Source organism: Prionailurus bengalensis, chromosome F2, assembly GCF_016509475.1.
Source record: "Prionailurus bengalensis isolate Pbe53 chromosome F2, Fcat_Pben_1.1_paternal_pri, whole genome shotgun sequence".
Classification (NCBI taxonomy): domain Eukaryota; kingdom Metazoa; phylum Chordata; class Mammalia; order Carnivora; family Felidae; genus Prionailurus; species Prionailurus bengalensis.
In genome coordinates this window covers 21,971,021-22,043,109 of record NC_057353.1, presented here as the reverse complement: position 1 = coordinate 22,043,109, position 72,089 = coordinate 21,971,021, and the positions used below count along the sequence as shown (strand labels likewise).

At 38.2% G+C, this 72,089-nt stretch overlaps 1 protein-coding gene across 1 annotated transcript; it reads left to right on the top strand.

The window, feature by feature from the left end:
* The first annotated feature begins 12,784 nt into the window (after positions 1-12,784).
* TRPA1 (transient receptor potential cation channel subfamily A member 1) lies at positions 12,785-67,520 on the top strand. The gene is made up of 27 exons (XM_043601192.1): positions 12,785-13,190; positions 18,822-18,981; positions 22,232-22,407; positions 27,042-27,149; positions 30,051-30,159; positions 30,345-30,490; positions 30,904-31,040; positions 33,819-33,867; positions 35,813-35,912; positions 36,571-36,671; positions 38,389-38,558; positions 38,646-38,810; positions 40,277-40,391; positions 41,326-41,492; positions 43,126-43,219; positions 48,748-48,807; positions 49,323-49,421; positions 51,920-51,990; positions 52,909-53,071; positions 53,862-53,951; positions 55,822-55,991; positions 57,530-57,659; positions 58,051-58,233; positions 61,408-61,476; positions 65,097-65,207; positions 65,499-65,596; positions 66,653-67,520. The coding sequence occupies exons 1-27, from the start codon at positions 13,080-13,082 to the stop codon at positions 66,855-66,857; spliced, it is 3,357 nt and encodes a 1,118-aa protein (XP_043457127.1). The 5' UTR covers positions 12,785-13,079; the 3' UTR covers positions 66,858-67,520.
* Positions 67,521-72,089: the final 4,569 nt, after the last annotated feature.

Sequence of the window (72,089 nt, the reverse complement as noted above, 5' to 3'; positions counted from 1 at the left end):
TACCTTTAGTGTATTCATTTTTTCAAATTTTCAAATGATTTCCTTTTTTTCCCTCCTGTTTTTCTCTAATCTATCAAGCCACTTTCAACACCCAGACCAAAACACACCTAGCATATAGCATCATTTATTCGATTTTTTTCTGTGTGCTTGTTTTTAATTTTTTAATTTTAATATGTTTTAATTTTAATTTTTTTTATTTTAATTTTTTACACCTCAATTCCTTTTCTCCCTTGAAAATGATGAAATGAAGGAATTCACCCCCAAAAGAAAGAGCAGGAAAAACAACAGCCAGGGACTTAATCAAACAGACACAAGCAAGATGTCTGAACCAGAATTTAGAATCACGATAATAAGAATACTAGTTGGAGTCAAAAATAGATTAGAATGCCCTTCTGTGGAGATAAAAGAAGTAAAAGTTAGTCAGGATGAAATAAAAACGCTATAACTGAGCTGCAATCTCAAATGGATGCTGCAGTGGCAAGGATGGATGAGGCAGAACAGAGAATCAGCGATATAGAGGACAAATTTATGAAGAATAATAAAGCAGAAAAAGAGAGGGAAGTTAAGGCAAAAGAGCATGATTTAAGAATTAGAGAAATCAGTGACTCATTAAAAAGGAACAACATCAGAATCATAGGGGTCCCAAAGAGAAAGAGAGAGAAATAAAAGTGGAAGGGTTATGTGAACAAATCATAGTGGAAAACTTTCCTAACCTGGGGAAAGACACAGACATCAAAATCCAGGAAGCACAGAGGACTCCCGTTAGATTCAACAAAACCCGACCATCAACAAAGTATATTATAGTCAAATTCACAAAATACTCAGGCAAGGAGAGAATCATGAAAGCAGCAAGGGAAAAAAAAAGTCCTTAACCTACAAGAGAAGACAGATCAGGTTTGCAGCAGACCTATCCACAGAAACTTGGCAGGCCAGAAAGGAGTGGAAGGATATATTCAATGTGCTGAATCAGAAAAATATGCAGCCAAGAATTCTTTATCCAGCAAGGCTGTCATTCAAAAAAGAAGGAGAGATAAAAAGTTTCCAGACAAACAAAACTTAAAGGAGTTTGTGACCACTAAACCAGCCCTGCAAGAAATTTTAAGGGGGACTCTCTGAGGGGAGAAAAGATGAAAAATAAATAAATTAAAATAAAATAAAATAATAAAATAAAATAAAATAAAATAAAATAAAATAAAATAAAATATCAAAAGCAACAAAGATTAGAAAGGACCAGAGAGCACCACCAGAAACTCCAAAGCTACAAGCAACATAATGGCAATAAATTCATATCTTTCAGTACTCACTCTAAACGTCAATGGACTAAAGGCTCCAATCAAAAGACATAGGGGAACAGAATGGATAATAAAACAAGATCCATCCATATGCTGTTTACAAGAGACACACTTTAGACCTAAAGACACCTTTAGATTGAAAGTAAGGGGATGGAGACCATCTATCATGCTAATGGTCAACAAAAGAAAGCTGGACTAGCCATACTTATATCAGACAATCTAGACTTTAACATAAAGACTGTATCAAGAAATGCAGAAGGGCATAATTAATATATCATAATTAAGGGGTGTATCCACCAAGAAGACCTAACAATTATAAACATTTATGTGCCAAATGTGGGACACCCAAATATATAAATCAATTAATCACAAACATAAAGAAACTCATCGATAGTAATACCATAATAGGAGATTTCAACACTCCACTCACAGAAATGGACAGATCATCTAATCAAAAATCAACAAGGAAGCAATGGCTTTGAATGACACACTGGACCAGATGGACTTAACAGATATATTCAGAACATTTCATCCTAAAGCAGTGAAATAGTCTTCTCCAGTGCACATGGAACATTCTCCAGAATAGACCACACACTGGGACACAAATCAGCCCTCAGCAAGTACAAAAAGATCGAGATCATACCATGCATATTTTCAGACCACAATGCTATGCAATTCGAAATCAACCACAAGAAAAAAATTGGAAAGGTAACAAGTACTTGGAGACTAAAGAACATCCTACTAAAGAATGAACAGGCCAACCAAGAAGTCAAAGAGGAAATTATAAATGTATATGGAAGCCAATGAAAATAACACACAACCTAAAACCTCTTGGATTCAGCAAAGGCAGTCATAAGAGGAAAGTATATAGCTCCAGGCCTTCCTAAATAAGATCTCAGATACACAACCTAACCTTATGCCTTAAAGAGCTGGAAAAAGAACAGCAAATAAAACCCAAAACCAGCAGAAGACAGGAAATAATAAAGATTAGAGCAGAAATTAATGCTATCGAAACAAACAAACAAAAACAGAACAGATCAATGCACCAGAAGCTGGTTCTTTGAAAGAATTAACAAAATTGATAAACCACTAGCCAGTTTGATCAAAAAGAAAAAGGACCCAAGAAAATAAAATCAAGAATGAAAGAGGAGAGATCACAATCAACACAGCAGAAATAAACATAAGAGAATATTATGATCAATTATATGCCAATAAAATGGGCAATCTGGAAGAAATGGACAAATACCTAGAAACATATACAATACCCAAAGTGAAACAGGAAGAAATAGAAAATTTGAACAGACCCATAACCAGTAAATAAATTGAATTAGTAATCAAAAATCTCCCAAAAAAACAAGAGTCCAGGGTCAGATGGCTTTCCAGGGGAATTCTACCAAACATTTAAGGAAGTGTTAACACCTATTCTCTTGAAGCTGTCCAAAAAAATAGAAATGGAAGGAAAACTCTTAAACCCTTTCTATGAGGCCAGCATTATATTTATTCCAAAACCAGACAGAGACCCCACTAAAAAGGAGAACTATAGACCAATTTCCCTGATGAATATGGACGCAAAAATCCTCAATAAGATATTAGCCAACCAGCTCCAACAGTACATTAAAAAAATTATTCACCACGACCAAGTGGGATTTATACCTGGGATGCAGGGCTGGTTCAATATCCACAAAACAATGAACGTGATTCATCACATCAATAAAAGAAAGGACAAGAACCATATGATCCTCTCAATAGATGCAGAGAAAGCATTTGACAAAATACAGTATCCTTTCTTGATAAAAACCCTCAAGAAAGTAGGGATTGAAGGAGTATACCTCGAGATCATAAAACCCATGTATGAATGATCCAACACCAATATCATCCTCAATGGGGAAAAACTGAGAGCTTTCCCCCTAAGGTCAGGAACAAGACAGGGATTTCCACTCTCACCACTGTTATTCAACATAGTATTGGAAGTCTTAGCCTCTGCAATCACATAACACCAAAAAATAAAAGGCATCCAAATCAGCCAGGAGGAGGTCAAACTTTCACTCTTCACAGATGATACAATACTCTATATGGAAAACCCAAAAGATTCCACCAAAAAAATGCTAGAACTGATTCATGAATTCAGCAGAGTTGCAGGATATAAAATCAATGCACAGAAATCGGTTGCATTCCTATTCACCAACAATGAAGCAACAGAAAGAGAAATCAAGGAACTGATCCCTTTTACAGTTGCACCAAAAACCATAAAATACCTAGGAATAAATCTAACCAATGAGGTGAAAAATCTATACACTGAAAACTATAGAAAGCTTATTAAAGAAATTGAAGAAGACACAAAAAAATGGAAAAAGATTCCAAGCTCCTGGATAGGAAGAACAGATATTGTTATAATGTCGATACTACCCAAAGCAATCTACATATTCAATGCAATCCTTATCAAAGTAACACCAGCATTCTTCACAGAGCTAGAACAAACAATCCTAAAATTTGTATGGAACCAGAAAAGACCCTGAATAGCCAAAGCAATCTTGAAAAAGAAAACCAAAGCAAGAGTCATCACAATCCCGAACTACAAGCTATACTACAAAGCTGTAATCATCAAGACAGTATGGTACAGGCACAAGAACAGACACTCAGATCAATGGAACAGAATAGAGAACCCAGAAATGGACCCACAAACATATGGCCAACTAATCTTTGACAAAGCAGGAAAGAACATCTAATGGAATAAAGACAGTCTCTTCAGCAAGTGGTGCCAGGAAAACTGGATAGTGACATGCAGAAGAATGAATCTGGACCACTTTCTTACAACATACCCAAAAATAAACTCAAAATGGATGAAAGACCTCAATGTAAGACAGGAAGCCATCAAAATCCTCAAGGAGAAAGCAGGCAAAACCCTCTTTGATCTTGGTCACATCAACTTCTTACTCAACATGTCTCTGGAGGCAAGGGAAACAAAAGCAAAAATGGAACTACTGGAACCTCATCAAAATAAAAAGCTTCTGCACAATGAAGGAAACAATCAGCAAAACTAAAAGGCAACTGACAGAATGGGAGAAGATATTTGCAAATGACATATCAGATAAAGAGTTAGTATCCAAAATCTGTAAAGAACTTATCACCTCAACACCCAAGAAAGAAATAATCCAGTGAAGAAATGGGCAAAGACATGAATAGACACTTCTCCAAGGAAGACATCCAGATGGCCAACTGACACATGAAAAAATGCTCAACATCACTCACCATCAGGGAAATACAAATCAAAACCACAATCAGATACCACCTCACACCTGTCAAAACGGCTCACATTAACAACTCAGGCAACAACAGATGTTGGTGAGGATGTGGAGAAAGAGGATCTCTTTTGCATTGTTGGTGGGAATGCAAATTGGTGCAGCCACTCTGAAAAACAATATGGAGGTTCCTCAAAAAATTAAAAATAGAACTACTGTATGACTCAGCAATTGCACTACTAGGTATATATCCAAGGGATACAGGTGTGCTTTTCAAAGGGACATATGCACCCCCATGTTTATAGCAGCACTATCAACAATAGCCAAAATATGGAAAGAGCTCAAATGCCCATCAATGGATGAATGGATAAAGAAGAAGTGTTATATATATATACAATGGAGTATTACTCAGCAACCAATAAGAATGAAATCTTGCCATTTGCAACTATGTGGATGGAACTGGAGAGTATTATGCTAAGCAAAATTAGAGAAAGACAAATATCATATGACTTCATTCATATGAGGACTTTAAGAGACAAAACAGATGAACGTAAGGGAAGGGAAACAAAAATAATACAAAAACAGGGAGGGGGCAAAACATAAGACACCCTTAAATATGGAGAACAAACAGAGGGTTACTGGAGGGGTTACGGGAGGGGGATGGGCTAAATGGGTAAGGAGAATTAAGGAATCTACTCCTGAAATCATATGCTAACTAAATTGGATGCAAATTTAAAAAAATAATAAAATTTAAATGGGTGTAAAAAAAGAAAGAAACAAATTAGCACAATTTGCTCATACCTCTCAAAACTAAAGATAATAATACAATTATTTTATTATCATCTACAGTTATACTCCTAGGACAATCAAAAGAATTACCTAATGTGATATTTAAAAACAAAGTTAGCTCCTCTCAAAGAAAGTATTCCAAGTTCAGTCTGATGTTAAGTTATTGAAGAGCTTCTCTGTATCTTTTGTGCTAATTATGACCTTTGCAAATATTTATCTTATTTCTCTGAGTTGATCTGTGAGAATATGAACTTCATGAGTACCTGTAACAGACCCTTTTGCAATAAAGGCTCAAAAAATAAAAATAAATAAAAATAAAAAGTAAGGAGTAAATACAAAGGTAGGAAACAAAAAACAATGCCACCTATAGTCTAGAAATGTTAAGGAACTCTAGAAAGGTGGAAGGTGGGCAGGATCAGATCTATAGAGATATGAATAAAGGAAAACACAAGCATAAGCAAAAGTATGCTGTGATGAGAAGATTGAGGGTGGGGGTACCACGGGCCACAGCATAAAAAGAGGTGGTCTTCAAGCATGCCTCACAGTGGTTGTTAATGAGGGAGAAACCATCAGAGTGAGGCTAGTCAGCACCTCTCCCCTCTCTGATTTGTGGTAGGCAGTGGACACAATTGTGTTTGCCCATCAGTCAAAGTACAGTGTGGGCATGGGACCCTGGAGGCAGAGCAATGATCTAAAGGGGAGACAGCTGCTCCACCCAGAAGGGAAGTTGAGGGACACTGCATCCCTCCCAACAGGACATCTGGTCTCTACCACACAATCACCAGAGACTGACCTTGAATAGCAGAGGCAGAGGCATAGAGGTACCAAACACAAAAATGAGCAAATAGGGATTACTCAACATTTGAAGGAAATGAACACTATTGTAAAGAGAAAAGGAGATCAGGACTTAATAAAATAAAATAAAAATGTGACAATATATTACATTTACAGAGACTTAACCAGAGATTTTGAAATAAAAATTTCTTCATAAAATTTAAAAAAAATACTTGAATTATAGACATTACTAGAGAGCAAAATAGTGAAGTGGAAGATCAAGTCAAAGAATTTTCCCATGATAGAGTATAAAGGGAAAAAGAAATTACACACACACACACAAATGCATATATATATATATATATATATATATATATATATACACATATATATATACATATATATATGACAGCTTAAGGTACAAGGAAAATGGATCAGGAAATTTTAATATGTAACCAGAAAAATCAAACAGAATGAAGGTATATAAACATCTATAAATTCAGCTGGAAATAGATACCATCAATTCCCCCTTCTTTTGCCAATTTTACTCCAGTTGATCTCAGGGTGATGGCAATTATCCTTTCCCCATTCTCAGTCCATGCAATTCATTGACTCCCAAGTATGACTTTGTTGAAGGGCATGTAACTCAGACCTGAATAATCAGATCATAGTTTTTTCTGGATATGGTGACTGATTAAGATATTGATTTGTAACCTAATTAGAGCCAGCAGTACATCAGGAAATTTTGTAGGGCTGGTAGAAAATTCAGTGATGATACCCATGGATGTATATGAAAGATTTCAGCCAGGAGATACTGTAGGTGAGCCTTCAAAGAAGTGAAGAAATTTCTTGCTCTTGATGAAAAAAGAGAACAGCTTTGATGACATTGAGTTCCCGATCCATCTGGGTCTGAAGCTAGTTCTACCACAGGCCTTTTTAGTTTGGGGAACAATTAATTCTAGTTTGGGTTAAGCCACTTCTGATTGCATTCTTCCATTACTTGGTATGAAAAGATGCTTAACCTATGTAAAAATAAATAATGATAATAAACAAAATAAAAGAAAATTTCCCAGAGTCCAAGAGAGATAATCACTAGATTAAAAGTGACCACAGAATACAGAACAGGCAAACAACAGAAGATCACCACTGGATTGCATGATGGTAAAATTTCAGAATAAAAATCTTAAAGTTTTCAGAGAAAGAAATGAAATAAAGTACCAAGAAAGAAATAAGAAATAGATTGACATAATACACTTTATCTGCAAAAATGGATGATGGAAAGGGAGCAATAAAGTCTTCAACTTTCTAAGGGAAAATGACTTTGAAAGTGTTTCATATCCATTTAAACTGCTATCTAATAGGGAGCCAAAATAAGGAGAGTGTTGGACATGCAAGGACTAGAAATTCTACCACCAACATAGTTGGTCTAAAAGAATTACTTACATGTGGATTCCAAAATAAATTATATGAATTCAAGAAAAAGAATAAAGATTTTGAGAAATGGCAAAATAAAGTGTAATAACAATACAATTTATACTTGTCTAAATACCTTATAAATTTACCTTTAAGAAATTTACCTTTAAATTAAAATTTACCTTTTAATTTCTTAAAAATCAACCTAAAATACTGGTTGTATTGATACAGATAGAAGAGATAATCAGGAAGAAGAGAAATGCAAACATGCTAGCTTACTTTATCATAAATGGAGAAGTTATAATCATTAACTTTTGAGATTAACAAAAACCTTAAGTTTAAGTGAGTAACAACAATATCATATTATGATGACTTCTCATCAGAAACAGTGGAAGTCAGAAGGCAGTATAATAATATTCAAAGTCCTTAAAAACACACCTGTCAAACAAAAGTTCTCCATCCAGCAGTTTTCAAGCAGACCTGCCTTACCAAAAATATTACAGAAAGTCCTTGAGGTTGAAAAGAAATGACACCAGATAGTAACTCAAAATCTACAGGAAGAAATGAGTCCTGGGACTTTGGAGTGCGTAACATAAAAAAATAACTTATTTTAAAAACCTACTAACAGTTGCGCCTGGGTAACTGAATTGATTAAGCTCTTGATTTTGGCTCAGGTCATGATCTCACGGTTTCTGAGATTGAGCCTTGCAGCAGGCTCTGTGCTGACAGCATGAAGCCTCTTGGGATTCTCTCTCTCCCTCTCTCTCTGCCCCTCCCCTACTCTCCCTGTCCTGCCCCCCTCAAAATAAATAAACTTAAAAAAATGTTTAAAAAACAAAAACCTACCAATAAATGAGAATGGTTTGCTAAAAGAATTGTTGAACACAAAAGAAGGCAGTAAAGAAGGAACATGGCAGAAAAAGACATGAGACATGAAAAACAAATATCAAAATAGCAGTATCACAGCAACAATTACATTAAAAGTCAATGACTAAACACTAATTAAAAGTCAGAGACATCAAGCCGATCAAAGAGTAATATCTAACTCTATGCTATATGTAGAAATGGACTTTAAAGACACAGTCTTTAACTGTTTAACACAAACAAGTTAAAAGTAAAAGAATGGAAAAAGATTTACCATGGAAGAAGCAAATATAAGATATCTGGAGTAATGATCTCAGACAAAATAGACTTGAAATAGACTTTAAACAAGAAATACTACTAAATACAAAGAAATCTCATTACAATAAAGGAAAAATATAGAAGTGACAACTATAAATATGCATGCATCTAAGAACACAGGCTCCCTCCCCCAAAATGAAGTACATCCTGAACAGAAGAGAATAGACAATTTAAGTTATAATTGAAAATTCTAATACTCCCCTCTCAGTAACTAATAGAAGGATAGAAAACCACTAAGAATACAGAAGACTTGAACAACACTATTAACTGGATCTAATAACATATTCAGAAACTTGACCAAATCAGAGCAAAATACTCATTCTTTTAAGTAACAATCTCCAGGATAGACCACATGGAAGCTATAAAACATGTTTGAACAAGTCTATATTTGAATTTAGACAGATCAAAATCATAAAAAGTGTGTTCCCTGACCACAACCAGATTGGACTAGAATTCAACAACTGAAAGAAATGTGGGGAAACCCCACATAGTTGGAAATTAAACATTATACTCCCAAAAATAACCTGTGAGTAAAAGAAGAAACTACAAATGAAAACACAACAAATCAAAGTTTATGAGATGCCATTAATGCAATGTTTAGAAAGCATCACGTAGCTTTAAATGCTTATGTTAGGAGGAAGAAAGATCTAAAATCAATAACCTAAGGTTACACACCAGGGATGTAGAGAAAGTAGAATAAAACCCAAAATAACTAGAAAGAAAAAGACTGGAAAGAAAAATGAAACCCAAAATAACTAGAAAGAAAAATGAGAGAGAAGAAACACTGAAAACAATGAAACCTAAAGTAGAAAAACAATGGAGAAAACCAATAAAATTAAAAATTGGTTCTTTGATATCAAGAAACCTGATAAACTATTAGCTCAGGAAGAGGGATGACACAAATTACCAAAATCAGGAACAAAAGAAAGGACACTGTTATAGACCCTACAAGAATTTAAAGGATTCTAAGGGAATCTTATGAATAACTCTATGTCAATAAATAGACAACTCAGACAAACAAATTTCTTGAAAGGCACAAATTACCTAAATTTACTGAAGAAAAATATAAATTCAGAAAAGATCTATAAAAGAAAAGTGAATTGGTAATTAAATATATTCCCAGAAAAAAGCCAAAAGCCCAGACAACCCAACTCACCAGGCTGTACTGGTGACTTCTATCAGGCATTTTAGAAAGAAATAATACCTATACTATATATACAACTTCAGAAAATAGAAGGGAACATTTCTCAACCCTATCAGTGAGGCCACTATTTACACTGCTAACAAAGCCACACAGAGACATTAGACAAAAGAAAAACTAAAGACCAATACTCTTCATGGATATAAACACCAAAATCTTTAACAAAAGATTAGCAAACTGAATTCAGCAACATGTAGAAGGTTGATTTGGGGTGCCTGGGTGGCGCAGGTGAAACATCTGACTTCGACTCAGGTCACGATCTCACGGTCTAGTCCGTGAGTTCGAGCCCCACATCAGACTCTGTGTTGACAGCTCAGAGCCCGGAACCTGCTTCAGATTCTGGGCCTCGCTCTCTCTACTTCTCTCATGTTCTGTCTCTCTGTCTCTCAAGGGTGAATAAACATTAAAAAAAAAAGTTGATTTAACATTAGAAAATCAATTAACGTAAAAGAATAAATGAGGAAAAGCACATAATCTCCTCAATAGTTGTAGAGAAAGCATCAGCCAAAATTTAACACCCTCTCATGATTAAAAACTCTTAAAATAATCATGGAATATATGTTCCTCAATCTGCTAATAGGTAACCAAGAAAACTCTAATTTAACATCATACTCAGTGGTGAAGGGGTATACATTTCCCCTAAGACTGGGAAAAAGGCAAGATGTCCACTCTCTGGACTTCTATTCAACAATGCCCTAGAACTTCTAGCCAGTGCATGACAGTGGAGAAAAAAAAGTTAAAGACACACAGTTCGGAACGAAAGAAGCCAACTGTCCTTACAGCAAAAAATACGATCTTATATATATAAATTTCTAAGAAATCCAGAAAAAAGTTATTACAGTTAATTGGAAAAAGAACCAATTTGGAGGATTTATACTATCTGATTTCCAAATTACCAGGAAGCTACAAAATCAAGACTGTGTGGTACCGACTTACACAGAGACCTACCTACTGATGAGTGGGATAGCATACCAAGTCCAGAAACAAACCCATATTTTATGGCCAATTGATTTTTGATGAAGGTTCCAAGGCAATTGTGAAGAAAGCATAGTTGTTTTTTTAACAAATGGTAACATTTGAATATCCATATGCAGTAAAAATGAACTTAGACCTCTACCTCACACCATATGCAAAAAGTAACTCAAAATGAATCTACGTAAGAGACCAAAACCATAAGCCTTCTTTTTAACCTTAACATAGGCAAAAATTGCTTTATATGAAACCCAAAGCACAATCTATACTAACAAATTAGACTTTTTATCAACATTAAAAGTTTTGCTTTTCAGAAGACACCAATAAGAAAATAAAGAAAAGCCACAGACTCTGAGAAAATATTTGTGGATCATTTATCTGATACAAAACTTGTATTCAGAATAAAGAACTATTACAACTCAATACTCAGAAGACAACTCAATTTAAAAAAAGCTAAGTAATAAGCACTCCGTTAAGACATATGAGCGGTTAATGAGGAATGAAAAACGCAGACAACATCATTAGTCATTAGGGAAATGCCAATTAAAGCCACAAGGAGATACCACTCTATACACACTAGACTGATTAAAATCAAAAAGACTGCTGATACCAAGATTTGGTGAGGATATGGAGAAACTGGAAACCTCACACTGCGCTCGTGGGCACGTAAAATGGCACAGCCACTGGAAAAAACAGTTTGGAAATTTCATACAAAGCTGAACTTATCATACGACCCAGCAATTCACTACTAGGTATTTAACCAAGAGAAATGAAAATTTACATGTCCACAAAAAGATGTGCATGAACAATTTCATAGCAGCATTATTTACAATAGACAAAAATTAGAAACAATCCAATGTCCATCAACTGGTAGATGGCAAACTGATACATGGTGAGAACTTCAATATTACCCTAAAGCATTCCACTTCACAGGTGAAATTGATAACAACTTGCAATATCTCTTGATAGACTGAGGGCGAGGGCTTCATAGTTCCAGAATATCACCATGCTAGGTTACCTGCCCTTAAGTTCAACCCAGTGTGGCCCCTATGCCAAGTGGTCCACAAATCTTTATTTAGTGTAGGATCTATGGCCAGGTCCTGGAGCCACGTGTGACAGGTGCTGGAGATTCCCAGGTGAATATGACAATCAAGGGCCTTAAAGGAGCACACAGATTGTCCAGACAAGAGACCGCCAAAGCTAAGTGCTGTCCTGTGCAAAGCTAATCAGTTTTGGAAAGAAGTTTTTTGTTTTTCTTTCTAACCTTGTAGCCTAAACATCACTGCAACAGTTTCAGAGGCTCCACTGAATGAACATTAAGAGAAGTGGCCTCTGCAATTGAGAGGAGACCCTACCACCCCACAATTTACACCCATGCCCTTGATTAACAAATGCAGTGCAGGCCCGTGAAGATAAACCTTTCAAACAAAGCTGAGGGTAAACAGCTCACAGGAGTCGATAGGATTTACCTTTAACCTAACAAGTAACTTTTTCAGCCATTGTGAAACACCAAATCATGAGGTAAGCATTGCGATCCACAGAAAAAGGAACCTGAGGTGCTAAGAGACCTGATCTAGTTGCTCAAATCAGTGCTAGGATTTAGTCCCTCATTTTTTTTTTTTTTTTGGAAAGAGACGCTTTTCTAAAAACCTTATTTCCAAGTCAAAGAGCTAGACTTCTAAAATGAAACGAGAAACACAACCTCAGAAGCTTTGGGGGGGGGGGGTGCATCCTAAAAATTAAAAATCTTCCCAATGTACCCAGTTATTCTCTCATTCTCAACTATCACCCCCCACCCCCACCCCCGCCTCCCTTCCTTCCCCCGCCCCTCTCCCCGGTTGTGCGGGTGGGCGGTTCTTACTGTTTTTATTATAAAAGATTCCAGATTCCTTGGATCCACACTGGACTGACACCATGACTTAGGGGGTGCGTTGCCGCGGTCGCAGGTCGGACAGGCGAGTCGTGCGTGCTCTGGGCCCGAAGCGACGAGCGGGGGACAGTCTCGGCGCGGCCACCCCTTCGCCGCGCGCGGACAAGAGGTCTGTGTCCCTGCCTCTTCCCGGTGTGCCTCCTGCTTCCTGCGCTGCAAGCGGCCCCGGGGCCGAAGAACCCCTTCCAGAAGTTCTCTCGGCCTCCGGCCGCCTCCCCACAATCTCTCGCCGCAGGTGCTCGCGCACGTGGGGAGCAGCTGGCGCAGGTGGCGACGGGGTGCGGTCGATGAGGCGCAGCCTGAGGAAGATGCTGAGCCCTGGGGGTAAGCAGGAGCCCCAGGGCGCAGTCTACCAGGGCGTGGAGAACGGCATGGACGGCCGCAAGGACTCGCTGAAGGTACCCTAGGCGCTGGGCGGTGGGGACGGGTCCGGAGCACGGGCGGGGGCGGCTCTGCTGAACTCTGCGCTAAGGTTTCCCAGCCGGCTGCCCCGGGACCCGAGGGTGCCGAGCGCCGCGAGGTGGGCGGGTGGGTTTCAGGCCGTGTGTGCGGTGCACTGGGGGCCCCGAGGGGCGCGTTAGCGAGGCGCCCCCGCAGCATGCCGGGTCCTTTGTGTTTGTCCGCTGGTTTGCGCGGCCCGCGTTTGCTCACGGGCGGGCACCTGCGGCTTCGGGGACTTAGCCCAAAGTACCGAACATGGCGGGACTGGCGAGTTCTTCCAGGGAGTGGGGGCTTCGGGAAGGACTGTGAAAGAGGAGGCCGTTGGACGCTGGGTAGGTGGTCTTCGCGAGACCCCGAGGGCTAGGACGGGTTTCTTTTGTTTGCACGGTTCCCGGGACACCCTGACGTCCGGAGAGGCAGGGCGCAGTCTGAGCGCCGAGGCTGTTGGGGGCTCTGCAAACCCGCCCCTAGCTGTCTTCACGTGGTCGGCGGGAAGAAGGGTCTCTTTTTAAGCGTTAAAACGTCCCAAGTGTGTCTCCCGTGCCCCACCTGGAATCCCTTTCCACGGTGGAATCCATGTTAACAGTTCCTTGTGTATTTTCCAGAGCGCACGGGGAGGGAGACGCGGGTTGCACAAATACACGCCCGTGACTTACTATGTTATATTTTAGAATACTTTAAAGTTCAGCACCTGGAGGTGTACTTCACTCTTACTCTGCAGCTTTATAGTAGTCTCTTGTATGAATTTGTCATTCATTGGTCCAGAAAGAGTGGACAGGGTTTTTGTTTTGCATCACAGGTGAGATTGTGTCTGAGTGTAGATGCAGTTTCTTTTGTCAGTACATTTAGTGAATATGCATGTATGTGAAAGTCCCAGCAGGATCAAGAGCTTTAATTAAAAAAAAAAAAAAAAAAGCTTATTGATTTTTGAGAGAGAGAGACAGACAGTGCGAGACTGGCAGAGTCAGAGAGAGGCTAGGAGACACATTCGAAGCAGGCGCCAGGCTCTGAGCTGTCAGCACAAGGGGCTCAAAGGCATGACCTGAGCTGGAAGTCAGACGCTTAACCGACTGGGCCACACAGGTGCCCCAAGAGCTTTAATTTTGATTGAAATCACCAGATTGGCACTGCTGCCAATCATGTAAGTCAGGCACGTGTAGTAAGTCACATAAACTGACAAACCAGACTTCCCAAGGTGACTCTGCACCTCCAGATTAAACAGACTTTTTTCCTCCTCCTTAGTATTAGAGTATTAACCGGCATCTATAGGGTTAACCCAAAGACCTGAGCTCTCGAGTTGATTTCAAGCACTAGGATAATGTCTTTGGAATGAATATTATGGAATGGAAGACAATTTTACATTTCAAAAATCGGATCCGAGATCCTTCACTTACCAATGTGGTTTTGTCTTAGATATTTACGGGAGGTTTTCTGCAGCACAAAGTCTCAACCTTCATTTTCTTCATGGTTTTTATTTAACTGTCTTTAGTTTTATTGCCTAAGTCAAGTGGAGCCATTTAGGTTATTTAAGACTTTTAGAAGCCACAATAGAGCTTGTAGTTTGAGGGATTTATGTATTATGTACAATAATTCCAGATCATTCTGTAGAAATGTCAGTGGTGAGACTAATTACAAATAAGTACGTGTAATACTGTGGAGAGTTCTTACTCCAAGGATTCCCTTATTAAAAAGATATGGTGTATATTTTCTCCAGCATAGACCGACTATTTCAGGAGTACTAACAAAATCAAAGGATGGGAGAAACTTTACAAGATGAGAAATGTGGAAAAAGAACCATCTGATGCTTTTAGCTTTTTTCATGACTTTCTTTCAAGAGAATTAATACATTAGCATTTGACCCTTCATTTGCTACAGTCTTTCACCTAGGTTCCCTCTTTTTTACTCCATTACTGTTTGTATGTATTTCACTGAGGCAACCTAGAACAAATGTATTTGGTATCTCTGTTTTAAAGGGCTTAGAATTAACTTCTTTAAAAGTGATCTAGTCCATCATGTTCCATAGCTAGTCATATAGTTCAGAAATCAAAAGAATCTGAAGTAACTTTGTGACCATAAAAAACTATATTGAATGTATAATAATTTTCTCTAAATGACCTCGTTGGCTTACTTGCAGAACTTTCTTTAAGCAGTCTCTTCAAAGCCTGCCTTAACATATCATGTACTGAATTCAGACTGTTGAGCACATCTGATGAGCTTATATAAAGTACTCAGATGCTCTTTTGTCATTGTGAATTCAGCAGTACTTTGTGAGTGTCTGAACTTAGTACTTGTTCTCAGAGTGTGTAATTGGGTTTGTGTTGACCGCACATCGCTGAGCAGACCTGTGAATTGTTCTTTCTGGCACCGTGGGGTGGGCAGTGTAATCCCTTTGTTATCACTGGAAGAACATCAAATTCAGTGGCTAAAATACTTCCAAATGGAATTAGACAAACCTGCCTTTGCTGGGTGAGACATTGAGAATTCACTTATTTCTGTAAGAAATTCATTTTAAATTTATAACTGAATCTGTAAATTTGGAAATGGTTGGATGCTATTCTATCCTTCATCCACTAAAATTATGTGTAGCTTACATAGAATTTAGTAGTTGAAAAGTGATACAATGTATTTAAAGGACTGTCCTGGAAAAGTGATTTCTCTGGTACTATTCCATGATAACAGAGCAAAACCCAAAGTTCAAAATTTTAAGGGATTTTGTTTTATTTATTTCAGCCTGACATTTGATGAGTGAATGCTAATATGCTCCATGTTTATTTACTATGTTTTAAAATGCATTAGGTACAGCACACCTGGGTGGCTCAGTTGATTGAGCACCTGGCTCTTGATTTCAGCTCACGTCATGATCCCTGGGTTAGGGGATTGAGCCCCACGTTGGGCTCCACTGAGCATGGACCCTGCTTAAGATTCTTTCTCCCCCTCTCCACTGCTCTCTCTCTCAATAAAATAAGTACTTTAACACTTCATTTTCTTTCATGTGTGTCAAATGTGACTAGTCATAGCTAAAGACAGAATTAAAGCAAGTACCTGGATCATCTGTTTGAAGAAGGTTTCAGCATTCTCAGGAAGTACTTATTCTACAGTGGTTTCTAGGACTATTATCTTATAAAACGTTTTGCTTTTGGTTCATGTGATGAAATATTAAGAAATATCTTCAGAAAAAAATCAGACAAATGTCTTATTTGGTCACATATTTGCAAAGCTGAAAGGGCCATTGAGAAATAATTTTAGTACATATATTACCATAGCAATGGAATGAGGTTCCATTAATTTTCCACATTGCTTTTTAAAAAGGTAGTCTGGGGGAAATTCTGCAGTGGATAATGGTCCATTTGGCCCCACCTGCTGCTCTATAAGAGCTCTGGGTCTTATTTCCTTCCTTCCTCCACTGTCTCTTTCTGGCATACTTATTTACATGTAGAAAGTATCACAGAAAATAAGTATCCAAATGTGTGGTACACATTCAGTACAGACAGTGTGAGGAAAGAACTAACGAGTGTTTTTCAAACTGTTTTTTTGTCTTAGAATCCCTTTAAACTTAAAATTGAAGATTCCAAAGAATGCTTGTTTTGGGGTTAGAGCCACCAATATTTGCTGTATCAGAAATTTTTTAAAAATGGAGGAAAAAATGGGAATCCATGGCACACATTCCAGCAACTGTCAGTGCTGTAATGTCCCCATATGTCCTGTGGCCTGTTATTGGGCACTTTTGAGAGACAAAGCAAGGCCAGGCTAGAGAATAGCATCTTGTATTTCTCATGAAGGCCTCAAGGAGGAGGGAGAATTAAGGAGGGCATTGGACTGGAAACAAGAGAGAGAAGGGCACGCTTCACTCTGGTAGACAGCCTGGTTTAACTCTCGCTAAGTCCCCCATGAACACAGCACAGCGTGGGGCTAGAAGAGGTTAGCTTCTGGTAGAACACTTGTATACCATTCAGGGACATGCCAGGGTTTGGCTACAGCCTTATTTGGGGGCCAAAATCTGCAATTTGGCTTTGGCAAGCAAATATCAAAATACCTAATCCAGTGCAATTTCCAGTGTCTCCAAATTGGTATGTAATCAATACCATCATATCTAAGTAATATAAAAATGTTAGCAATAGAATAAGGTATGTCATTCATATTTATGGATCATACCTAGTACTCACTTTCAAATATAAGGGAGAATTCTAGAAGCAACTTTGAATAAATCTCTTATCAGTCAATTGAAGTATAATTTGTAAATGAGTATAATTATTTTGAAAATTCTTAATTTTCTATATAAAACCAATACTAAGAATTCTCCAGTAGTTGAATAGGGAACTAGATTGTCAGCTAATACAGGTAGTAAGAGAGGATACATTAATTAACTTTTAGAAAAATGGAATATACTTTTTGATCTGAAGTATTTATGAAAATTTAAATAATGCAAGGCAGGATAATAGAAACAAGTTTATCACATGAAGGCTTTTAAAAAATTTTGTTTGCTAGAGTAACACTAATAACATCAAATGAAATTATTTTTGAAGATTAGTTTTTAGTTACCTTAGTCTGTTTAGGCCATGAGATTTTCTAGAAAAGGTTCTGTTTGGGAATTTTTCATATCTTGTGAGAATCAAAAGCAGAATGTCAATGCTGTCCCCACAAACTTTACAAGGAAGAATTATGATTATGATAAATCATCCTCAGTCCGATCATAATAAATAATTTAAAAAACAGGAAGAAAAGAGTGTTAAAGAAAAACAGGTATTCATAAAAGCTCACACTCCTCCCTTGGCATCAGTGGAAGTGAGCGTGTGCTTGGAGTTACACTTTTATAGGCCAGTGACAACATCAACTGTGCCAAAAGCTTACTGAGCTTACTCTACAAAGTCTGTTCTTATGGTTTATGATTAAAGCATTTACTGTATCAGAGTTCATTCTGTGATGATGGTTTTCACCTCGGCTTTACTTTCTACTGTATGTTGGTTTTTCCAACATTCGCCAGTCAGCCAAAATATATATTCCATGCATCTCCGGTTCAAGTTCTCACTTTGCCATTTAGCGTGCCTTTGGGTAAATTGTGTCACCTCTCAGTGTCCTGACATCTGGTCCTAAGTTAAGTGCACAGAAATGCTGGCATTTCCAGTGTGCAGAGAACAATGAGGAGGTGAACCTGACCTGAATTGGCCTCGTGCAGGATTCCAGTAGTCAGAAGAGGAGGAATTACTTAATCCCAGGGTGGTGAGTGGGCAGCTGTTTTAGGGTACTGATCATGTAAGTTACATGACTTGATCCTTGCATTCATGAAAATCTTTTTATCTAACCAAAATCCCCCATGCTTTAATTTAAGTACATTTTCACCTGACAAAGAAAACTTCTCTGTATTTTGACTATACTTAGTATTTCTTAGATCATATCCCTTACAGTTACTTCAAAACTTTTCAAGCATTTGCTTGTACCTTCTATATGTCTGTGTGCATTTTGTGTTCTTTAAAAAATATTTTATCATAAGCATGATAAATAGTTTTGGATGATAGTAACCGTTTAACAGTTAATCTGTACTGAGTTTTATATATACTTGTTGGAGGTAACAATTTTTTGTATGCTTCCAGGTGGTTTTTGAAGGAAGTACATGTAGATTTAACAACTTGATGAAGAAACGAAAGAAGTTAAGCAAATATGATGATGTGAACGCATCCCCTTTGCACCATGCTGCAGAAGAAGGTCAAGTGCAACTGATGGGGATGATCATCAATGACTCCTCTTTTGAAGGTGCCGAAATGTTATAATAAGTGCTACATAAGTCCATCATCCATTAGATTCATTGGAAAGAGTGGTATGAGGTAGTTTTGAAGGGCATATTAGTTCCAGATTATAAGGGACCTGAATATCTTACTCAGGAGTGTGGTTTGCCCTTTGGGCCAGTGTTCCTCAAATGTTTCCACTGAGGTCCATGCTGAATGTGGAGCCTGCTTGAGATTCTCTCCCTCTCCCTCTCCCTCCCCCCCCCCTTTCCCGCTCACGTGCACTCTCTCTCTCTCAAAAAAAAGAATATATATTTCCACTGAAATACTGCAAAGGATGGTACAGATACCTGGGATGCTGTACAACATGAACAGATTTCCTTCAGATGCATTTTATGTATTCTCTATTATTTCCATTGAGGTCATTCTGCACTTAAATTTCATATCATTAAATAAAATTGAGACTCCAAGAAGATGGAACATTGTCCCCTAGCTCAGCCTTGTGCATACACTGTCTTGTTGGAGAAACTCAACTGTAACAAGGAAGGGGGATGCCACAGAGATTTAAGCAGTGAGATGTTATGATAAGACCTTCATTATTTAAGATGATTCTATCAATATTGTATAAGATAGATTGAAAGTGGAAGCCCAATGAGAAAGCCACCTTAGTAGCAAAGAAAAGGTGAGAGTCCACCAGGGTTTTGAGATTGGAATAGGGAAAAGAAAGAATCAAGAGCTCTTTTGCATGTAGAGCAGGCAGTGCTTGATAAGAGATTTGACGTGAAGAGAAAGTGGCAAGCGGTTGAACTGACTTTGAGATTCCTAATTTAGGAGATGAGGCTGATAGTATAGCTATCCAGAAAAGAAGGCATATGAAAAAAAACAGGGGCGCCTGGGTGGCTCAGTCTCTTGAGCGTACAACTTTGGCTCGGGTCATCTCGCAGTTCACAGGTTCAAGCCCTGTGTTGGGCTCTGTGCTGATGGCTTGGAGCCTGGAGCCTGCTTCCGATTCTGTGTCTCCCTCTGTCTCTGCTCCTCCCCCATTCGCACTGTGTCTCTTTCTCTGTCTCTCTCCCTCTCAAAAATAAGTGTTAAAAAAAAATAAAGAAACAACAGAAGAAAACTCAGAGTAAGATGTGAGGAATAGTGAATTTGGTTTGGTCATACTGAGTCTGAAAGGCCCAGAGGACAGCTACTTGAAAATGTCCAGTATATTAGTAGATTAATAGCTAGTGTTCTAGTAGACTAGAACTCTAGAAGGAAGGGAGCTGCCCCCACAGGGCCAATGAGGCTGTGGAAGTGCATGGAGATCCTTTAGGAGGCCATGAAATTGCCCGCAAAGGTAGCTAAGGGTAGAGCACAAATACCGAGGATCAGATAGCAGAAGAAAAGCCAAAAAGAGGATGGTGAGATGTGATGGAGAAGATATTAATGGTACACAAGCCAAGAGAAGAGTTTTTGGATAGATGAGTAATGAGAAATACTGTATCAAAGAGATCAAATAGAAGTAAGATCCCAATAACCCTTATATTAAAAGGCCTCAGTGACCTTTGTAAAAATGATTTCTGGAAAGTGATGGAGATAAAAGTCAAATTCAAGTTATTTAATGAATGGGAATTTATAATTTTAAGCCCCTATTTAAGTTGGGGCTGAATGAAATACTTGAGTGTCCTGATCAATCAAAATGATCAAAGAATGTGTATGAGTATGAGGGAGAGGGCGTGTGTGTGTGTGCGTGCACACTTGTGTTGCTGAGAATGAGGTACTTGGGTGAGTGAAAAGAATGGAAAGATACATTCTAAAAGGAGCAAAATGGGAGCGGACACCTGGGTGGCTCAGTTGGTTGAGCATCTAATTTTTGATTTCAGCTCAGGTCATGATCCCGTGGTTGTGGGATCGAACCCCACATTGGGCTCTGCACTGGGCATGAAGCCTGTTTGGGATTCTCTCTCTCTCTTTCTCTCTCTGCCCCATCCCCCGCATTCCTTCTCCCTCTCTCTCTCTTTCTCAATAAATAAATAAATAAATAAATAAACAAACGAACATTTAAAAAGGAAAAGAAAAAATGCAAAATGTGGCTGCAGCATGGTTCCAGATGGTCCTCAAATAATATTTGTGACTGAATACTTTCCTCGCACCTCAGACATAAGAATATTTTGCCACTAATTAAAAAGCAGTCAAGTCTATTTTAGAACAGATGTAAGACATTGTGGTATGAAAGGGCATATTCTTAGGCTGAGCCCACAGGGTAAATAGTACAATATGTTGTATCCTAGAAATAAGTGGGAACCTCTTATGGCATCAGGAGCACAGGCCCTAATTCCAGTCTTCTAGTTTATTAGTGATATGTCTTTTTTTCTCATTAACATTTTTTGAACCATGGCTAGGGGCCAAATACTCTACTAAGATCTTTGAAGACATGATTTGATACTCTTTTCCCCCAAACATTGTGAAATATATATTTAAAATTTTTTCTTTCCCCTTTCTTTCCTCCCTTCCCCTCTCTCATCCTTTTCTTCTTCCTTCCCTCTTACCAAATTTGAATATACTAACACTGAGGTTCAAAGAGGTAAGGCAGTTTGTAGAACTCTGTACTAGCTATGTAATGTTAGCAAGGTTTTGAAACTCTCCAGGGCTCATTTTTCTTTATCTTTCTGAAAAATGTTCATGGTTCCTTGTGGGCCCTTAGAGGGTTGGGTGCAATAATGATTGTGTAGAACTTAATAGAGTTCCTGGCATATAGTTTCTGCTTTTAGGTGAGCTCAATATTTTATAACTATCCCCAAATTCATACCACAGATAAAAGCTTGTAGCAGTAGGAGAATCTATTTCTTACAGATGCTGCAGACAGACATCTAACTCATTTGACAAAGTCCATGCCATACGTCAGCATATCTGCTGTATATTCAGGTGTCCATTAGATGTGTCTTAAGAACTGAAGCAATACTTTAATTAACAACTTTTTAATGTTTATTTTGAGAGAGAGCAAGTGAGCAGGGGAGGGGCAGAGAGAGAGGGAAACAGAATCCCTAACAGGCCCTGTACTGTCAGCATGGTGCCCGATGCGGGGCTCAACCTCCTGAACTGCAAGATAATGACCTGAGCTAAAATCAAGACTTGGATGCTTAACTGACTGAGCCCACCCCTTCATTTTATTATACAGAAGGTAAAGCCTATGTTAGTAGCACTTGGCGCTGAGCTTTGAAGTGAATAGGCATCAGTAGGTGTTGGATATAGTCCAAGCAAAATCTAATCCTTATTTTGGTGTCTTTTTCTAGTGCTGAATGTGATGGATGATTACGGAAATACCCCTCTGCACTGGGCCACAGAAAAAAACCAGGTTGAAAGTGTTAAGTTTCTTCTTAGCAAAGGAGCCAACCCAAACCTCCGAAACGTCAACATGATGGCTCCTCTTCACATCGCTGTGCAGGGCTTACACAATGAGGTGATGAAGGTAAGGCTTCTGCCATCTCCCCATCATAGCATGGGATAGGACCCACGTCCTGTGGTCTCTGTCTGAGCCAGAGTGGCCAACCTAACCTTACCAGAGTGAATGGAAATAGTGGTAATAATGTTGGTTTTACTTCTGACCAGCCAATGATGACTAATGATGATAGTCTTGCCTTTATGTGCCAGCATTTTCTAAAAAAGATTCATATATTTTAATTTTTTTAATCATCATTAAAAGAAACAGAACATTGTAGTCAGACTGTTATTGTCCCCATTTCATAGCTGAGGAACTGAGGCACAGATAGAATGAAATAATTTGCCTAATGTTGCATAACTGGTTGGAAGCAAGAATTAGTAATTTTGTTCTCATTTCCATGTTTGTGAGTTAATGCTTTACTTTTTTTACCTGCCTGATTTAATGATGAAAAGGAAGACAGTGATGAGTGCTTCAGTGAACACAGAAAACATAATTGTGATTTACGACTTTTGTTAGGATGGACGACATGCCTTCGCGTCTGGCATGTCTTAGCAGAAGAAGAACCATACTTTCGGGGAATTTCTTATTTTTTCCGAACCTGCAGAGTGAGTTATGTCAAATAGTGGAGATACTGGTGAATGTCTAAAGGGTAAGGTTTAGTCCAAGGCTTTTAAACTGCATCGCAGAGTTTCATAGACACATTAGGAGACACACAGGCTTACTTAAAGGGCAATGAAATTTACAAATGGAATATGTTCCAGATATCCATTTCTATTTTTTAAATATAGTTTATTGTCAAATTGGCTTACATGCAACACCCAGTGCTCATCCCAAGTGGCCTCCCCAATGCCTATCACCCACTTTCCCCTCTCCCCCGCCCCCCACCCCCATCCACCCTCAGTTCTCTGTATTTAAGAGTCTCTTATGGTTTGCATCCCTCCTTCTCTGTTCCCCTTCCCTTCCCCCATGGTCTTCTGTTAAGTTTCTCAAGATCCACATATGAGTAAAAAACATATGATACCTGTCCTTCTCTGACTTATTTCACTCAGTAGAATACCTTCCAGTTCCACCCACATTGCTGCAAATGGCATGGTTTCATTCTTTCTCATTGCCAAGTAGTATTCCATTGTATATACAAACCACATCTTCTTTAGCCATTCATCAGTTGATGGACATTTAGGCTCTTTCCATGATTTGGCTATTGTTGAAAGCACTGCTATAAACATTGGGGTATGTGTGCCCCTGTGCATCAGCACTTCTGTATCCCTTGGGTAAATTCCTAGTAGTGCTATTGCTGGGTCTTAGGGTAGATCTATTTTTAATTTTTTGAGGAACCCCACTGTGTTTTCCAGAGTGGCTGCACCAGTTTGCATTCCCACCAACAGTGCAAGAGGGTTCCCGTTTCTCCACATCCTTGCCAGCATCTGTGGTTTCCTGATTTGTTAATTTTAGCCACTCTGACAGGTGTGAGGTGGTATCTCAGTGTGGCTTTGATTTGTATTTCTCTGACGATGAGTGACGCTGAGCATCTTGTGTCTGTTAGCCACCAGATATCCATTTCTAAAGGAGGCAATTTAGAACCGAGAGTAAGTTTTCCTAAGGAAATTATACTGCACATAATGACTTGGATTTTGTGCTAAGCCACATATCTTACCCAGTTCAAGTTGCTGTAACAAAATACCATTGGCTGTGGGCCTTAAATAACAAACATTCATTTCTCACGGTTCTGGAGGCTGAGAAGTCCAAGGTCAGGGCACTAGCAGTTTCCGTGTCTGGTGAGGGATCACTTCCTGATTCACAGATGGCCGTTATCTTAGTGTCCTTGCAAAGTGAAAGGGGTTAAGAGAGTTTTCTGGGGTTTCTTTTATATGGGCACTAATGCCATTCTTAATCACCTTCTGAAGGCCCCACCTCCCAGTACCATCACATTGAGGATTAGCATTTCAACTTTTGAGGGAAAAATTTCTGGTCCATCATACCACGCGAAAACCTACCTTGTTGATAAATTACCAAAGAAATCCTAGGGGTGTTCTTGAGCTCCATGCCCCTTTTAACCCAAACACCTTCCTCTCAGCCTCTTGGGTCCTTGGGTTCTTGAAGCCAAGCATAGAGGGTGTGAGGGGAGCCTGCGTTCTGCTTTCCCACTATAACTTGTATATAGCTCTACCGTAATACTTAACACATGATGTTGTAATCAAATGTTCATTTGGTTTTCTCCTGCTCTGGCTGGTTATCCTTGAAGGAGGGACTGTGTGCAACTAATATAAATCTCTCCAGTTCTCACCTGGTAATGAATGAGTGAATGGGCATTTTGCTGGAAGGAGAATGGAGGAACTTAGGTATCAGCACCTAAGAAGATGGGTCAGGACAGCCCCTTGAAGAGGTTATTGAAAAGGCCTTTGGCAGTAAACTGTTTTTTAATTGTCTGCATTATTTGTGAGCCAAGTGCTCCTTCTCTACCATTTGCATTGGAAACTAGTGACTGTGGGGATTCCCCTCCCCACCCAGAGAGGCCACATATTTCCTCAAGGAACTCTTGTGCTTCCTCTGAAGTCTCTTTTCAGAAGCAAGTGCCCAAGTACTTAATTAATCTTGACTCCGAAAGTTTGATTTGGGAATTCAAAGGCAGGTAACAGTTGAAAGGCTGTTAATTAGATATCAGAAATCTTCAGATACAGAAAGGTATCACATAGAAATACAAAATAGAGTTTAGAAATAAGCCCATAACTGATTTATAAACTAGATGGTGTATATAACAGAATTTCCTGGTGACACAAGAACAAGAAAAAAAGCTGGGTTATAAGAGAATTGAAAGTAGTGGTCTCTCCTTTGCTTGGTCTTACCAGTCATAACTTCATCAAAAAGTGTCTCCAAACCCCTTTACTGAACCGGAGATGAAGAGAATGGAAGGAAGAGGAATTTTGGTGTGTTTATGTGCTTACAAATAAGCCTCTGGGGTTACCCTTCCCAGTTGCGCCCCTGGGTCCGGCTTGTACCCCACCAGCCGTAATGTAGAATGCTTCTCCATTGTCTCTTTGGCTAGCCTTCCCCCAGGCCTTCCACCTCTGCCTAGATGGTTGTAAAGTAAAAAGTTGTTATTCACATGTCACCTCGGGTTCTTGTGCAGACACCAGTGGTGTGTTTAGTGTTCCCTGGGACGCGTTGGCCTGGGGGTTAGCAGGTAGTCTGGCCTTTGTCCTTAGGGCTCAACCCTTAAGTATCCAGTGGTTTGAGCCTCCCATGAGGCTTCCTGGATTTTTATCAAAGGGACCTCTGGAGGCCTCACCTGCAAACCTCCAGACTTGCCTGGTCTTGAGTGAATCTGAAGTGGGCACAGTTTAGTTGCTCTCTCTGGGACCTCTGCCACATAGAATTTTACACAGCTTTATGAAAAACTGTGCTTATGGTAGTAAGCAATAACACCCTAATAAGTGCCATAAATCTATGGTCTCTGATTCTAAGAGGGCAAAGAGAAAAATCTTATAGACTTGGTAGGTTACTTTGCATGAGAATCTAGTGTTTGTTGAGAACAGAATGTGAAAGTGCCTGAGGTTCAGACTGAACTTGTGCTCTCATTTTCTTTCATCTGTCAATAATTTTCTACATGTTCTTATGTACTAAAATCTCAATTTAATTTTGGTTTATGAGCAGAGTTAATTAGGAAGCCTAATTCATTTGCTGATCTATCAGGACACGTTCTATTAACAAGGAGTTCTGTGTGATTTTTTTTTTTTTTAAGTCAAGGTTTCTAGCAAACAGCTTATTTAATAAATTCTTCTTAAGCAATTTAATTGTAAGCACATATTATAGTTTTATTATAGTCTTACCATGAGAGAAAAGACCTCTAGGAGGCCAACTCAAAGATTTCTGTCTTGGGAGAGACGTTTATATGAGATAATTATTGTTAAATTTAATATGAAATGAAGACTGGTTAAAGATATATAGATTCTTGGCCAATAATTAGCTAGAAGTCAGCCAGGTGAGGAGGCAACAGGTCATTAAATTCCATCAGAAAAATTGCTTAACCATTTTATCAGGAATGCTAATTTATTACATCCTACAATAAATTTCTGTTCCAGACTAAGTTTGAATGAATTGAGTTAACCCATACCAGCATTATGTGAACTCTCTTTTCTATGCTGAAGAGAATGGAGTTTTAATTGACATTCCCCACAATACTTGGAACAGAGGTACAAGAAAAATGGCTAGAGAGGAGAAAGCAGCCTTTCCTCTGCCTCCCTGCCTCACTTTCACTCTCCCTCTTCTTCTTCCCTTCCCTTTCCGCTCCACACTCACATATTCCAGATGGTTCCACAGATTTATTTTCTTGAAGATATTAGTCAACATAGTTCATTTAATACAAGTGAAAAGTATTAAGTGAGCTATGTTTACTAGCATCCATAATTTGTATTCTATTTCCAGTTTCACAACTCCATATTGCCTAAATCGATGTGATATAGAAATCACCATTATTTCATCTTTTTGAGAAACTTACGTGGTACCAACTATGTTGTGCCAGATTCTGTGGGAGAAAGATGAAAAAAAGATGAATAAGGACATGGTCCCTAGCATGCAGGTGCTTATAATCTAATGGAAGACAAGTACCGTGTTTGGGAACTTGAAAGCTAACTTTCTGACCGTTATTCCCCTCTTTTGTGTAGGTCTTGACTGAGCACAACAACACTAATATTAATTTGGAAGGAGAAAATGGAAACACAGCTGTGATAATCGCATGCGCCAAAGATAATAGTGAAGCACTGCAAATCTTGGTTTGTGTTTTAACCCCTGTCCCCATCTTCTTTCTTTCCATTAAGATAGCATGAGTCATTGGCATTTGTAACAGCTCTCAGCTTCTCTTCTTAGCAAAATATAAAATGCAGAAAATGTCAGAAAAAAAGTTCTCCATGTTTTTGTAGTTATACACACCCCTTAAATCTTAAGTCCATCTGAAATCGCTTACAGAAGGCTAACAGGAAAACAATAAGGAAAATACAAGCGAAAAGAAAGTATGGACAGCAGAAATGAATATGAAGCTGGTGGTCAGGCGATACTACAAAATACAAAGTATAGTGGGTTGTGTGCTAGTAAAAGTGGATCTGAGCTTCTGAATGGTCTAGGGAGAGAGAAACATAATCAACTACAAACTTACTGTTGGGCTCATGAAATATAAACCAAGAGAAGAAGCCATTCATGTTCGCAGGACTAGAAGATTCTCAGAAAGGGAGCCCTGCATGGCATAATGACCAAGGTCCTTAACCACAGCCCTAAAACAAGAGCCAGCCCTTGCTTCCTGGTGAGATTTTCTGATGTGATCCACAGAAACTCTGGAGATGCCCATCTAAATGACTGACTACGTTGTGTCCCTTCTGAGTGTGGTATTAGAATTCCAGAAAATAGCTTTCTTTCAACTATCCCTTAATCACTTGTATGTTATTCAGGCCAGGTTATATATTTTTACCACTTGATTTTTTTCTTCACTCTCCCAGAGAGTAGGAAAACAGAATAAAAATAATTTTAGAATAGCTTTCTGAATATTTAAATTTACAAATATGTTCTAATGTGTTTGTTAGATGTTTTGGAGAAAAAAAAATACATATTCCTATAAGATGTCATGATTGGACCAAAAAGAGAATAAAAATAAGTTAACACTCAAGCCAAGAATTTAGAAAAAGAGCCCCAAATAAAACAAAACTGTAATAAAGGAATAAAGTAGAAAACAAAAATTAATGGCTTTTGGGAAAAAGCCATTATCATTATATCATTATCATTTTATGATAAGTCAAGAGTTGTTTCTTTGAAAATGATAAAATAGAGCTGTTTTGGGGAAGTCTGAATAAAACAGAAAAAGATAAAATGCAAATAACAGAGGACTTTATTTGGATATGATGGAGAATTTTAAGATGATAAAAGATCACTGTGCATAATCCTATTCTAAAAATGGATGAGTAGCTGAAAGGAATTGAAATTTAGAAATTAATTTAAAAATTAAAGACCTGTAGAGAACTATAAAAAAGTTTTAAAAATGCATTATTAAGCTCTGGAGCCAACTAATTTATAAGCTTTTGTAGATTTTACAAGTTCTTTCAAACTTTCAGGGAAAAGTTTCCATTTCAAGTAACTGTTTTATATCACTGGAGAAGAGCGAAAACCTCCAGATTAATTTTAAGAAGGAAAAGTAATAATAATTCCAAAATTTGACAGTTTTCCTCAAAAGAAAAATAGAGACCAGTTTTACCTGTAAATAAACATAGATGCAAAATCTTAAAAATACTAGCAAATTGATTGAAATAGTTAAGAGTAACACATAGTACCATGTTGGCCTTATCCAGGGAACGTACAGATAGTTCAGTATCGGATGATAGCACATCAGTTGAGCTGAACCAGACCAAGTGTGTAATTACATCCATTTGTTTATTTTTAAATGGATAAAAATTTGTCTATAAGGTATTCTTACAAATTTGTGAGGAAAAGAGAGTGCTCTACAGAAGATTGGCAAGGGACACATGAAGTTTAATTAATTTCTCTAATAATGAAAAAGAAACCCATTAAAACAATGAGATCATTTTTTCGTCTCCTAAATTGGAAGGACGAAACAACCTTGTTGACGTTCAGGGTTAGAGAAATTTTGATGAATCAGAGAATTTCATTCACTGTGAATATGAATATTTTTGATTTACCAATTCCAATTCTTGGAATACATTCCAAGGATATAATTAAAGCTATTACTGATTTTAATGCTAGTGTTACATACATATATACATATCGATATAGACACATATCTATGTATATCTATCGATCTATCTATAGATATATATCGGAGAAAACTGAGAAAAAAAGTTTAGTAATAGAGATTTTATTGTATAAACTTTTGTGTATCCAAAAATGGAATATGTACTTAATAAAATCATAGTTTTAAAGAATGTCATTAAGTAAAATCTTTTTAAGCAGTGTGATTACACAGTATACACGTAATTACTTGTGCAAAGAAATAAGACAAATGTCTCCTAAAATGTAAACCAACACTGTTCCTCAAAGGTAAGTTTCCAGGTAATATTAGCCTCTTCACACTATTCTGCTTTTTCAAATTCTTTACTTTTGTGAAAATAAAAGGCACTTAAAACTGAAGTTCATTGATGTATTAAAAAATGATAGTTGAAAATGATGGACTCAGATCAAGATAACATTAGATTCGGTTCTTCTATTGTCCTTTTAGCAGAGTATTTCCATTAATGAAAATACTTGATTTTCATAGTTTAACAAGAGTGCTGGTCTTACCACTTACAAATTTTACATAAGTGAGAGGAAAGAATCTGGGAAATATTATCACTTTATTAACATAAAGAATTGAGCATGGATATAGAAGTCATGGTAATGTTTTAAACATTTCATTAATTCCATTGAAAAATGTGTTGACTTTAGTTTGGAGTATAAGGATTGATTATGTTTATGTCCACATTGTTACTTCATCTTTGGAAATATAAAATGTCTCTAGTTCATTATCCTAGCCTACTTCCAAAATTACTTTCGTGCCTAAATTTCATAGTCTACGAAGCTTTTCTATGTAGTGTTGCCGAGAATAATGAAATGGTCTGGGAGAGGCATTTAATTCTTGTCTGTCCTTGTGATTTGAGGTTTAACTTGTGTCGTTTGACTTTTTTCTTTGACTCCAGTTAAATAAAGGAGCTAAGCCATGTAAGGCAAATAAATGGGGATGTTTCCCTATTCATCAGGCTGCATTCTCAGGTGCCAAAAAATGCATGGAAATAATATTAAAGTTTGGTGAGTAGAGGCTTTCATACATTATATATTGTAAAGAATCCTATTCTGGTGGATGCTATTAATTTGAAAAATATTTAATAGAGTTTATACACCTGCTTCTGTATAAATCTAAATGTCCTTTTTTTCCCTAAAATTCCTCTTATTTATTTATAATAATTGTTGTCTTGAATTGTTTTCTTCTAAAGGTGAGGAACATGGATATAGCAGAGAGTCTCATATTAACTTTGTGAATAATGTAAAAGCTAGTCCCCTCCACATGGCGGTTCAAAGTGGTGACTTGGAAATGATTAAAATGTGCTTGGACAATGGCGCACAGTTGGATCTGATGGAAGTAATTGTTCATATTCTACATGCTACTTTTATTTAGAATTGTCATAAATTAGATTCCAAAATGCTTTATAACTCCTTTACATTTAATTTAGATTGAAGTAGGTATTATTTTTTGCTGCTCATGTAGAAACAGAACAAGAAAACATCCCAAATTTCAGCCTAGCCAAAGAATTTTAAGAGCTACCCAAAACAATTGCAAATGCAAATACAGTACAGGTAATGATACTGATAATGACGGTAGAGATACTGAGATGTTAAGAGCTATCAGACTGCATGGAAACAAAATTGCTAGCCATGATTCTTATATCGATGCTTGATTTTGTTGACTTGGGAAGAAAAAACCCAGAGCTGAATTTAGGTTATATCCTTAAATTTGGACTTAAATATTGGTTCTGGTATTAAACCTCTTTGCAGAATGGAAAGTGCACACCCCTTCACTTTGCTGCCACCCAGGGAGCCACTGAGATTGTTAAATTGATGATATCTTCCTATTCTGGTAGCAGTGATATCGTCAATGCAGTGGATGGAAATCAGGAGACACTCCTTCACAGGCAAGTTTCCTACCTATCATTGTGTGTACACATTTTCAGTCTTCATGTATTAAATTGTACGCTGCCAGAAAAAGTTAGTGCTTATAGTAACAGATTCTATAGTTCAGAAGAAAATAACATAAAGATTCTGTGTTTCAGCTGGAATTTCTGTGTTCCTCTAAAATTAGAGCATTAAATAGATTTTCATAAAATAAAATTTCCAGTGGCATGTTCTGGATCATTTCTCAGGCCAGCGGAATAGGCTCAAGATGAATTCTCTGTATGCACAGGAGGTCAACAGACATGTCCTTTCCAAGCCTTTTTCTAATCTGTTTCACTGCGTCATATGTGTCTTCTCATGTTTATTAGAGATAATGGAGCAGATACATAGGGGTGTTCCACTTTTCGCACCCCATTACCCTTTCCACTCACCCTCACAATTACAAATGTTTTCAAAGCATCCAGTTTTAGGAAATGGTCACCAAGCACCAAACAAGATAAATGTGTGTGTGGTTTTTTTTTTTTTTTTTTTTTGAGGCTTAACAGAAATACACATCAGAAAAAAAAAAAGCATCTGAAACTGTAGGCTTACTAGATGGTAGGATGGGAAACAGGCAGTGTGGACTGAGTTCAATTCCTTTTGGAAGACAAGGATTAAATGCTTCCTGTGTGAGTGAAAGAGGTAGGCAAGATGAGTCTTCCCTTTCTCTCTTTCTGTCTTTGTCTCTCTCTCTCTCTCTCTCTCTCTCTCTCTCTCTCTCTCTCTCATGCACACACTGTGAGTATGCAGAAGCCCTGAATGGCAGGAAAGAGCTGAGTATTCCCAATAGGTAACTGGACCAGGAAATCTACACTATCCCTCAGGGACAAAGAAACTCTGGCTACCAATAGAAGATCTAGTTCTCAACTAGGGAGGTGGATATGAATGTCCACATTAGTAAAAGCACCAGCCACAATGAGCTATGTGCGAATGGAAAGAACCTCCCACTTAGGATGTGTTTGCAAAGTAAAATTTCATAGCAATGAGGAAAATTTATAGAGGACAGCAAGATCAACGAAAGGGTAATTTGCTTCCAAGGAAATAGAAATAATAGAGCAAGCTGAAAATAATTTGAAAATAAGGCTATTTAAGATGTTCAGAAATTTAAAGGAAGGAATAATCAACTATGTGAAAATAAGTAGATTAAGATGACAGATTATTAAAAACAAATTGGCATTTGGAATAAAAGACTGGTGATATGAAATGGCTGATCAGAACAAAAACAAAAGATAGATTGACGTCCACACTGGAGAGTCTCAAATTGCTGCCCCTTAGAATCATGGGGGTAGTTTATAAAGTCCTCATGCCAGTTCATATCCCAGATTACATCAGATGCTTCACGATGGTCTTAGGAACTTTTTAAAACTCTGTGACTATTTCCAGGTTATATCCAATTTAGAACCCCAATGATCTGGATATAGTGAAAATGTGTGCATTTAGATCACAGCTTTACAAGTATGCATAAGAAGGAATTATTTAAGGAAAAAATCCATTCACCTTACCCATAACTGTCTTTAGCCTGGTGACTACTCTAGTTGGACATACTCACCTTGGATTGGCTGTAGATTTCTTGGACCAATTCAGTCCAATTCTAATTAACCTAATACTGATTTAGAATCCTGGAATATCCTTCTAATAGCCAGTGACATTTGGAGTTTATCTTGAACTTCAAAGGAAGGTTTGTTCTTTGGGCTAGAATTCTTTTTTTTACCACAGTGCAAAGACCTCGGTACATTATTCTGGCTGAAACAATAAGCTTTGGAGTAAGGGGAATGGGGTGCCAGCCCTACCTGGCTACGTAACATTTGGCAAATCATTTACCTCTCCAAGCCTCAATGCTAACATCTACTGAGAATGTGCATTTTTAATGAACTCCCAGGTGGTGCCAGTGCTGCTGGTCTGCAGCCCACACTTCGAGTAGCAAAGCTCTAGACTGGGGGGAGGAGGGGGGTACAAGGACAAATCATATGGGGCTCATAATGTTATTATTCATTTCCCTTCAATTACTAAACAGGTTTAATGTAATTTAAATATAAAACAACCTCTTGTGAATTTGGGGTGAAAACTGACAAACTGATTCTGAAATTTATATATGAGGCTAAGAACTGATGAGATAATCTTAAATAGGGACAAAGAAATTATATTTTCATACGAAACATAAGCTTTCAATTATTAGCATTAACATTTGCTATGGAGGCACTTTAGATTGAAAACTTTGGTTTGCTTTATTAATGTCATTTTGTGACTGGCTATGACATAATGCCACAATGACTTCAATTCTTCCCATAAGTTGTTTTTGGCTTCATAAAACCTTAGGAAAGCTAATGCTTTGTTAACTTTGGTGAAGAGAGGGCATTTTGAATGTTGCAGGTGAATTGTAGGTGCACCTTGCATGCAACTGTTTTTTCCCCCATGATCACAGTGATAACAGCCTGTTCTTTTGTCGTTTACTTTAAGCTCTTAGGACAGATGTTACTACTCACTTCACATGTTCAAGATGATTTGATGAGGATATAACCACTTTACTAAAAGATGAGGAAGAAAATATTGTGATGTGTTTGAACTTTCTCGATTACTGTTACTTTGAAAATATTACCCTAAATCACAATCAATTATAAATTTTGAAAGGCTATTGATTTTCTAGCATTTTATTATGTTGTTAAGTGATAATGTAAATAAACTTTTTGAGTATAGTATAGCTTTATTTTATATATTTATATCAGTAGTACTTTAATATGCTTATTATTCTCTTTTTGCAGAGCCTCATTATTTGATCACCATGAACTGGCAGACTACTTAATTTCAGTGGTAACTATTCTATAGACAGTTTTTTGTTTTATTACTATTTACAGTTAGAAAATCATATAATTACATAATGGATTTTCAAAACTAAGCCAAATTTTGTTGCTTATCAGCAAAAAAAGTTTACAAAAAGATGACTGACACATTTACAAATAGAGTATGTTGTATACGAATCCATAATGGCCGGACTTCATTACCACCAAGTTGGGCAGAAACTGTACCCGTGTTTTTAGTGTTGGGAGTTGGTGGGTACATAGCAAGGACAGTTCTGTGAAGCAGTCCTCGAGGAGTGTTAGGCTTCACAGCTCTGCTGACTCTTCATGTACAAGCAGCTTGGAGAGGGACACAGGACAGGCAGTACACGTCACCTTCCACATTCTCCGTAAGCTTCCACCCTGGCTGCCTCAGCGCCATCTTTCCAAGGATGGAAACTGAGAAAAATACTGTCCAGAGTTTGTTACAACTGAAAGCACACAATCTTTTTCATTCTAAGAGGTGTACTCAGTTGACTTTCGAGTTAAATTTTAACAAGTCATTTACACAGATGACTGTATGATGTATGTATTTAAGCCCCACCATATCAACAATGAATGTAGTTCCATTTGTCGTGTTCCTCAGGCGTTTGTTGTCAATAGCAACTATTGAAATTGTGATATTTACATAGAGGAATCCTGGAAAGATTCATTATATGCCATAGTTTTGTCATGCGTGGTTTTCTGCAAACACAGCTGTGTCTTTGCTTGGCAAGAGAACTGTGGCAGGAGCTCACTAACCAATATCAGGCTTTCAAAGGGGGTGCTGGTGCTGTCATCATCTGTATTTATTGGTCCCCAAAGAACAGGGAAATATCCAGAGTCAGAGTTTAAGCTATTTTATCCCTGTCCAAGAGACAGAATTCTTCCCATGAATTTTTTTTAAGCTTTTGTTTCTGGTCCTGCAAAATATTATAACCATAACACATAATGTTAAATATTGACTTATTAATTTAAAATCTATCTGTATGATATGATTTTTAAGTATACATTTTATCAGATATTTGACTAAAATTTTACTTTAGGATCTGAATTACTTCAGTTATTTAAGTTCATCTATTTTAGATGAAGTAGATTTTTTTTTTAAATTTTTTTTTCAACGTTTATTTATTTTTGGGACAGAGAGAGACAGAGCATGAACGGGGGAGGGGCAGAGAGAGAGGGAGACACAGAATCGGAAACAGGCTCCAGGCTCTGAGCCATCAGCCCAGAGCCCGACGTGGGGCTTGAACTCGCGGACCGCAAGATCGTGACCTGGCTGAAGTCGGACGCTTAACCGACTGCGCCACCCAGGCGCCCCTGAAGTAGATTTTTTTAAGTGAACTATTTCTTGTGAATGTTTTAAAAATCCTATATGCAATAAATACGGATGATTTTTTATCATGGATATTAAAAAAATTTTTTTTAATGTTTCTTTTTGAGAGAGTGTGAGTGAGGGAGGGCCAGAGAGAGAAGGAGACACAGAATCCTAAGCAGGCTCTAGGCTCCCAGCTGTCAGTACAGAGTTGGATGTGGGGCTTGGAACCCACCAACCGTGAGATGGTTACCTGAGCCAAAGTCGGACACTTAACTGACTGACCCACCCAGGCGCCCTATCATGGATATTTAAAAATGTTTTCTTACATTGAGAACTAAACTATTGGTATAGGTCAGAGGATTTTAGTTTTATGATTTCGGTAATAACATTGATCTATCACCAGATGTCAAAAGGTTAACACGTGGGGATAATTTGTTGTTGAAATTATAAAAGAATGCCTTGATTTCTGATGCTACAAGATATGAATTCTAGGGAGATTTCAAGTAGTTATATAGTTATACATTTGAATGCTAGCCATATATGGACACTTTATTTCAATGAATTAACATTATTTACAGATTGCAGTTTGTAAGCTAATTTGTTCATAAACTCTTTATTTTAGGGAGCAGATATCAATAGCACTGATTCGGAAGGACGTTCTCCACTTATATTAGCAACTGCTTCTGCATCTTGGAATATTGTAAATTTGCTACTGTCTAAAGGTACCATGAAGGACCAGGCCAAGCTTTACAACTACTACTTAATTTGATATTAAACATTTATTAACCACTTATCATGTGCCAGGCATTGGACCAGGTGCTGTGAATACAGAGATAAATAGAACACTTGCCCTGTCTAGGAAAATTGTAAGTTCAGTAAGGGAGTGACCCTTAAAAAGATAATTTCGAACAATAATAGATGACATTTATAAAGCAAGTTTTATGTTGTGTGAATGCTGCTGAACATTTTATCTACATTCTCTCAATGATTAATCCTGTGATGTAGGTACTGCAACTGTCTCCACTGTAGGTACTACCTGATGTAAAGATAACAAAGAAGATAACTACTGTCCCTTTTTTTCTTGATATCTAATCTCTCCATCTTTATATTTTATGCTTTAAAAAGGTGAGATCTACATTAATGAATGCAACAAATCATAGATTCTCTACCCCCCCCCCCACACACATACATACATACATACATACGCAGTAAGGTAAATCCATTTTAAATACAGTTTTCTTTTATAAATAAAGTTTCCTGTAAGCTAATGGTTGACAAAGTTTTAAGTAAAAAATCTTTGATTTTCTTAAACTGAAAATCAACCATAGGTCATGCTTTAAATAAATGAGTAGAAGTTATATTTATATTATGTTTTTATAGGTGCCCATGTAGATATAAAAGATCACCTTGGACGTAATTTTTTGCATTTGACTGTACAGCAACCTCATGGATTAAAAAATCTGCAACCTGAGTTTATGCAGGTAATGGATATATATGTGGATTTACATAAAGCAAGTTGGGTTTAGGTAAAAGATATATATGTGGATGTCCATAAACTGAGTTAGGTAAAATGATTTTGCTTATGGTTTTTATTATTATGAAGTCTCATTTTGGAATTTAAAAATTATTTTAAAGTAAAAATTCCATATTTTAATATTTACAACATGATGGTGATAATTATGATAATAAATTTCATTGGGGTTGAATTTTTCAAGTTAGAGAGGTTTCCTATATGCCCCATCTATTTTTTCTTAAGTTTATTATTTGTTTTGAGAGAGAGAGCATGCATGGAAGGGGCAAGAGAGAGGAAGAGAGAGAGGATCCCAAGCAGGCTCTTCATCGTCAGCATGGAGCCCAGATGTGGGGCTCTAACCCACAAACCGTGAGATCACGCCCTGGGCCAAAGTCAAGATTTGAACGCTTAACTGACTGAGCCACCCAGGTGCCCTCTCTATATCCCCATCTATAATTTAGCTTTCCATCAGTATTTTAACTATTACAAATTACATATCAGTGGAAAAGCCAAGTATGGGAGTGAATTCAATCATCAATTAAGAAAAACTATTTGGGGTGCTTCGGTGGCTCAGTCAGTTAAGCGTCTGACTCTTGATTTTGGTTCAGATGATGATCTCACGGTTTTTGGAATGCAGCCCTGCCTGGGGCTCTGCACTGACAATGCGAAGCCTGCTTAGGATTCTTCTCTCCCTCTCTCCCTCCCTCTCCCCCCCACCCGCGCCTGCCCCTCTCTCTCTCTCTCTCCTTTCCCCACTCATGCTTACATGCACTCTCTCTCTCTGTCTCAAAATAAATGAATAAGCATTAAAAAAAAAAAAACTATTCAACATATTTCACTTGACAGGTTGAAACATTATCTCTGTATTTATATTCACCAGCTAATACTTATCAAGTGACTATTTAGGTGTATCTGAAGTTCACCATATTTTTATAATAAAAAGATTTTTAACATTGTCAGAGTCTTTAATTGAGAATAAAAATCCTTGTAGTTGCATGTTTAAAAGTAAAAATGTTTTGGGGCGCCTGGGTGGCGCAGTCGGTTAAGCATCCGACTTCAGCCAGGTCACGATCTCGCGCTCCGTGAGTTCGAGCCCCGCGTCAGGCTCTGGGCTGATGGCTCGGAGCCTGGAGCCTGTTTCCGATTCTGTGTCTCCCTCTCTCTCTGCCCCTCCCCCGTTCATGCTCTGTCTCTCTCTGTCCCAAAAATAAATAAACGTTGAAAAAAAAATTAAAAAAAAAAAAAGTAAAAATGTTTATTGATTGGACTAAGTGCTCATTTTCCATTCATTTTTTAATTTAATATTCATATAAAAATAAAGTAAACCTAATTTTTAACATCTCCTTCCTTTTGTCTAATGGAATACATTAGCATTAAGTTCTTAAGTGTTATTTGGGACAAAAAAGTGAAAGGAGGGCTGAAGAGGGTGGCCTGTAGCGACAAGTTAAGTACACATCTTATTCTTAGGACTTTGCATAACCTTTAATATGGAAGTCTACATTTCAGGGAGACAGAGCATGCACCATCATCCAAATTAATTTTACTCTAGTACCTTTGAGTTACTTATATTTTTGCCCTCAAGGTGTACATATTGACCATTGGAAAATTCTGTCCTACAAGATAGTTTGAAAAACACTACATGAGCTTGAGAACAGTTATATTTAGAATATTAATTTTTTCCATAGATGCAACATATTAAAAAGCTGGTAATGGATGAAGATGATGACGGGTGTACTCCTCTACATTATGCATGTAGACACGGGATTCCTGTCTCTGTAGATAACCTCCTTGACTTTAATGTGTCCATTCATTCCAAAAGCAAAGATAAGAAATCACCCTTACATTTTGCAGCCAGGTAAGGGTCCATTTACCTTGACCCTGTGAGTGTGCCTTCTTTCTGTTTAATATTTACTTTGAAAATATGAAACCTAATTTTTTCAAGTTACGGGCGTATCAACACCTGTCAGAGGCTTCTGCAAGATATGAATGACACGAGGCTTTTGAATGAAGGTGACCTCCATGGAATGACGCCTTTGCACCTGGCTGCAAAAAATGGGCATGATAAGGTAGTTCAACTTCTTCTGAAAAAAGGTGCATTATTTCTCAGGTAAGGATATCTGACCAGAATATTTATGTATTTTTAATTAGCCATTTTTGGCTGTTTTTCTATTTTATTCTGAATTATGATATCTAACTTTCTCACTAAGTGCTTTTGTCCATCTTATTTAATTCTCAGAACCTACATGATTTTTCATATGTTGAACAGGACATCAGTTTTATTTCTAATTGACAATGACATCAAGGTTTATAGATTTGAAGACTTCATTTGAGTTCACAGAATAAGTGGCTTGGTGCAAAGTAGTTTGAGACACAATTCTTCATATTTTGCTTTGTCATGCTACTATCCTTTTATGCAGATACATGTACACACACACCCCATACAAATTCAAAGACTTTTTCATTCTGTCTGATGAACGATGGAGGTGAAAATCTCTTTATGCTACAACACGAAACATGAAGAATTCCTGAATTTCGTTATACTTAAGTCTAACACAAGGAGCAAAAACAAATTAAAAATAATTAAACGTAATTAGAAGATAGCATAATTAAATGACGTCTTTGTAAAAAGCCAAGTTTTATAGAAGTGTGGTGAGCTATCTTTTAATTTTACCAATGTGGAAGCAAAGAGCTCATTAGGCTAATGTTCAGAAACACACTTCTGTATCAGAGCACCAGTCCTGCAAGGTAGGGCTGCAGCTGAGAAGTGAATGCTCTGCTCAGTTCCTTTCTGCCTTCAGCAGACATGCATGGGGGACCCCAAATGGATCCAGGCCAGACACTTGTTGCTTAAGTGCCTCACAACTGAAATGGCGAGGTGGCCCTTGCAACCTAAAATAGGTGCTCACTAGCGCTAAAATTAAGTTGTTTCAGGATCTCATACTTTTTTTTTTTTCCAATCTGTAATTTGGAAGGATGACAAGGCTTCATTGTATTTACATCTTGAATTTCTGTGAGAGAAAGGATGTTTTCTAAAGGGATTAATAAGCGTCTTTGAGAGCACTGGACGAATGATCTTTTCAGTCCTGAAGTCTTAGAAACAGAAGTAGCATTAAGCTAAGCATCTTAAGGCCGTGTATTGTAAAATGTTATTAGCAGCAGCAGCAATTAGTGGCCGTGAAGACTAATAACCACCATCGTGGAAAAGTTTTGATACAATATTCAATGAAAGAATAAAACAAGATTTAAAATAGTGTGTATAAGTACATTATAATCTTGAAAAATGTGTTTTTTTCAAGTTTTACCCACCCACAGATGTTTGATGTGTTTATATACTTTTATATGTTAATCTACTAAATTAAAAAATATGTGTGAATCACATTATTGGAAGATTACTTAAGACCATTAGTCTTGAAATTAGCTCATTTTTAGAAATATGTAATACATACTTAGTTGCTAGAACTCAGATATGCATTTATTTTTTGTACTCATCAGACTCACCTTTCAAATGGGTGGCATTCCTTCCCAGGATTGATCTGAGAAGTGAATGAACAGTCCTTTCTTAACTCTTAACAGTGACCACAGTGGCTGGACTGCTTTGCATCATGCTTCCTTGGGCGGGTACACTCAGACCATGAAGGTCATTCTTGACACTAACATGAAGTGCACAGATCAGCTAGATGAAGAAGGGGTATGTACTGTGTTCTCCATACCTACCCAAAGTCTTGGCATTGAAGAAACTTCCGAAATTGCACGGAAGCATCCTTTCCAGCCATTTTATTTCCTTCCTTGCTGCATTCATAGTCTTTTGTTGGGTTCTTACCCTGCAGACGCTAAGTGAGGAATGAGTAAGAGGGGAACAGAATAAGGAGAATGCCAACAGGTGGGTGCATGTTGAGGACACCTCTTGGGTCTCGCAGAGAGTCCACAGGCCCACGTAGATTGATGAAAAAAATTTCAGTACTCCCTGGTGAACTGAGAAAAATGAAGAGCTCCGGGGTATGTTTTCATATAGCTAAGTGTATTTGATTTGAAAGACTATCCTTTATTCTGCTATAATATACTTCCTCTTTTTATGGAGAGTATTAAAATTCACATTCTTTCATGAAATGATAGAGGTAGAAGGTTGTTATTGCTTTTTAAGATGTCTTTATGTGTCAAATTAAAGATTGGCAACCTTAGAGCAATTCCTGATTTTTAAAAAATTTCACCAGACTACAAAAAGCCAACATCTGGAAATCATTGCTCTACTAAGACAAGAAACCTCTTAGAAGTATTCTGTGTTCACTCCAACATCTTTACTCTGAAAGTCTGTCATTTGTCCTTGCAGAATCATCCCAATATAAAAACAAAGTAAAGCAAACCACTTGGAATTGCTTGTGCGCATACACACACACACACACACACACACACACACACACACACACACACACCGTGTGTGAACTAGAAACTCCTTATTTGATGCTTGACTCTGAGCATTGGTTTTAAATTTTACATATTTTGGTATTAAATAGTTGGGTTTGTCAGTAATTTATTTTAAGCAGTTCAAAGATGAAAGCAGTACGATAGCCAAAGGATGACTAGCCATTGTCACTGGATTTTCTGTGTCCTGTTCTCTCTGAAAGAACACTGCACTGCACTTTGCTGCAAGGGAAGGCCATGCCAAAGCCGTCGCACTTCTTTTGAGTTATGATGCTGACATCGTCCTGAACAAGCAGCAGGCCTCCTTTTTGCATGTTGCAATTCACAATAAGAGGAAGGACGTGGTTCTTACGACCATCAAGAACAAAAGGTATGCTTTCTTCCTATCCCACTGTCATTTCGTGTCCTCTGGCACGAGGGATGATTTATAACCTGAAAGGAAACAGAAAAAGAATAAGTTTCAGCTGTTAATCAACATTTCTTAAACATCAGTTGTTGACATAAAGTTTTTAATGTACTCTTTGGGTAATAACGGACATGTTACTGAACTCTCTGGTTTTTGGTTTCCATTTCTAAATCGTGGGAGCATAGATCACCTTCATAACACTCATGTGACACTCATGGGATTCGGGCATGGGTAGTATCTGGCACTATGGTCATTGTCTAGCACACTCTTCCCTGCTCAACCTGAATCTGCCAACACTCTCTTGCCAATACGAATGTGAAAAACGGATGTTGGTGAAAATCCTCTCCGGGGTATATCCAGGTTGTTACTAGGGCCATCGACTGGAATTTCCCTTAACACATAACCTTTTGTGGTTGTGGGTTTTTATGCCATATTTTAAGGAGTTCTAATGATAAAGTTGGAGGGTAGTTTGTCCTAGTTTTTGTACATAAACTTTTCTGTATAATCACAGATATGCTCAAGGGCCCCGTATCACCCAGTTGTGGACACAGAGGTGAGCCATTTCATATTCGAGACAGATAAGCCTGTGTTTTTAAGCATGGGCAATCTCAAGACCCACCCGTCACCAATGATTATTCCTTTGAAACGCTAGCCAATGCAAGTGTGCAACCAGAAGTTTGCCACTGATTATGCAGATGTTCTAGATGCATTTTACTGATACTGTTAACAGAAAGTTTGGTACTTTTTGGAAATAGTCTCCTATGACATAGATAGGATCTTGGAGATAAATGGTCTCTTCTTTACTTCCTGTTGGAGATTTATTTCCTCCTTGGTATCAAAAGCACCTTCTTATCGTGTCCAAACAAATGGCAGGGAAGAAGAGAGCAGACTCTGTAATCTCCTGGCAGAATCCATGCTTCTTAACGTTCTTGACACATGTTATTTTGTAGTTTAATTCAACACTATATATATACACGGATTACCCATTAAATATCACGTGTTCAGGCGCGCCGGGGCGGGGGTGGGGGGGGCTCAGTTGGGTGTCCGACTTCGGCTCAGATCATGATCTCACAGCTCGTGGGTTTGAGCCTGCTTCGGATTCTGTGTCTCCCTCTTTCTCTGCCCCTTCTCTGCTCACACTCTGTGTCTCTCTCTCTCTCTCTCTCTCAAAAATAAATAAACATTAGAAAAAATTAAAAAAATACATCATGTTCAGTACTATGTTGCTGTTGTATATATGTGAATGTGAGTATCTCTACCCAGCATGACCAGCTCATACTATTTCATGATTTCAGGAGAAAAGAAGGTAAAAGCTTACCTTTTTAAGAAGGAATTTAGAGAAAAAGAACAGTGATTATATCCATCCTAGAATTTTCCCACATTTCTAATTTCCACTAATGGACAAGGACCCTATTAATGGTTTGATCTTGATTCATGAACTATTGGTTCCATTGGAACAATTTCAGGTTTCTCCTAAAGGTATAATCTTCAGTTTCAACTGGCATCTTTGTGGTGTAGAACAGAAGGATTATGACTTGTGATTGTTTTATTACTATCACCATTGTTTTTTGTTTTGTTTTGTTTTGCTTTTTAATAGATGGGAAGAATGCCTTAAGGTTTTTAGTCATTATTCTCCAAGCAATAAATGTCCAGTTATGGAAATGGTAGAATACCTCCCTGAATGCATGAAGGTAAGCTCTCCAGACAAAACTGATTCTGGGTATATGCTTGGCATATAATATAATATGAGGATTTATTGCTGTAATCACAATGTAAATGTAATTTTCATTTTTAAAGTAAAGTTTCTAACAATAGGCTATTGATCAGAGAAGTTAGCCAACAAGTGTTTACTTGAATTAAAGAATGATGTTAGTTTTTATATGGAATATAGGAAAATATGGTCAACATTTTTTTATTAGAATAATCCAAATCGAGAACAGAGACTACTAATGGTGGTTGCTGGTGGAATACAGCCTCCAGGTAGTTTTTTGGGGGCACATATGTTATTGTTTCAAATCTGCGTTAGTTGTTAATATTTAAAACCAGTATGCCTCTCTTAAGGATCCAGATATCTGGCTTCCTGTAAAAATCAGATCTGGTGAGGCAGAAACTTCCGGGCAAGTAGCAGCTGCTTCCTTGAGATAGGGCAAGCACTCTCCCATTTGATACATCCCACCTCTTCCTTTTTTTTTTTTTTTTAATGCGATTTGTTATCAAATTGGCTAACATACAGTGAGTACAATATGTTCTTGGTTTTGGGGGTAGATTCCCATGGTTCATTGCTTACATACAACACCCAGTGCTCATCCCAACAAGTGCCGTCCTCCATGCCCGTCACCCATTTTCCCCTCTCCCCCACCCCCCAGTCAGTCCTCACTTTGTTCTCTGTATTTAAGAGTCTCTTATGTTTTGCCTCCCTCCCTCCCTATTTGTAACTATTTTTCCCCCTTCCCTTCCCCCTTAAGTTTCTCAAGTTCCACATATGAGTGAAAACATATATGTCTTTCTCTGACTGACTTAGCATAATACCTTCCAGTTTCATCCACATTGCTGCAAATGGCATGATGTCATTCTTTCTCATTGACAAATAGTATTCCATTGTATGTATAAACTACATCTTCTTTATCCATTCATTAGTTGATGAACATTTAGGCTCTTTCCATAATTTGGCTACTGTTGAAAGTGTGGCTGTAAACATTGGGGTACATGTGCCCCTATGAATCAGCACTCCTGTATCCTTTGGATAAATTCCTAGCAATGCTATTGCTGGGTCATAGGGTAGATCTATTTTTAATTTTTTGAGGAACCTCCACACTGTTTTCCAGAGCAGCTGCACCAGTTTGCATTCCCACCAACAGCGCAAGAGGGTTCCCGTTTCTGCACATCCTTGCCAGCATCTGTTGTTTCCTGAGTTGTTAATTTTAGCCACTCTGACTGGTGTGAGGTGGTATCTCAGTGTGATTTTGATTTGTATTTCCCTGGTGATGAGTGACATTGAGTATCTTTTCATGTGTCTGTTGGCCATCTGGATTTCTTCTTTGGAAAAGTGTCTATTCATGTTTTCTGCCCATTTCTTCACTGGATTATTTGTTTTTTCGGGTGTGGAGTTTGGTGAGTTCTTTATAGATTTTGGATACTAACCCTTTATCTGATATGTCATTTGCAAATATCTTTTCCCATTCTGTCAGTTGCCTTTTAGTTTTGTTGATTATTTCCTTTGCAGTGAAGCAGCTTTTTGTCTTTTTTTTCCAATATATGAAATTTATTGTCAAATTGGTTTCCATACAACACCCAGTGCTCATCCCAAAAGGTGCCCCCCTCAATACCCATTACCCACCCTCCCCTCCCTCCCACCCCCCATCAACCCTCAGTTTGTTCTCAGTTTTTAAGAGTCTCTTATGCTTTGGCTCTCTCTCCCACTCTAACCTCTTTTTTTTCCTTTTTTTTTTTTCCTTCCCCTCCCCCATGGGTTTCTGTTAAGTTTCTCAGGACCCACATAAGAGTGAGAACATATGGTATCTGTCTTTCTCTGTATGGATTATTTCACTTAGCATCACACTCTCCAGTTCCATCCACGTTGCTACAAAGGGCCATATTTCGTTCTTTCTCATTGCCACATAGTACTCCATTGTGTGTATAAACCACAATTTCTTTATCCACTCATCAGTTGATGGACATTTAGGCTCTTTCCATAATTTGGCTATTGTTGAGAGTGCTGCTATAAACATTGGGGTACAAGTGGCCCTATGCATCAGTACTCCTTGGGTAAATTCCTAGCAGTGCTATTGCTGGGTCATAGGGCAGATCTGTTTTTAATTTTTTGAGGAATCTTCACACTGTTTTCCAGAGTGGTTGCACCAATTTGCATTCCCACCAACAGTGCAAGAGGGTTCCCGTTTCTCCACATCCTCTCCAGCATCTGTAGTCTCCTGATTTGTTCATTTTGGCCACTCTGACTGGCGTGAGGTGATATCTGAGTGTGGTTTTGATTTATATTTCCCTGATGATGAGCAACATTGAGCATCTTTCATGTGCCTGTTGGCCATCTGGATGTTTTCTTTGGAGAAGTGTCTATTCATGTTTTCTGCCCATTTCTTCACTGGATTATTTGTTTTTCGGGTGTGGAGTTTGGTGAGTTCTTTATAGATTTTGGATACTAACCCTTTATCTGATATGTCATTTGCAAATATCTTTTCCCATTCTGTCAGTTGCCTTTTAGTTTTGTTGATTATTTCCTTTGCAGTGAAGCAGCTTTTTATCTTGATGAGGTCCCAGTAATTCATTTTTGCTTCTAATTCCCTTACCTTTGGAAATATGTCAAGCAAGACATATTTGCTTGTGGCTGAGGTCAAAGAGGTTAGAGATTGGATCTTTCTCCATCCTGTTCCATGGTTTTCCTCTCGTCCAGATACAGTCCTATGCTTCCCCAGCTTCTCCTTCTCTTCCCTTTGTCTCTCCGCAGAAGGGGATCCCTCCCCTCCTTGCCTACGCAGCCTGTTTTCTCTCTCCCACAGTCATACACCTGTGGCCCACCAGCTTGTCCTGGTGGGTCCTTAGGGACGTCTCTGTGCCTCTGCAGCCCAGACTCTTGGAATTCAAAGTCCTTTGGCCTCAACACTTCTGTGTTTGAGGGGCGAGGGAACTTCGGGTCCCCCTACTTCTCCACCATTGGCCCGCGAGTCCCACCTCTTCCTTTTGTATACTCCGTCTAATGCCTACCGTTCATTGCCGTGTATTGTCATTTTGGTGCAGCTGCTCTCCTTGTAGCCGAGAGATATTTCTCTATGTATGAATTTACCCAAGTTGTAAAGACAGAAACCAGCCCGAGGAGAGACAACATTTCAAAAACAGTGGAAAAGAGCTCTTAATGCTGGCACAGTTCATTCATTTACACTACCCCCTGGCTTCTGTGGGCCTCCAAGTGTGTGATTCTCTGTGCTGGATTGAACATATACCCAGCATGTAACTGGACTTTGACTACAAGAGAAACACCCATGAACTGATGAGCATGTGCGTGTTTAAGGATGCAGGTAAAAACCTCCTGAGAAGGTTGATATTTGAAGATTGGGACAAAGAATAATAAAAAAAAAAAAAGATGCCTTTGGCTGTCATTCAGAGGGAAAATATATTCAAATATGGAGGAGGCAGTGAGACATAGTACGACAGGGGCACAGGGACAAAATTAGAGCCTGATGGTCCTGGGTTTTGGTCCTGGCTCTTGCTACTGCTTTAGGTGAGACATTTCCTCCCTGAACTTCATTTTCTGCTTCATCTCCAAACAAGTGACACTGATACTGATCTTACAAAGTGATTACAAAAAGTAGAGGCAAGATATATGAAGTATTCAGGAGGGTGCTTGTCATACCTTGTACAACCTACTGTTATACTGCTTGTGTGGTTGGTTATTAGTACTACAGCTACTCACACTTAACTGTTTTTACTTGTCAGTAAGCACTTATTATGTGCTAAGTACTTCACATGCTTTTTTTTGGAGCCCGTCCAGTTCATAGGTTAGCATTTCAAGTACTTAAATTCATCAAAGGGAACATAAATATTCAGGATTGAAAATGATCTCAGAATTACTCAATAATTCTAGTTGTTGGAATCTGTCCTAATGAACAGAGATACAGATTTACATATAGTAATATTTTATGTAGCATTAATAACAGTAAAAAAAATGTTAGAAATACATATGGAAAACATAGAAAGGAACTTAAAAGATTACACCAAAATGTTAATAAGAATTACCACAATTGTGGGATTATGATTAGTTTTTCTTTTCTTTACATGATTATATATTTTCTAGTTCATTTTTGATAATTTGCTTGCATTTTAGTATTGTGAATTTGTCCTTAAATAACTTTTAGTTTAGCCTCACATCATACACTTGAGTAATTTACATAGTCCCTCCCCATGTTTCCACCTTCCTTTCTGTAGCTTATGCTGATTATTAATTACAAAGGTCTCAAACAGTCTCAGACCTGCTTCTCTGGTTCTGCCTTGCACAGCACTACTGACTAGTTTTGTCCTTATTTCTTAGGGTGCTTTTTATGATCCTTAGTATCACTGCCTGGTCACCAACAGAGACTGAAAAAAAAATTTTTTTTAACGTTTATTTATTTTTGAGACAGAGACAGAGCATGAACGGGGGAGGGTCAGAGAGAGGGAGACACAGAATCTGAAACAGGCTCCAGGCTCTGAGCTGTCAGCACAGAGCCTGACGCGGGGCTCGAACTCACGGACTGCGAGATCATGACCTGAGCCAAAGTCGGCCGCTTAACCGACTGAGCCACCCAGGCGCCCCGAGACTGAAAATTTTTTAAGTCCCTCCGGGTGTTTGAGACTACCAGCAGGACAGGGGTGCCCTCCCAATGGGGCCTGGGTCCCTGTTTCTCTCCTTCATGAAGGGGTGCTGTCCAGTCCTCTACCCTTGCTTCTTGCAGGTGGGGTTGACCAGATGCCCAGGAGTTTTGGGGGACACACTGGTGGAATCATCTGGAGCTTTTTGTGTCCAGATTCTTCTCCAGGAGAACAATCTGAGCAGTATTCCTTTCTTGGGATGATGAATTTGGGCACCAGAAAGGTGCCAGCACACAGATTGGGGGTGACTGAAATAGTTTATGTTAACAGGGACCCCACAAAAACATTTATCCCTACATGTCCTAGAGGTAGCTGTAATGATCCCTTAAGTGTTCTCCCCTTTTCTCAAGCACCTGAAGGGCGTTCAATATTTCTTCATTTAACCTCTGTCCTTCAGTATGCTGTTCATGCTGCTCTGGGCAAATACTTTGTCAGTGTTGTTCAGCAAGTGAGGACAGAAACCAACACAGCACTCCATGCTGGAGCAGTATAGAAGATGAGATATAGATGGAGCAAAGGAACCCTTTATAAGCTATATATTCTGTAGAAGGCCAGAAGGACATCAACTCTTGGGTAAAACTCACAAAATATTTTTGACTCAAATTTTAGTAAATGTGATTTCATTCTTAGGCATATTTTTCAGAATCACTAGGTATTTCTGAGGCATGTGGTAGTAGTTGAAAACTTTATATTTTAAACTTTGTTCCTGAATGGCATGGATTATAGTTTATCTTTGAAGTACCAGAAATAAAGGAAAGGGAGAGGGGGGTGTCTTGGGTATAATTTTTGAAATGGGATCAAATCCCATCTCTCATTTCGTTTTCTGACCAATGTCGTAGCCATGTTTTCTCTCTTAAAGGTCCTTTTAGATTGTTGCATGATGCCCTCCAAAAGAGACAAGTCCTGCCAAGACTATTATGTAAGTTTGTTTTGTCATGGTCATTGAAAGTTTATTATAATTCTTTAATGAATACTAAAAACAATGTTACTAGAGTTCCACAGTCTCGGAAGATGGTAATTACTGTCTTCATTTGTCATATGATTATATCCTCTGCTTGTGAGAGAATTTTTCCTTGGTTTCCCCCCAATATTTTAATTGTTTCTAATAGCATTATTTAGGGTTGTTTCTAGTCTTTGTATTTTTTTGGGTAGTACTAACCTGAAGAATGAAATTCCAAAGATCTGAGTAATCTTTTGAGAATTCATCTTCTTCCATGACTGTGGGTTATATAGAAGGTTACGTAACAGCCTTTCAGGATATTTTTTTTTAATTAAGATGAAATAACAATCTACATTTCTTCAGACCAAATGACTCAGTTTTATTTGAAATATTTAATTTTCAGAAGAATGGTAGACTTATGTATTTGATTTGTCAAGACCTGCTTTAGGGTGTATACTAGATTGTTAATGTTTTAAAAATTGTGTCTTCTACAGATTGAGTATAATTTCAGGTATCTTCAGTGTCCATTAGAATTTACCAAGAAAGTAACACCTGCACAGGATGTTACATATGAGCCTCTTACAACCCTCAACGTAAGTCCAGTGTTTTCACTATCTAGGTAGTTTCTACATGGGTTCTGTGTTTTGGTATATTTCCAGGGAGAGGCCTGGAGAGAATTCCACGTTTACAGTTTGATGTCTCTCTCTGCCATGTGTCCTAATCCTTTACTTTTCAGTGAAGAAAGCAGTCATTTTCCACGGATCCTTTACTTTAGTCCCCTTAAAGTTCTACACTCTTAATCACTTTAGTTCTAATGGTCATGTCAAACCTGCCTCATTCAAAATCCAATAAACCATGGACAACATAGGCTGACAGTCAGTGCTTACTCCCTGACTCCATCCATCTAAATATAGACCTATATATTTAAGAGTTTTCTCCATGCAAGCCACAGGAAAATGTAGGGGCGACATTTTACAATCACAGATTCTAAGTTCAGTCTAAGGGGATCCACGGTAAACTCTGACCTTTCAGAAGCTCTTTGATGCTTCTGGAAGAGTGATCCCAATCTGAAAGCAGGCCTAACATGCACAGTATGGACCCCAATTGCCCGAGAGACTTAAGACCAAACCAGCTCTTACTCCAAAGTGGATTTTACATTTCTAGCAGATGGGACAATAAAAGCCATGCAAGATGATCCACTGCAGTCTAAATCAGGGGTCTCCAACTCAAATACATAACTGCAGAGGAAAGATGTAACTGATGAGTGGGCTCCTTGTCTAAAGGGAGAGCAGCTAGCAGCATCAACAGATTGGTGCCATGTGGGATTGGCGGCCCAGCCCTGTACACACTGGCAACAAATTAACCCTGTTGCAAGCAAAAGAAAACCTATTTGAAAGTGATTTCCAAATTGTGGTCTAGGGTCTAGATCTGTGTTGTCTAATACAGTAAACGCTAGCCATATGTGACTACTTAAAATTCAAAGTTTATTTCTTCATTTGCAGTACCCACATTGCAAGCGCTCAGTAGACTATGTGCCTTGTGGCTCTCATATTGAACAGCACAAATATAGGACATTTCCATCATTGCAGAAACTTCTATTGGACAGCACTGGTCTAGACCAATTGGGAATTTTTGTTCACTTTAAATGAATTCATTTCTCTACATGGGAGCCTTTGATAGAGACCATGGTACCAACCATCACCTTAAGTGATATCTAGAAGGCTTACTGAGTACTTGGAGTGGGAGGGATGCAGAGTCCTATGGATTTTATGCCCACAAGGTTGACAGTGGAAACTAACCTCACACTGGCTCTATGCAAAACATTTTAGCTCTGCTGGAGTATGTCATGTTTTGTAGTTGTTATTTTAGTTCAGACTGAATAACAAAGTCACCTAAAAGTAACTATACTATAGCTCTACTTAGAATTTTTGTGTGTGTATGTGGAGGTTTTTAAATTATAATTTGAAGAACAGTCAATACTTCTACCAGAGTTTGTTTCCACCAGCAGAGTAAGGAGGAAATAAAACTTTGTAGCTTCTAAGAGGAAATAGGCTTTGTATACTATAGACTCAGAATAATTTATATGACACAGGTTTGCTTGAATAAATATACCTCACTTAGTGGTTGACTTTTGGCATAATTGAATAATGCCTTAATAACATAACAAATCTCTCATTATATCTGAGCTGAGTGGGGTTCTTCTGGAAGGAGAGCTGGTCTGCGATAGGAAATTATTGTGCACAGAAGTCTGAGAGACTGGATGGACCTGTCAGTGCTTAGATTCAGGAAAGACAGAAACCAGTCCCTTGGGCCACTCCCTGAACAATTAGAACATTCCACATATCGTTTTCCTCTTCAGGTGGAAGCCAGGAGTTGGGGATTTTCTCTTGATCACATTGTTCTGTGCTGGGAGAGGGGCTATGGCAAGTAAATGCCATGATATTCCTACTGTTTTTGATGTGGTTCTTCTTGGCTACAGGTTCACTTGGGGTACAGGAACCTCTTAACTGGTTTCTGTATTTCTCACAAAGGCAATTGGTCCAGGTATTAAGTTGTGATATGTCTTGTCTCCATGGGCATAGATGGGTCAGGACTTCCTATTCCACCATCTTGCTGATGTCACTTCCTCTGTGTATTTCTTGAATAATTAAAAATTGTTTTTAAAATAGATACTAGTAGTTCCCAATAATTCATGAAAACTTAATCCACAAGCTAATTTAATGACTATGTGTACTCTACTATTTAAAATCCTTCTAGAGAGATAAGCCTGAGTTTCTTCAAGGAAAGAATGAGTGTAGCTCTTGCTCGTTTATTTTTAATATCCTTTCCAGTTGTAACTTTGTGTAAGATTAAAGTGCTTATTCTATCTCAACTGGTAAGAAATTGAAAGAGACAAAATGAATCAAGTAAGTGCATTTATATAAAATGGTTCTAGCTTGTGGTTTTTTAAAAAATACATTCCTGATATAATTTTTGATTTTTCAAATTTTCATAAAGTGTTATTTTTATAATATTAAAGTTATAAAACCAGCAAACAAAAAACTTAGTTTGTACTTAATAGTTTAATATGATTTATTTTTATTATTCTCAGGCAATGGTACAACATAACCGCATAGAGCTTCTCAATCATCCTGTATGTAAAGAATATTTACTTATGAAATGGTGGGTATTAAGCAGTATGTATGTATGTATGTATTTTTTTTAAGTTTATTTTTGAAAGAGAGAGCGAGCGAGCAAGTAGGGGAGAGGCAGAGAGAAAATCCCAAGCAGGCTCTGCACTGTCAGCATGGAGCCTGATGTGGGGCTTGAACCCAGGAACCATGCAATCATGACCTGATCTAAAATCAACAGTGAGATACTTAATCACCTGAGCCATCCAGGTGCTCCAAGTAGTATTTCTTTTTAATAATTTAAAGTCTTTTAAATAATATGTTTTCGATTTAAGTTTATTGATTTATTTTGAGAGAGAGTGGTGTGGGGCAGGGGGAATCCCCTGTCCACACTGTCAGAGCAGAGTCCTACATGGGGCTCAAACCTGTGAACTGTGATGTGATGTGAGATCATGATGTGAGCCAAAACCAAGGGTTGGACACCTAACCAACTGAGCTACCCAGATGCCCCTGGACTTTATTATATTAATGTGTTACACTTTGAAAAAGAAATGTGTCAAAGGCAAATGTTTTGGTATTAAGAATGCTGATGTTGTTTATTTTTGACATTAAATGAAATATTTAGGAGGTAGAAACCCTTGTGTGAGATATGAAGAAGGATTCCTGGGCCTTGCAGTTTAGTGGACAGTAAAGTGAGAGGGGTACCTGGGAAGAACAATCAACGTGGAAGTCAGAAAATATGAGCTAAAGTCTCTGTTCTTTCGTTAATTGGTGAGATATTTTAAGTAAGTCATGGTTTCCTGGGAAGTTGAGATTCTTTTCTGAAAATGAAAAAAGGTGAATTTGAAGATCTTGGTTCTAAAGTTCAATGAATTTACCAAATAGATTTCTGAGAGAGATTATAACTACCTTTTCCACAGGCTATCTTAAGTAAGTATTTTTTTGTTGAGATTGTAATTTATTTTTGTAGGTTGGCTTATGGGTTTAGAGCCCATATTATGAACCTAGGATCTTACTGTCTTGGTCTCCTGCCTATGACCTTTCTTGTTGTCAGTATAAAGCCAGGTATGGCTTTCAACTCAACTGGAATCATCAATGAAACTAGTGATCATTCAGAAATATTAGACACCAAGGTATTTTTGATTGGTCATCATATTTCAAATTTTTAAAATAAAAGATTATTACAAGTGTGTTTTTTTTCCTCAGAAATGCTAACCCCATAGTAAATCTGAAATATTAAGGCTTTTATTATTATGGACTGTATGATCATTATGTGAACAATTTTTCCTAAGATCTTTTGTGAAATGCGAGGGAATATAAATAATTTGGTCAATAAATGAGTTTGTAAATTAATTTAAAGGAATTGACATATGAGATAGTAGCTTTAATACTGAAGTATATATATATACTACTTTAAAATATGTCTACAATAAAGCAGATTTATGGCTGTCTGGGATTTTAGGAAGAGGGGGTCATTCTTAGTGGATGCATGGCTTCTATTTGGGAGTGATAGAAAAAAAGTTATAGAGCTAGATGATGATAGATGGTGGCGATGGTTGCATAATATAGTAAATGTACTTCATGCCACAGAATTATACACTTTGAAATGTAAATGTACGTGTAAAATGTAAAACTTTTAAAATGGTAAATTTTATTGTATTTTACCATAGTAAAACAAATTTTACATAGGTCTACAGATTCATACTCTTTTAGAGTTCATTTGGTGATTTTTGAACCTCTTAGGACATTATGAAATGAGTATGTGTCTTTATATTGGTATCAGTAATTTTCTGTTTAAAGCAAATATAATGGTACATAGAAATGAAGTAGAAGAAAATTAAATATTTAATAGTGGAAATTATGCAAAAGCAAAAGTGTTTTATTTGCTATCTTTCATAACTGTTTTACACATTTTTGTTTCAGAATTCCTATTCTATAAAAGTTTGTATGATTTTAGTTTTTTTATCAAGTATATTTGGATATTGCAAAGAAGTGGTCCAAATTTTCCAACAGGTACATGATACATTTTATATCTCTAAAGTTGCAAATATTTTAATATGCAGAACATAAGTTGCTAAACTATTACTGAACAATATATGTCAGAATAAAATCACATAACTTGACCAATGTATAGATTGGAAGTACCAAACATAAACTTTTCAAACTGTAGAAATCACATGATTTTAGACAAGATTCTTGCATCGGATGGTGCCTATTTGATAAATCTGAAGTAGAGATGTTCTAGTTCTACTAGTCTGTATGAGTCTGTCTACAAATGAACTTATGAATGACTTTTCTGTGTTTTCTCTCAGTTTGATGTTTTGCTAACATGATAGCTGGATTTTGAATTAGGTACTTTTGAATATAACTATTTATAAAGAACTTACTTGGCCCATGGTTCCATTTCAAATGGGTCTTTTAATTCCTTTCTTAATAAGAATGCTTTTCTTTACTGGATAAAATTCTCAAGCTATAATAAAAATTTGGGAACTTTTTATAGCATAATTTTTACTTCATACTTTTAAACGGATGAACCAAGTTCAGATCAGACTCAAGAATTATGTGAATTATCTACAGGTCCTTGCTTTGGTTAATAAATGGCATCAAGCTTTTATTTAAAGTCTTTTATTTATTCATTTTTGTATTTTTGTGAATGTTATTTTTATAAGATATGTAACTTTTATAAGTACCTCATTTTATGTGAAAATTTACTTTTATATAAGCACATTGATACCTGTCTTAAAGAATGTCAATGACCATTACAATGCTTTGCATTTGTTTGGTACTATATATTTGCAAGTGTGTGTGTGTCTGTATATAGTTTCAGTAGATTGTCACAATTCTGAGAGTTAGACTGTTGTTCCATTGTAGTTTGAATGATTTAGGGCATATTATTTAATCTCATCATAATTCTCATTTTTTATAGATTATACTCTAAATTGAACTATAAAGTTATATGATTTCTCTAACAGACTTGGTCTCCACATTTTTTAATTGATACTGAAATTGTCACCTCTATAGAAAATTTGATGTCCAAAACTTGAAATTTAAAAAAAAATTTTCAACGTTTATTTATTTTTTTGGGGACAGAGAGAGACAGAGCATGAATGGGGGAGGGGCAGAGAGAGAGGGAGACACAGAATCGGAAACAGGCTCCAGGCTCTGAGCCATCAGCCCAGAGCCCGACGCGGGGCTCAAACTCACGGACCGCGAGATCGTGACCTGGCTGAAGTCGGACGCTTAACCGACTGCGCCACCCAGGTGCCCCCAAAACTTGAAATTTTTAAAGATAGGAAATGACATCAAATTGTTATGGCAATTAAGTCTTAGCATAGGTCTCAAACCTCCTTAGAAGAAGCTTTAGTTCATTTGTATCCTGAGAAATCTATATGCATGTCCTTACACAGGCATAAAGGAATCATTAAACCAACCTGCAGCTCCCCAGAACTTTCCTTAAGAAGAAATGGACTCAGAGAAAGCCCACAAAGTTGTAGAATTTACTTCGGCATCAGATTCCCAAAGTGCCAATTCAACAGAAGAGATTGGGCCACCTTCAACACTGGTCCGTACCCAGGGCTGAGTGTAGTCCAGGATGGCAGAAGCTGGCTCCTTGGTCCTAAACCTGTCCAACTGCAAAGCCAGACAGTTGTTGCTACTGGTCAACATTATATATATACATATACATATGCATACACATACATATATATATACGTATATGTATATATATACATATACGTATATATGTATACATATATGTATATATACATATATATATACATGTATATATATACATGTGTATATATATACATATATATAAAATCATCCATAAGATGCTAGGTCCTGGTCTCTACATGTGGTAATTCTGAATTCTTTTTAACCCCAGAAAAGGAATTACATCTTGGATAATGCCAATGGAGCTGAATGGATTATCTACACAACAAGTATCATTTTTGTGTCACCCTTATTCATTGGTATACCAGCTTATGTGCAGTGGCAATGTGGAGCGATTGCTATATACTTGTACTGGATGAACTTCTTACTGTATCTCCAAAGGTAAAGCCAGCTTGAATGATTTCTGTATCCCTTAGACATTTTTAATATTAAAAGAATAACTGTTGTAAGTACCATATTTATAATTGGCTTATTCCTTTTCCAATTGTTTTAGACTGTGGAGGTACCTTAATATGTATTAAGGAAAAGGGGAGGGAGGTTTGGAGTTCAGAGTATAGACCAGGATTTTTCAACCTTGGCACTCCTGAAATTTGGGGCCAGATAATTTTTTGTTGTGGGGGGCTGTCCTGTGCATTGTAAAATGTTTAACAGCATCCCTGGCCTCTATCCTCTAGATGACCAGTAGCAACCTCCCTCCCCACCATGTGACAACAAAAAGTGTATCCAGATATTGCCAAATATCTTCTGAGTGGCAACATTACCCCAGGTCAAGACAAATCTAGATTAAGTGGGGGGAGTAAATGGGAATAAAAGTATTGGCTATTCTTGGTTTTACTTGGTATTATTTACTAAGCATTTACTTTAGATTAAAACAATCAAAATAAAGTGATAGGTATGGGGAATAATAGCGATTTAGGAGAAGAAAATAAGCTCAAAGAATCTAATTCTAGAGGGGGAACAAAGGGCAAAGCTCTCCTACCTCCCATACTTGTTATTTCACATATCTTAACATTTACCTCTAGTTATTGTAAAGATAACTTGCAATCACTTCTGGTATATAAAAGAAGATGAAGGGCTAAGTAACTTTTCCAGGATCTCAGCTAGTAAGTCAAGATGTAAGCACTTTTACCCATCTTTCCAACCCCAGGTACAATGCTTTCCCTACCATATTTTCTGTATGTCATGCACACAATGCTGGAGGGTTGAAGCCAGCCCCTTTAAAAGGACATGGTATAGTGGGAAGACCAGTGGTCTGGACATCAAGAGGCTTCAGGGCAAATCTAGGTACTGTCATTCCTTTGGCTTTGTCATCAGTGACCTTACCGAGTTACTAGACAACTCTTGGGAGCTAAGTTTCTGAGACCTCTGAAGTCCTTTGGAGCTTTAAACTCTTGTGATTCCCCTTTTAACAAGTTGTCTTTGCCAAAGGAAATGTCCACATTGGTGGCTGGATGGCACACCCATTATCTACCCAAACATTTCACAATGTTGGTTGCTGGGAAGGAAAAAAGAAACCTCAGGAGGTCATGAGGATGGTGAATAAACCATACGCAGGCGCCCTTCAGGTACATGAGCTCATGTAGAGTCTCCACTGGCTGCATCACCCATCTCACCTCTCAGATCCATTTATCAAGCTTTGGTAGCACTTTCTTTGATACTGGGAAGATTTGTCTCTCCTCCTTTGTGTGAAATAATGCCTAGTGGTCAAGTTGTAGGACAAAGATCAACGTTAACAAGAAGGAAGAAGCAGCAAAGCTGTTTAGTGAACAGCTTGAAAGTAAGATGACTATTCATGAATTCTGTCTCCTTTTTGAAAGCGTGACTCACCTGTGAAACCTAGTACCTAATGCATGATACAGACATTGAATGAAATACAGTTTGACCAGAAAAGTGAATATATGATTTTTAAATTTGCCTAGATTTGAAAATTGTGGAATTTTCATCGTTATGTTGGAGGTAATTATGAAAACTCTGTTGAGGTCTACAGTCGTGTTTGTCTTCCTACTTTTGGCTTTTGGCCTCAGTTTCTACGTCCTCCTGAGTATACAGGTGAGGCACCTGCATCAGTACTTGATTCTGTTGCTGTGAATATTGGGAATACATATTTATACTTAAATCTGAATGGCCTAGAAAATTTATAGTAATAGGACTTTATCTTTTTGTCTGATAAAATAGCCTTCAAATGATTTTTATCGCAGCCCTACCTCATGACTTTTTCCCATTGTCAAAAAGTTTAAATATAATGCATGAGTATTTGTTATATGTGTAGAAAAGATATTCTTGATGACTTTATCACCAATTTATTAGTAGTTCTTATTAGCCATAGTCCTGTGATTTAAAAGAGTATTTTAAATATGATTTTTATCATTTTACTCTCCAGAAAAGATTTTTTCATTGTACACGTTTTGCATTGCATTTTTACCTTACCATCTTTTCTCAGGATGCTTTCAGCTCTCCATTGCTTTCTATAATGCAGACCTTCAGCATGATGCTAGGAGATATTAATTACCGCGATGCCTTCCTAGAACCATTTTTGAGAAATGAATTGGTATATCCAGTTCTGTCTTTTGCACAGCTTATTGCCTTCACAATGTTTGTCCCAATTGTGCTCATGAATTTACTTGTAAGTAATTTATCCTTGTGTTTTCTGTTTGTTGATCATTTGGGGCATTTGACAATGATCATTATTTTTAGCCTCCTTAATCTTCCTCCATGAAAGGAATTAGGGACTATTATAAAATCCACTCATTCAACATTTATTTAGTACCAGACACAGCACTAAAGCCCAGGGGATGCCAAGATGCATTCACTTGGCAAATACTTATGAATAATCTAGACACTGATCCAGGTGCTGGGAAACAGTGGTGAATAGACCAATACCCCGTCCTTACATTATAAACTAGTCATGAGGTAGTAAATAAATAACTATGTAGTATAATGTTATGGGAGTGATAAATGCTATCTATGAAGAACTATAAAGCAGAATAAGGAAATAAATGGTGTGTACTGCTCTGGTGTTAGGGTGGGGGTCAGAGGTTAGGCAGAGACCTTGGGGGAATAAAGGATTAAACCTCATCTCTGCTCTTAAATTTCTCATCGACCAGATATTCAAGTGGCAAAGAGCCTCTCAGGCATGAGGGCATCTGTGGCATTCAGATGCCATCTCTAAACCAGTTACAGGTTGAAAATCCTCAGCAGATATGAACATGCCCTTCACAGAGAACCTGCTCTAGCCATGACCACGTTAGCCAATGCAGACAGAAGTACATCTCAGGTCCATGGAGAGCCCGAGCTGACCCGACAGTGCATGTTTTTTCCTTATTTATGCATATATGCACACATTCAGTACATTTTCTGAGTGAGACTATGCACCAGAGATTGTCCTGTACAATGTTTCTGGAAAGAAAAAAAAATATTACTTAATGTTTTGATTCACTTACTTGATACAAATCTAGAGTTTTATTTTGATGACCTTGAAACATAAAGGATAGCACTAAGAATAATTAAGAATGACATAAAGCCCACATTCTTCTCTTAGAATTGCTGACGTTTCAGAAGATAATTATCTAGAAGATTTGGCTTAGCATTAGTACATGTTAGTGCCATCTCTACCTGCATGTCCCAGAGGAAAATCAGTCCCAAAAGAGCCGACCAAGACTCCATGTTTTCTTTCCTTCAAACTTTGCTGCCGCCTCTCAGTACCACCTCCTGGTCCTCTAACTCAGATCATTGGAAGATACTCTAGATTCAGCCCTGCTCTTTGCTCAGTTCTTCCGGTAAATATTTTCCTCTTACACCCACTTCCATTTGCCTTACACCCTCATGGTTCCTCATCCATATTGCTGCAGTAGCCCAAACAGTCTGTCTCCTCTCACTTCTGTCTAATCTTTCCTAAATTGTCACCACAGTGATATTCTGATAAGGAAAAGCTGGGCCTGTCAGGCCTTTTTTTTTTTCTTCTATGCCTCTTCAACTCAGTCTAAACCCATCAGCATGGCGTGCAAGGATCCTCATGATCTGGGTCTTAGCCAGATCTCATCCACCCCTCCCACTGTTGGCAAGATTTGCCTAGACATGTACCATCAACTTTCACTGAGCATGCCCTATATTCCTTTGTGCCTAAGCTCCACACAAGCTGTTCCTTTTCCTCAAAGACCTTCCCACTTTGGGTTAATTCTTCCTAAGCTGTTAACACTCAGCTCTCAAGCATCAGATCTCCTGGGTAGACCTTCCTAACCAACACCCTCCACCCCATCATCCTATCTAAATTGGATGCCCCTTCCTCGTATTCTCAAAATTTTTAGGACACAAATCAGAAAAAGGTAATAAAACCTACTTCCTAAGTTATTAGGATAAAAGGAGTTAATACAAAGCATTTGAGGGACATCTGGGTGGCTCAGTTGGTTAATCGTTCAAGTCTCAATTTCAGCTCAGCCTTATGGGATTGAGCCCCATATCAGGCTCCCCATTGAGTATGGAGCCTGCTTAAAATCTTCTCTTTCTCCCTCTTCCCCTCTCCCCCAGTTATATTCTCTTTCTCAAGTAAAAGTAAAGCATTCAAAACCATGGTTGGCACATGATAAGCACTCAGTAAACGTTAGCTACTATTAAATATTAGTAACTTATCTACTCTATGACTCACAAAATCAGATGTCTTCAGATCTCAGGCAAGTATCTTAAATGTGTGAAGCAGTCAGTATGAGACTGTTTTTTTTATTTTATGTATTTAGTGTGTGTGTGTGAGAGAGAGAAAGGGAGGGAGGGAGGGAGAGAGACAGAGAACCCAAAGCAGGCTCCATGCTGACAGCAGAGAGCCCGATGCAGGGCTCAAACTCATAAACTAGGAGATCATGACCTGAGCCAAAGTTGGACATTCAACCGACTGATGGTGGCTGATATAAACTAGAGATAATGCCTACCTAAAGGCTTCCGCGTTAAAAATAAACATTATCCTGCCAAATAAAGTGTCTGACTGTAGATAGTTCTCAATGCTAGTCTGCACACCCTAGCATATACTCTTCACTGCTTATTCACTTAGTGACTATTCTGTGTATCTACTACATGCTCTGCATGGTTCTAAGCACTGGGCATCCAGTGGTGCCCGAAACAGAGCCCCTCTCTTGGAATTTACTTGACTTTGAGCTTCTTGAAAGCATCAGCATCCAGGAGGCTGGTCGAGCATAGACAGGTACTGGTTATCTAACAAATATGAGTCGGCTAATTTAAGTAAGCGATTTCATTTGGATTGAGTAGAGGTGAGCGTCCCCTCACCTAATTCTATCTGGCCACAGATTTCTAGATACAGTTACTGCTTTATTTTTTTAATCAAGCCACACCCACCCTTGAAGCGTACCTTTTCCTGCCAAACATACGTAAGGTATAAATTCCCTCATTGCCTCAGTTTACTATTTTACTTTTCTGTGTAGTCCACTCACTCTTGTTTACCTAGATGCTAAACTCCTGGAATCTGCAACCATTTGCATGGCCAACACAATGGCATTTGATACCATATGACCCCTGTCCTCTTCAAAAAGAACATTTTTATTTTAAATAATTTCAGATTCACGTGTCTTAATTTATGATAACACTTAAGGTTACTGAACCCACCAGTGTGGCCACCAGTGTTACAAAGGTGTACAGATTTTGCAGTTTTCTGTAAGATGTGTTGGCAAAAGTATGTTGAGGCCACTAGTAGGCAATTATATGCCCACTCCCCCACTGCAGCTAGAGAGACCTTTAGTGCATTTATAGGTGTGCCACTAAATTGGTAATGGCTCAGTGCTGTGTTGTACTTCAGATTGGGTTGGCAGTTGGTGACATTGCAGAAGTCCAGAAGCACGCATTGTTGAAGAGGATTGCTATGCAGGTAAGTCTTACGTTTATTTAAAACGTATTGACATTAGCACCACCCTAATTTTCCATGTATATGAATAGCTGATTTCTGAGAACAGGTATTTAACACAGGTACTTTGTCAGTCCTAAAGCACCGCACCATACGGTACCTTGTTGTGCACATTCTCTGGCGTGCCTGCTGTGATCAGAGAGTAAAAACTAATGAAAACATTTTCTCAGAACAATCTGAGCAGAGAAATTGAGACATTACCTGAGCTTTTTAAAATGTCAACATGCAGCCAACCAGGTAGCTATCTGCTAAATAAGAATTATCGCAGGTGTGAGTTATTCTGTCCTGTCACAGCCCATCTCTTCCTAGGACCCCTTGATACTCTGGCCATCGCATTGCAGGCTTCCCACATAACATGTTATATTGAAGTGTTCACTGCATCCGTGAGGTTTTGTTCTTTTGTGACCTCCCTTACATTTTTCCTTGGCTACTGAATCTTGTGAGGTGGTTCCTGTTACACAATGAAAAACTATTTCTATGCTCTCATTTGCATTGTGTTTATCAAATTTGAATGGGAATATCTGATGCTACAAAAATACCTGATGACCAGTTGAACGTACACATTAAAAAACTTAGGCAAGTTCAAGAGAAAGACAAATTCATGTTAAGAGGTAACTCTCCCCTCACTCTTCACTGTTCTTTGTCACGCTTCATTCTTCTCTGTTACTCATTCTGCTATATGTCAGCACATATTTATTTCTAAAAAATGCTCCGGTACGTGGTATGTGCAGAGTACAACTGACCATGAGAACCCAGAGGAGTTAAAGGCCTGTGTGACCTTTGACTTCACTAAGTAAAATAAGTCTAACTGGAGAGCACACCAATTAAACAGAGTTTAAAATCTCAAAATCAACTTAGAACCATCCTTAAACTCTATGCTCTGTGACTAAGCTGTGTATTATGCAGAGGACTTGGCACATTTAAAGAACAAAAGTACATAAATTAAATGGTTAAAATATTAGGTACAGAAAATAAACAGTTATGGAAATGCTACATGGAAGAGTTGGCACGTGAAACAGATGTTGAAAGATGGGATTTAGAGGAACAGCAAGACTGGTCCAGAAAGGCAGGACCCACCTGGAGCAATGGGCTAAAGGCGGAACAAGGAGAAATGGCTAAGGAAGGGTGAAGGGCCCCTGGCCTGGAGGGATGGCTCCTTAGAGAGTATTAAGGTGGCCCAAGATGATAGAGCGCTTTATTAAAAAAAGAGCTAACAAATGAGGAAAACCTTAGCTTTGAAAGATAGGGCAGTAAAGGGTGAAGTGCTCCGAGTTATTTTGTTAGTGGGAAGTCATTACCAGCTCTTCCAAAGAATGGGAACAAAATGGGAGTGGTACGTAAGATGATCTATTATCACCTTAGCGGGGAAAGTTTGGAGGAAGGAAGAGCTAACCAGTTATTACCACCACAAAGATGGAGTGTAGGACTCCAGGTAGGTGGATGAAGAGAGGAAAAGAGATGCAAAAAGGCCTCTTCACAGACATGTCATTACTTCATAACTAGTAATTCCTGAAAAGATCAAGGAAGAACAATATAAGCAACAGCACTAGATGTCTAGGGGAGAGCCACTACACTGCAGTTTCAGTGCGGGTGATTTGAAAAGCACAATTCTATATCAGAGTTGATCTCTTCCCTGAAACACAACGGCACAAAGGCCTATAAAGTAAATGGCAAAGCAAGTACTCACTCGCATGTTAGCGGTTCTTGTTTTGGATCACAAAGAGCATTGACTGGAAAACCAGGAAGCCATTCTCTTAGTTCTGAGTTTTTTTAAAGCAAATCTCTACATCCATGTACAACTCTCTATGTCGGACTTATAACCTAAGTCTGAGGCCGCATCAGAACCAGGGCATAAGGGGACAGGCAGCAGCACGTGTCACAGAGAGAGACATTCGTCTTCTCACAGAGTCGTCTCAGACCTAAGTGGGGACAGCACATGCTGGGAGGTCTAACAGTTACACAGGGACAGGAGTTGTGAGTATTGTGAGGGGCTTAGAGCTGTTTAGTTTTTAACATTTGGTGACCACACGTCCAGCACAGGCTGGCAGCTGTAGAGACTCCACAGACGTTCACGTCCGTGCAGCAAATCACAAAAGGAAATGCACAGAGTGCTCTTACCTTCAACACGGAAAACCTGCCAGTTAGAGGAGGTGGAGATGCTCCCTGAGCCCAGAGAAGCCATGGGCAATGGGTCCCACTAGACCCACCAAGGGGGGCTGCTTGCCATCCTCCCCAGGACCCTGAGAGAGAATATCTGGCAGGTCCTATGTGGAAAACAAATAAGGTTAAGACAAAACATGTGCTTGATCTGTTGGCAAACACCAGGCTTGAATAAATCTTTTTCAGTGAAGTTTAAGTAAGTGAATGATAACATGTGACCTCTGAAAAAAAATGTATATTGCAAAGGGAAAGGAATATTGACCTTAAGACCCAAGAGGAAAAGGAACTTTGGAAGTTATTATAGAAACTCAAACATCTAATTGGTATTGTTAATAAAATACAAGAAAACATAGCTTCTCTTGAAACTGGAACTAATATATAGCATGTTATGTGGTGGTAAGTGCTACAAAAATAGGGAAGCAATATGTGGAAGAGGGGCCCAAAGCTTTAAACATCTCACCATTTGTGGATGGAAGCCACTTAAATACCCACATATAAAAAAGCCTATGGTCTTAGCAAACTCTCACCTATATGGTAATTACAATAAACCATTCTAAACAAGAGACACAAAGGGCTATAAAAAAAGAGCGGAAGACAAATTTGGTAAACAAAAAGTTGAAAATATGAGAAACTATCAACTCAAGGTAAATCCATTAAATGAGACAAAGGATTGTTATTTCTGAAAATAGAAACTGTAGTCAAGATATGGGGCACCTGGGTGGTTCAGTCAGTTAAGTGTCCGACTTCGGCCTAGGTCATGATGTCACCTAGGTCATGATGGTTCCCGAGTTCCAGCCCCAGAGCAGGCTCTGTGCTGACAGCTCAGAGCCTGGAACCTATTTCAGATTCTGGTCTCTCTCTGCCCCTCCCCCATTCACACTCTGTCCTATCTCAAAAATAAACATAAAAAAAAAATTGTAGTCAAGATATAGCATGGATAACCCATTTTGCACCAGATCGCACAGGGTGAAACGTCGATGAAGTACTCTTAGGTGTGCCGATTGTAATCCTTTCAGTGCTTACCACTGTTTTCCTCCATCGAAGCACCATTTCCTGTCCTGCCACAGGCGCGCCTTCATACCAGCACACAGCGCAGTCGTGCACATTTTCTGTTAACACCCCAGGGGATGGACGAAGGCTTCTTCTTATGGGCCCAGTGTCAGTCACAGTCCCTGAACAGTGAACAGCTGCTCACTTGAGTTGAACTTCTTCTTTAAACAATTTGCCCCAACTGCATATTGCTTCCCCTGTCTTGTCGGTGATTGAGAGGAGAGATGGGAAACCTGGCCAGCCCAGCTGCGTGGCGTAAAGCAGGACACAGGAGTCGTTTTTCAGTTTACTGTACTCATCGCTGTCTCTGTGTAGTGTAAGGATTCTAGATACTTCTTAATCATTTCTCTCAATAAATCCAAAATGCGCTTTAGGTGGAACTTCATACCAGCTTAGAGAAGAAGCTGCCACTGTGGTTCCTACGCAAAGTAGATCAGAAATCCATCATCGTGTATCCCAACAGACCCAGATGTACAGGGTTATTAGTAAGTACATGTGAAAAATACCAGCGTGGAGAATGTGCTGCTGCTTGACATTCACTCGTTGTGTTATCCTTAAGGGTACCCTTCTATAGACTTTGAGTATGAGTTTGTCGTATAGCTCTTTATACGTCTATTTCTCTCAAAAGACTGTGAGCGCCTTGAGGGTCATAGTCGTGTCTTAGAATATCTGTGGTGTGATCGTACCTGGCTCAGTAGCTGAATCATGGCGCATGTGCAAGAAATAGTTTCTGAATTGAGTTCAACCTGAGTAATAATTAATCTTTTATCCCGCAGGCTATATTTCATTTTATTTTTTATACCCAAGAAGAAGGGCAGGAAATTCCAAATGTTGACACATCTCTGGAAACAGAAATATTGAAGCAGAAATATCGGTATGTATTTTTCCTAATCTGTATTTGATAAAACTTTTAAATAATGATGTAAGGTTATGTTGTATAGTTGTGTTTATTTCACATATTAAGTCGTACTTTTAATTGACTGATGTCATAGCATATTGAGAATCATTTGAAAATCATTTTTAGACCCAACAACTTATGTGCTGCAACTCACCAGTTTGCCAATTAGTGTTTTAAACCACATTCCCATGATCCATCCGGATTCATACATCAAAGCTTTGAAAGCTTTGGAGAATTCCAAGAGAAGCTGTATAGAGTGTGCAGTGGTTGAGCACGAGGGCTTTAGAATCAACTGATCTGAGTTTAAGGCCCTCTTCAACTACTTCCTAATGCACTGACCTGGGCAAAGCAGCTTCATCTTTCTGTGCAACTGTGTTTTAATCTTTAAAATGGGAGCAAAAATAAACTAGGAAAAACACTTAAACTTAAAAAATATGTATTGCTGGGGCCCCTGGGTGGCTCAGTCAGTTGAGCATCCGACTTTGGCTCAGGTCATGATCTCTGGTTCATGAGTTCAAGCCCCATGTCCAGCTCTGTGAGGACAGCTCAGAGCCTGGAGCCTGCTTTGCATTCTGTGTCTCCCTCTCTCTCTGCCTCTTCCCTGCTTGTGTGTGCTCTCTCAAAAAATAAACATTAAAATATTTTTTAAAAATATGTATTGCTGGGGCGCCTGGGTGGCGCAGTCGGTTAAGCGTCCGACTTCAGCCAGGTCACGATCTCGCGGTCCGTGAGTTCGAACCCCGCATCGGGCTCTGGGCTGATGGCTCGGAGCCTGGAGCCTGTTTCCGATTCTGTGTCTCCCTCTCTCTCTGCCCCTCCCCCGTTCATGCTCTGTCTCTCTCTGTCCCAAAAATAAAATAAAAACGTTGAAAAAAAAATATGTATTGCTTAGAAAGATTATAAGTACCAGGATGCTGTGACCTGAGCACAGCTCATCTGATCTAGGACACTTCTAGTAACCTGGGCCTTCCTGCACTCAGAGACTGAGAAGATAACTGAAAACAAGTTCATGAGCCCTGTATATCCTTTTAGGCTGAAGGATCTCACTTCTCTTGTGGAGAAACAGCATGAGCTTATTAAACTCATCATTCAGAAGATGGAAATCATCTCTGAGACAGAGGATGAAGACAACCATCATTCTTTTCAAGACAGGTTTAAAAAAGAGCAGTTAGAACAAAGAAATAGCAAATGGAATTCTGTTTTGAAAGCAGTAAAGGCAAAAACACACTGCCCTTAGCCTGCAACGGGGCTTCCTATCGTGGGGGCGGTGGTTTGCAGGACCCTATTGGGTCTCATTTCCAGTTTGGAAAGAGTGAGGAAAAAGTAGAAATAGGATTATGATTTCATGATTTGCAAAATGGTGGTTCCTGCATTCTTTGTAAAGAAACTACATCTTTCTCTCTTTTCATATTTTATGCCACTTACGATGTATAGAGAATGTCTTTGCTAGTAAGTTCAAGTTGCACTTCACTCTGAATGGGTAGAAAACTAATTTGGTAGAACACAAATTTTAATAAGAAGTAAATGCAACTGTTAAATGTAACACAAATGTTAATACTGGATTCCTGCTTGATAATTGTATAATATTCATATTACCTGATTACCTATTATATGATGTACAAGTACATCATATAATAAAATATTAGGTTATACCATTCAGGTACGTGTTTTTGGTGTTGGAAGAACCTGTGTGTGGAACGCTGTGTCCTCTGTTCCAACTATAAGAAATTGACACACCCTTCTTGTTGCTCCTAACAAACCTGATGTCACTCTGAGTTGGGATTCAAATAGACCTTATGATATGCATGGGTTTTACTATGGATATAGATAGTATATGTTATTTCTGTATTTTTGGTTTGCTAATAATCATAATAAATGTAAAGCCTATATAGTCACCTCACTGATAATTGTGTGAGCTTTTTATTGCAATTAGTTTGAGATTTATAAAAATGCTTCCATCACATATGGAAATAGAGAAACACACTACAAAAAAAAACACCATAGTCCAATATGTCTGATGAACATAGATGCAAAAATCCTCAGCAAAATGTTAGCAACCCGAATCCAACAATACATTTTTTAAAAAATCATATACTACTATCAAGTGGGATTTATTGCCAGGATGCAAGAGTTGTTCAATATTTGCCGAACAGCCAACATGATACGTCACATCAATAAGAGAAAGGATAAAAAATCATATATCATAGGTGCCAAAAAAGCATTAGACAAAGTACAACATCCATTCATAATAAAAAAAAATCCTCTGCAGAGTAGGTCTACAGGGAACCTATCTCAATGTTGTAAAGGCCTTATATGGAAAACCCACAGTCAACATCATCCTCAATGGTGGAAAACTGAGTGCTTTTCCCCTAAGGTCAGGAATAAGGCAAAGATGTCCACCCTCACCACTTTTCTCAACATAGTACTGGAAGTCTTAGCCGCAGCAATTAGACTATATACAGAAATGGAAGGCATCCAAATTGGTAAAGAAAAAATATAACTCTCATTATGTGCAGGTTATATGACACTATATATACAAAACTCTAAAGACTCCACCAAAAAATTAGAACTGATAAATCAGTAAAGTCACAGCATGCAAAATCAATATACAGAAATCTGTTGCATTCCTATACACTGAGTTCAGCAGAAAGTGAAATTAAGAAAACAATCCCATTTATAATTCCACCAAAACAATAAAATATCTAGGAATGAACTTAACCAAAGAGGCAAAAGACTTGTACTCTGAGAACTGTAAAACACTGATAAAAGAAATTCAAGACAATGCAAAAGAACAGACCTTCCATGTTCGTGGGGTGTAAGAATGTCGTTAAAGTGTCCATACTACCCAAAACAGTCTACAGGTTTAATGCAGTCCCCGTCAAAATACCAATAGAATTTTTCACAGACTAGAACATACAATCCCCAAATTTACATGGAGCCACAAAAGACCTTGAACAGCCAAAGCAGTCTTGAAAAAAAACTAGAGAGATCACAACTCCAGATTTCAAGTTACATTACAAAGCAGTAGTATAAAGAGTATGGTACTGGCACAAAAAATAGACAAATGGATCAGTGAAATAGGACAGAAAACCCAGAAATAAATAAAGTACAAAGGTTAAATAGTCAATCTTCAATAAAGGAGAAATGAATATACAATGGAAAAAAGTATCTTCAACAAATGATGTTGGGAAAACTGGACAGTCACATGCGAAAGAATGAAACTGGACCACTTTTTCACCATACACAAAAATAAACTCACTAAATGTGAGACCTGAAACCATACAAATCCTAGAGGAGAGCACAGGCAGTAATCACTCTGGCATTGACCATAGCAACATTTTTCTAGGCACATCTGAAGCAAGCAAAGTAAAGCAAAAATAAACTTTTGAGACTTCATCAAAATAAAAAGTTTCTGTACAATGAAGGACACAATCAAGAAAACAGGCAATCCACTGAAGGGGAAAAGATACTTATAAATGACATATCCAATAAAGGGTTCTAAAATCTATAAAGAGCTGATACAACTCACCACCCAAAAAGCAAGTAATCCAGTTTAAAAATGGGTAGAAGACATGGACAGACATTTCTCTAAAGAAGAGTTACGGATGGCCGACAGACACTTAGATACTCAACATCACAAATCATCAGGGAAATGCAAATCAAAACCACAATGAGACATCACCTTATACCTGTCAGAATGAGTAACATCAAAAACACACGAAACAACATGAGTTGGCAAAGATGTGGAGAATGTGGAACACTTATGCACTATTAGTAGGAATGTAAATCGGCACAACCGCTGTGTAAAACAGTATGGAAGTTCCTCCAGAAATTAAAAATAGAAATACCATATGATTCAATAATTTCACTCCTGGGTATTTACCCAAAGAATACAAAAACACTATTTTGAAAAGATACATGCACCCTTTTGTTTACTGCAGCTTTATTTATGATAGTCAAACTATGGAAGCAGCCCAAGTGTTCATCAATAGATGAATGGATAAAGATGTGAGACATCCAAATTGGCAAAGACTTTATATTGAATATACGTTCAATATATACACAATATTTATATTCAATAATACACTATGCATATAGCATGTATATACACTATATACACAATAGTATAGTGTATATACACTATGTATATAGTGTGTTATTGAATATAATTCAGCCATAAAAAAGAATAAAATCTCAGCATTTGCAACAACATGGATAGAGCTAGAGAATATTATGCTAAGCAAAATCAGAGAAAGACACCATATGATCTCACTCATTTGTAGAATTTAAGAAATGAGCAAAGGAGAAAGACAAACCAAGAAGCGGACTCAACTATAGAGAACAAACTGTTACCAGAGCAGAGATGTGTTGGGGGATGGGTAAAATAGGGGATGAGGATTAAAGAGCACATTTATCATGATGCAAAAAAAAAAAAGCATCCATCACATATGCCCTTTTTGCTTTTGATATCCACCACAAAGTATGAATCATCACATACCTCATCATTGATCTTTTCAAGGTCCTTCTTTTTGTTTTATTCTTTTTTCCCCATTCACCCTGATTCTCACATTTATTCTCTCTCTTGCCCCAGGAGATGCCCACTCTAGTGAATGCTTTTGGCCATGTATGTACCCTTGTGTTATGTTGAACAGTGTATGTGTTTGTATTTACATAGGTGTTATTACGCTAGGATTCTTCTCTTTCCACTTGATGTGATGGCTACAAGGTGCAGCTGTAGTACCCTCTGTGCATCTAGTACAAGGGTGCCGACAGATGTTACTCTCATTGCACATACCTCCGTTGCGTGGGCTCATCTCTTCTCCACAGATGGACATCTTGGTGGCCTCCACCTCCTGCTATCACACACATTCGCAACCATACATTCACGTGAACACGCAGAGTGCTGAGTCACAAATAAGAGGAAACCAGACATTTTTGCATTTGTGGTCCAGCAGAACACGTGCCTAGAGACAATGTTGTATGTTCCTTAATCTTTGATTCAGACACGGTCTTTGTCCTTTATTTTCCTTAAAACAGAAAGGCTGGAAGCACACAAGAACAATAACCAGGATGTCCTAATCATGAAAACAAATGGTCTCCTCGAACAGTGAATAGCATTGCATATTACAGACCTTTAACATTTACTGGACACCAAGAATGTGTTCAATACTCTACTACATCTATTCTGGGGAAATATTGAAATAAGTAGGTAATCTAGCCTGCTCTCAGGGAGTTTACAATTGAATAAATCATTTAGCTTTCTGAAATTCTCTCCTCCTTTTACCCCCAAACACTGAATTCTGCTGCTTTTTCCACTATTTTGCTTACTGCTCCTCCTCTGCTTCCCACTGACTTCTCTGTACTACCTGCTAGCTAGATGTTTACACCCCTGAGGTCTGTCTTTGGCCCTCTTCTCTTACAGACTCACCTCTTGGCAGTCTTGCCATGTCACATCTTCACTTACGTTTATAATGGACTGACTGATATAATCTCTCCTGCTCCGTCTCCCAAAGTCCAGTTCTGCATTTCCATAGTTCTTCAAATTAAATACATTAAATACAAATGCAGGAGGGTAAACCAGTCACTTCCTCCTGGTATCCTATTTCCTGTCCATGGTACCAGCATTCTCTCAGGGTCCTAGACTTGGGACTGACATACTTCATTGCTTAATCTTTCTAAAATCTAGCTCTAGGCCTTCACACTCATGCTGTAAAACTTTCTTTAAAAGACTTTTCTTTCGTAAGCAAACTGATCTTCCTAACCTGGCTTTTTAATCTAGTTTAGCCTTATCTTCCAGTATTCTGTACTTCCTTCAAACCAGAAGAGCACTATTTCATCCAACCACATCACGGCTTCCCACCTCCTTGCCTCGTAAGATGCTGTCTTCTGCCGAGAATGTCCTCCCTCCAACTCTTTTCAAGTTCATTTTAAATGGCACCTGCACCTTGAGGTCTTCCCTAACATCCCAACTGATGATTCTCCTGCCTCCTCTGACCTGGTGACACTGCACTTCTCCTCTGGCACTTCTGCTTGCCGTGTTGACCATGACTCTCTTTTCTACTGGGGTCCATGGTTCACTAACGTCATTAGTCTCAAGAGATCCAAAAATCACCTTTTTTTTCCCCATGCTTTGTAGCTCCTGGTACAGGCCCTTGCACATGACAGAGGCCAATGAATACAGACACATAAATAATAAAAATCAGTGAAAACAATAAATATCACAGGCCTGAATGATATTGCAAGAAAACTAGTTCAATCTGCCTCAGAAAAGAAGTTTAGTGTTCCTATTCTGTTGACTCTTTGCCCTACAAAAGTTGAATAATTTGCCCCTAGCTGGTGGAAGAGACATTAAAATACCACTTTTCTGCCTTTTCTACTACTTCAATCTTTTTGTTGTTGTTGTTGATTATGATTTTTTACTATGGTTAGCCTGGGTGAAGTCTGTGCTTTGGAATAAGACAACTGGAGC

Bases quoted from the DNA above. Each gene is read 5' to 3' on its own strand.
- TRPA1 (XM_043601192.1), top strand. From the start codon at position 13,080: ATGAGGCGCAGCCTGAGGAAGATGCTGAGCCCTGGGGGTAAGCAGGAG. The intron at 30,160-30,344 runs GTGAGTAGAGGC...TTTCTTCTAAAG, and splicing joins GGAAATAATATTAAAGTTTG to GTGAGGAACATGGATATAGC. The intron at 35,913-36,570 runs GTACCATGAAGG...ATGTTTTTATAG, and splicing joins AAATTTGCTACTGTCTAAAG to GTGCCCATGTAGATATAAAA.